Source organism: Kryptolebias marmoratus, linkage group LG5 (genome assembly GCF_001649575.2).
Source record: "Kryptolebias marmoratus isolate JLee-2015 linkage group LG5, ASM164957v2, whole genome shotgun sequence".
Classification (NCBI taxonomy): domain Eukaryota; kingdom Metazoa; phylum Chordata; class Actinopteri; order Cyprinodontiformes; family Rivulidae; genus Kryptolebias; species Kryptolebias marmoratus.
The window spans coordinates 5,570,248-5,639,584 of record NC_051434.1 but is presented as its reverse complement, the minus strand read 5'-3'; the positions used below and the strand labels follow the sequence as shown (position 1 = coordinate 5,639,584).

Below are 69,337 nucleotides of genomic sequence, written 5' to 3'. Positions count from 1 at the left end.
TTCAAGGGAGATCTTAACTTTAGATATGATATGTGAATCTGAAACAAATGAAACTAAATTAAAATTACAAGTAATTACATTTGTTAAGTCACAGATGTTTCATATTCTCTAAAACAGAAAACCATTGTTCTAAGTTTAGACAGTTCCGTTTTGTCTTTAAGATCTTTAAATACTATAAACATATAGATAAGATGCTGCATCGTGTTGAGGAAATTCTCTCTTCATTCTTTAGGTGAAGTTATTGTAAATGGAATCAGTTTCATGTCATCAGGAAACAAATGCACCAGAACTTGCTGAGTGTCAGACTGACGTTAAATGAAGTGGAACCCACCGGGTTAGTGGCTCAGCTGTGGCATGTCCAACAACTGGAAGGGCAACTTTTCAGTTCTCTGCAGATACGCACGTAGCCTTCTGATTAGCTGTACTTCCCCCAGAAGGCTCTTCTGGAAAGAGGAGTCTAAAAAAACTTTACGTAGCAAAATCACATGTTTTAATTATAGCTGTCCTACAAATAAAACCAACTTATAGTCAGATAGAGAATAGATGCCTGCAGGTTAGAATCGCTTTGATGGTACTGATATTCCAAGAGGAAAGAAAAGTCCATCCATCCATCTATCCATCCAGGTCACAGGGAGCTGGTGTCTGTCTCCAGCAGTCACTGTGCGAGACGCGGGGGACGTCCTGGACAGATTGCAAGTCCATCACAGGGCAAAAGAAAAGTCCACACAGCCAAAATAAAAATTAGATTGCTCATTACCTGTATGAAAACTGAACTAGATAACAACTTTTGCAAAAATGCTGCAAGTGCGCGTTCCTCCTAAGACAGAGGACGTTTTGTTGTTTTCTGATTGGACGGCCGGCAGCATTTTCACTTACCAAAGTGATTCTTGGCAAAATCGCGTTTGTATTCACACTTTAGAACATGTCGTCCAGTTTTTTAGCTTCCCAACTGTGTTCGAGAAATGTTCAGAAAGAAAAGTCACGATGAAAAATGAAATAACTTGCAGTCTGAGCATGAGTGTGCAGAGAACTGTCTTAGTACTGATTTAACAAATTAACAACTTATTGAGGTATCTGTGTCAGATTTAATAACACTGATAAGGGCTTTGTTTTCTCACGTCCTCATCCTTCACAGTTTGCTCTCATGACATGTAATGCAGATGATCCAGTTTTACTGATGAGCGTGTCAGAGAGTTAATCTTAGATTGAAAACAGCACCTGATCGGAGTGAGATAGATGGGAAGACGTGTTTTTTAACTTCCTGATTGTACGAGATATAAAAAGACACAAAGGAATTAATCACATGCTTTTATGTAGTTATATAATTAGAAAACATTAATGAAGTTACAAATTGATGTCCACTTCTAAAAACACTAATAAACAGAAACATAAATGAAATATAATGCAGAATTAACACTTTTACGTGCAATTTTTTATCTCTAGATTTGTTGGTGATAAGTGACCATTTTAGGGCTTGGTTTGTAAAAAGATGTGATCATCTGTGATGATGTGCGTCAGCAAGGTCCATGTGAGAGGGTTTCACCGATGAAGAAATGTGTTTGTAAGATAAACTAAGAGTGTGTACAGACCTGCCTCCAGCACCACAAAAACTCATATCGGACAGGAGACTCTTAAAGCAATACTTCAGATATTTTGATGTGAGGTGAGGAAATGTCATCTTATTGATGAGTTAACAGCTAGTTTAAAACACTGCTGTTTTAACACAACTCTAGTTTCAAAGTATTTTTATAAAAACAGTATTTTATAACCATATACACTGCCGTCGAATCGCTGTTGGTGTTAAATTGAAAGCAATGTAAAAGTTTATAAAATATTGTTTGCAATAGCTGCCGAGACATTTTTTAATCTGAAGTTGTTTATAAAATTGGCATGATGGGTGGAGAAGGAGGCGAACCCAGAGCGCAGACTCGTGATGAAAAAGAAACTAATTTATTTAAAAGAAAAGAAAAACAAAACGCTGACGTGGCAGCAAGAAGAAAACTAAATACAAAAACCGAACAGACATGGGCAGGAGACGAGCAGAACCAGACATTAGGGAAAAAGACCAACGAACCAGGGAGTAAGTGGAGGAGGTGACCAGGTTTTAAAGACAGAGGGTAATCAGGTGAAGTGGGCACAGGTGAGTGAGAACGAGGAGCAGGTGGAGATGGGCGCGGCAGGAAAACAAGTGACTGACAGGAAACAAAGACACAACGAACAGACTAACAAAGATAACTGGATAAAATAAACAATAAATTCAAACTGAAGCGTGCAGACAAGAAAAGCAAATAAACTGAATACAAAAACACAAATCCTGACAAAAATGGCAGCAGTTCATTTTGGTTTTGGCTCTGCTCCGACTAGCTGTTAGCTCATCAGTTCATTCAGAATTAAACTCTAAGGTATCTACAACAGGTAGATATTAAATGTTCACAACCTTTCTGCAGAACCCTGCTTCAAGAGATCTGAGCTTTCACTTTTAGCTGCATAAATACTTTATAATTATTAAAATCGTGTAAATAAAAGAACAGATGTAAAACAGTGGTAAACGTAGGTTTCTCAGAACTTGTTTTTAAAATGCTGCCGTAATCTAATTTTACTTTTGGTTCCATTTTTTAAATCCAATGGGTTGGTTAAAGAAAATAATACAAAAATAATACAGAGGCAACTTTCAGGCTTTGTAGAATCATTTATTCAAGAAACCGAGTCAAACAGATTTAAGTGAAGTACATGCAGGTGTCAAGATCCATTTTTTATTGAAATTTTTATTTAAAGTGCTCAGGACATTAAAAGGATTGGTACGTTTCCCATTTTACTGAGTTGTAAAACAACATCTCACAAAAAGAATCAACAATCAGAACAGGTTTTGAGGTTTAATCTGTAGCGGTGCTGTTGAAGGACGGGTCAATAACGGCCCAGTGGGCTCCCAGGGAGCGGATGCCTCCACTGAACCGCCCGCTGATGATGACCAGCTCGGCCTTGGGGTTATCGGGGTACATGTTGAAGGAATTGCCCGAGGGCTGGCCCGCGTACAACGAGCGGCCCATGCTGGTGGTGAACACCACAGACTGCAGATATGAGGCGTACTTCCCAGAAACCTGGACGATGTATTCTCCCTCATACAGCTCGATCTCGGTGGGGTTGCTGTAGGCGTTACCGGCGACGGGAGACCAGATGTAGTTGTAACGGAACTGGATCCTGATGGACAAAAAAGAAAAAAAGACGATTCATTCTGAGCACATAAAATGACCAACAGTGGTAAGATATTTCATCAAATATTCTATATTTACCCCCTGATCTGGCTAGAATAGGATTCCCACACTCTGACAGCGGTGATCCTTCCCTCCCCGGTGATGGTGTACGTGGTGCCAGTTCCTGACCCCACCTGTGGGGAGAACGAGTAGTACGGCTGGTCTGCAAGGAGAAAACATGCAAACACATCACAAGTCAGGAAGCACCAGCTGATCTGATACATGAAGCACATCGGTTCTACTTTTTGAACAGTTCCTATGATCTGCAACCTTTTTTTTTTTCAACACAACTTTGACCATTTCATCATAAAGTGAATCACATCAACGCTTACTTTCAACTGGGTCAGAAGCAACAGCTGCTGCAAGGAGAGCAAAGACGGCAACGAAAAGCATCCTGTGAGAAGAAAGAAAGATATAATTATTTTATTCTGAGGACTAATGCAACTGAAAGATAAATGATTTGTTGTTACCTGTCGGAGTGGCAGTTTACGCTCCTCGGTCTGAGTGTACAGCTGTGTGTTCGCCGTATGTCACACACACATGTTCACCTGCTCTTTTTATAATACAGCGCAAGCTGCGTTTAAACTTTCCATTGGTCCATTAGCTATTAAAATTCCAACAAAGAGGGAAGGATTCCTGTTCAGGTGTGGCTGACTGGATTTCTCTGTCAAAACCAACATGCCAGTAACTGGAAGTATAAAAAAATCTGTGGTGTCATGATGGCTCTACAGGTGAGTCTTTATATAGAATCTCAATTTCTTCTTTTAAAGTAGAAAACTATTGCTCCATTTCTGACTTGAAGCTCCATAAAACCCTTTAAACGTGCAGAGTTTGCTGATTTGACTTTGTGGGGATTTTTTTGGGGGGGAAGTTACAGTAAATGAGACCATTTTTATCTCGTCAAGAAACAAATGCAGTGACTCATGAGGTAAAAGCTCTTGTCTGAGCTGCTGCTCAGCTGTGGCATGTCCAACAGGCACTGCAGCTTCTGGGACTTTCTTGTAAATCGACATGTTATCTTACATGACACACGTCTCTCAAAAGCTTTGTGTTCGTGACAGAGACTAGATTTAGAAACACTGAGCTGTAATTTGGAAAGACAGACAAGTTAAATAGGGACCGTTGCAATTAAGCTTCTTAATTCCTCATGAATTTATTTCAATTGTTATTTTTTGGAGAATCAAAGAAAGCAGAATAAACATTTGGTTGGTGGGAAATTGAAAACAAGCTGCAAAATACTGTAAACTCAGGACATAATGTGAGGACAACTAGCGTAAATAATCATTAAACTCTTTAATAAAACTGAAACCCTACAATAAAAAAATGTTTTTAATAGGTTAAATTTGACATTGGCCTCATTATATACATTTAAAGGCATTAAGACTGGATAGAAAATTCATACAGTAAGAAACTTCATCCACACAATATTTTTCTCATATCAATGGTTAATGTATCCATAAATTAAAAGTTTGTGAGCAAAATCTGTGACTGGATGCCATCTACAATGAGTTTACCTACAGAAACAGCCAAAGTGACTGAAAAAAGGTCAAACGATAAAACTTACAGGTCCAGCAGAAGTTTTGCTAAAGCTGCAAGTGTTTGAATCCTGAGCTCTGTCTTTTTAGGCTTGATCCCCGATATTTATTTGTGAGAGTTTCCTTACGTCATTGTTCTTTTTTATTTCACGTTTAGCAGCAAATTCCCTCTTATATCTCCACCTAAACGTCTTCTCTGAGATTCTGTGCTGGATCGATTCCAGCGTATTTGTTTACCTACAGCAGGGGTGTCAAACTCCAGGCCTCGAGGGCCGCTGTCCTGGGAGTTTTAGGTTTTCTGCTCCAACACACCTGATTCAAATGGTTTAATTACCTCTTCACCAAATCATCAGGTTCTCCAGGAGCACGGCAACAAGTCAACCATTTAAAGCAGGTGTTTTAAAGCAAGAACACATCTAAAACATGCAGGACAGCAGCCCCTGACCTGCAGAGACTGCCAGCTTAACGCGGATCAGTCTTCCACGTGGTTTTCATCAGATTCAGCCAGGTGTTTTGTTTACATTAAGTGTGGCCCGCATTTCAGAACTGCATATCAATATATCTGAAAAACTGCTGGAGTAAACTCTTTCAAACGGCACTGTTTGATGTAGTTCAGGGTAATCTTGTTAATGTTTTATGTCATACTTTGTAATGAGTACGTTTCACTTTAATAGGCTGATTTCAGCAGGAGCAAATCAAACTTTTTAAAAGTGTGTGTGTGTGTGTGTGTTGGGTGGGGGGTCTGGGATGGGGAAGTAATGCCATCCTTAAAATCTCACAACACAGACAGAAAAATAAAATCTTCAAGTATCATCTAAAAAATAGCAGCAATCGTTCTTTGTGTAATCCAGCTTCCTCCTGCTGTTTCACCAGCCAACAGTGGACCGTCTCAGCTCCCGTCAGCAGGTTTCCTGGTTCAGTGTTAACTTCACACCAGCAGAGTAATAATCACTCCATCGTCCTGGCCTTGCCACAGCATCTCCCCTTCAAATGCCAACTTCCCGTGCTTCCTGGCTCTCATCAGAATCCCCACCACCTTATCGGAGATTCGAACGTATCTGTCAAAAAGCTGTCCGAACGTGACACGGGTCTTCCCATCGGGGTCCGGGTCAGCCATAGTCCTGATCACGTAGCACATGTCGTCTATCTCACGGTGGATGTGTTGCTCGGCCCGCTTGGCCCTTTCGGCCGTCTTGGTCCCCTCCTTGGGGCGTCCGTAGCCCTCCTGGCCTTTCTGGAGGCGGAGGGACATGGAGTAGTCGTGGTCGAAGTATTCACTGAAGGGGTTCAGTTTCTGGTTCACTGTGTGCTCCACGGCCCAGTTCTGCCAGCGGCTCTTGAGGTTTCCCACGGCGCTGTGCTTCTTGGAAAGGGCGTTGATCTTGTTGGCATCTTCGGCTTCTTTTTTGTACCTAAGGGACACATCAGATTGAATTACAGTTAGTTACAGATAATAACACGAAACAAAACTTAGGTATGTTACAAACATTTAACTCAAGGAACTTGTTTTACTTGATTTAACTTGCAAGTTAAAGTTGAGTCTATTTAATCTGCTCCATGTTTTTCAGGTGCTATAGTTTGAAAATGCAGAGTTTTGCAGCAGCCAGGCTGGAAGGTTCTCCCATCTGTGCAAAGAAACGTCTCATCCATGTTGAACTGATGCCTTTTTGCTTAATTTAGCCGCAGAGCCTGAGCTGGAAAGTTTAATCATAGTTCTTCCATTTGAGCATGACAGGAAACTGCTGCCCTTTCAAGAAATTTAAACTTTTCAGAAATGTTCAAAGAGCTGCGCCCTCAGATAATTCTGTTTCACAGGACCTAAGATTTTGTTTTGCATCTGGCCCAACATACACCGTGTTCCCAGGGGGACTCTGTGCAATAAAAGAAGTTTTACAATATTTGCACCTGACTTTTTGCTGACTTTCCTGTTTGTTTGTTTTTTTGCCAACATCTGGATGATCAGCGAGGGCTCCAGTGTATCACAGAGACTGCAAATATTCTGGAAAAATTAATGCGGAGTGTCAGCGTGTGCTGAGTTGAGTTGCAGCTTCATTTTTATTTCTGCTGACGTGAACACGAGCTGCAGAGAAAGCCTGAACTGAATTCATGACCTTTGACATTTTTATGTGGCTGAATTTATTAGGCTGTCGTGGAAAAAAAATAAGTATTGAAGTTTTTTGTGGTTAAAATTCTTTCTTGCTGGTGGAAAAGTTCCTGGGTTTCTGCCCATGCTGTTTACTCAAAAACAACTATTGTTCTACAACCCAAATCTCATAAACCCACATTTTATTCACAATCAAACATAACACACATATCAAATGTTGAGGGGGAATATGGTGATTTGCAGATCATTGCATCTGTTTTTATTTACATTTTATGCAACGACTCAACTTTTTCCGAATTGTTTCTACATCTAACAGTAATAAATCTCTTCAAAGTCTCTTTAACACCAAATCAGCACAATGAAGAAACAAACACTTTCATGTGTCCTAAATGAAAATAGTGAAAATACTCACAGTGAGACTTGGGGTCTTTTTATCCTCACTGACTCTTCCTCAGAGTCGTCTTCCTCCTCTGATTTTGAAACGCTTGTTTCCTGTTTCCGAACCTCCTCTTTGTCCAGTCTCATCTTCTCTTCTCCCTTTTCTGTCCCATCTCCATCTCCTCCTCCTCCTCCCTCTTCGGCAAGCTTCCTCTCCTTCTCCATCTGCTTCCAGCTTTTGGTCAGAGAGGACACCATGTTGGAGCACTTCCTGCGCCGCGTGGGGGAGCTCTTCTTCTTCAGCAGCCTGTCGATCTCCTCGCCTGATGGAAGGGATTCCTTCTTCATCTTCTCAGTCAGGAGGCCGATCCCTGCACTTTTCTCCTGAACGCTGCTGGTCACCGTCTTCACCACCTGCTTTGTTTTGATGCGAGACGACAGCAGAGGCTTGTCTGGGGTCGTGACCTCCTCGCTGATGGAAGCTCCTTGAGATGTTGCCTCTGTGGGACTTTCAGCAGCTGCTTGGGTGTGAACAGGAAGGGACTTTTTAGGGGTCCATTTCTTTCTTGGTTCCTCTTTTTCCCCTCCCAATGAGTCAGGAGCCCAGCCGCTGGGCTCGCTGGCCTGTTTCTTCTCGTTCTCTGTCACCCACTGCTGCCAGCTGCTCGTCAGGCTGCACACCATGTTCACGGCCCGGAGCTTCCTAACGTTCCTGTTCCTTTCCGAGGCTTTCCCAGACATAATCACCTGCAGTGAGATCTCAGATAAGCCTAAACTAATCCTGTGGAAATAAAAAAAAAAACAGATCTCTTTTGCTTCTGTTGTAGTTTTCAGGAGCCTTTTTTGTTTTTCTAACCTCACACTTGCAGTTGCAGCTCGAACATAACGAGCGGAAACCCTAACAGGACGGTGGAAAGTATTCCAGTCATCCCGGGCTGTGGAGCCGATCATCTTTCCCTGACATCGATGACCCCGGCACGCTCACGTTTCATCACAGATTTGCAGAGCTTGTAATCAGCTGTGAACAGAGAGGCTGAGCTAAATGAATAAAGGCCATCAAAACTTTTTAATCCACCTTTAATTCCTTTATACTTTGCTGCCATGGAGCCAAGTGTTCTTGCAATCTTTTAAAGTGGTTCTTTCTGAAGATCTTTCAGAGTTTTTCTTTGGACTTTGACTGTTTTGTTTGTTGTTTTTTTTACTCACATTAAGTCCAGTCTTTGACCATTACAGCATACTGTTCAGTGTGAAGGAAAGTGAAAAAATGGAGGACAAAAGAAGAAATGTCAGACCTTAAAGAATCCCTCCAGAAGATGGACAGTATCTGAAAGTCGTGTCTTTGAGGAAACAAAAATGATCCATCAAAAACCCAAAACAGGAACCTAAAAGCTTCATCTTTCAGCCGATCATCGACTGGATGATAAGTTTTCAGCTGATTAATTTTCTTTAATTAAGCAGGTTAAACAAATAAAAAACAATTGATCTAAATCTGAGCAGGTACTGTACAGAAATCAGCCTAAGTCCAAAACAAAGAGTTAAAAAAACATTCAGAAAGTCTACTATTTATTAAGATAAAAAAATAAAAACAAGAAAGTTTAGCTTTTTGGAAGCAAAGTATGAATAAATAAGGAATGACTCTGTCTATAAACATAAACTTCAAAATAAAAAAACAACTCAAATTTAAATGATCAAGATGTAAAAAATTATTTTTTTCTTGCCAATAAACAGTTCAGCCCAGTTACTCCCAATACTTCGAGGCTTTCAGAGCTTTCAACTAAAGAAACAAGCTGCCAGGATTTAAAAGAAGAAAGTATTTCACCTTTTCTTCTGTAAAATGAGGTTAAACTCAAACGTGTCACGTTGTCTGACGTTAAAACAACCTTACAGCTGATCGTCTCCTTCTTTATTCTGCTTCATTTAATTTTCAAATATTGTCAAACATTTTAATCAAAAAGACAAATCATATTTGTTAGATAAAATACTTTTTGTACAGTAAAAACTCTTTTTTTCATAAAGAATTTAAATAAATAATGTATGTGTGAAGTAAAAACTAAAATAATGGCATAAAAAATGAAATTACTCAGGTAAATATGCTTAGTTATGACCCATAAAGACCTTTTTCTTAAACCACAATAAGCTGCTTTCTGCAAACATTACACAGTTTGTGTTAAATGATGTTTTAAAGAAAGGCTTTAAGAGTAATAGAAATAGAAACATACACACCCAGAAACAATAAAGCTGCATTTTTGACTGATTTTTATTTTAGTTTCTCTGTCATCGTGTTTAATCCAGCTGTATAATCCATAATAAAGTTTTATTTCATAGTTTTGTCCTCTGCTTTGTTTAAATCTTCATTTGAAAATACAATAAATGACATTAAACAGACCTTATGAAGTTATATTTGACATATTTATAGTTTGAGCAGCAGAGTGCAGTTTTGATCTGAGCTGTGATGTTATATAATTTTACGTATCAGTGTTTACAGACAGAGTGTGTTTATAAATAGAAGCTGGCTCCTGAAAGTAACCGGCAGCTGCTGGGAGTCTGTCACAGAGAGTAAATGTGACTGAGCCAATGTTGGCCCAGAAACCTCCTCGGGTCGACTTTTCCTGATCAGGCTGCTCCTCCACCTGGACCCACGGCCTCATGAAGCTTTCAGGGTGCAAAATACAAATAAAAGGGTAATTGTTCTGATTTGTGGTATAAAGAGGAGACAAGCAAACTGAGTGTAAATGTTAAGAAAGTAAAAACTTTCCGCTGGGAAAGTGAAGACGTATTTCCTTACTGTCTGAACACAAACACGACGCACAAGAAGTGATCTGGAGTTTTTTTCTGGTATGAAAGAAAACATTCCTGATGGCGTGATGCAGCTTCAGGTAAATATTAGATAACAGCTTCCTTGTCTTCAATCAGACTAAAGATAGAAACAAACTGATCAGTCTGGCAGGGAGCCTGACAGCAAACAAAAGGAAATAAAAATTAATATTACAACAGTAATACTCAGAAAAGTGAATTAATTATTATTTTTTGGTCAAATTCAGTATTTAAAGCCACAAAACAGGGACTTTTCAAAATGTGTTATTACCAATTAACACCTTACCTGTTGTAGATAGATCTTTGGATGTCCTCAATTAGGAAAAAAATATATAATTCTGACCAAACTGAGATAAAGGCAAGTCAGAGACCAAAGGGGACTGCTGCCATCCTAAAACAACTCCAATCTCCACCAAATGATGCATGAAAACACTCATTTTTAATTCAGAAATAGAGAGTGTGGAGTTGAGCTTAAAGCTCAACTCCACACTCTCTATTTCTGAATTGAGAAAGCTCCTCGGATGAGAAGCGAAACGTCTTCAGCTACAGAATAGAAGTCCAGTTGTTTTTGTTTTTTAACTTTTTTTTAATTTACCATGGCCTGGATGACTGAGAATCTACACCAGCACTCATTTTTAAAGCCTTTCCTAATTTTTTGTGTTACATAATTATTTATGTAACCTGACAGACTGGGGGAGGTTCGTTTCCTTAATCAAGTCAAGACGAGCAGCAGCAACCACGGGAAAAATCAACAAAAATACAAACAATATAAATCATTTTTAGAATAACAATAGAATGGAAGCTAAAATAATTAAAACCACAAAAGTATTTTTCAAACAATTAAAGTCCCAGCTAAGAAAGTTGCAAAGATTTATTTAAAATAATAGTGAAGCAGCAGCTAAATGCAGGTTCTTCCATGAATCGGGCAACAAGTCTTGGTCCCTCTCGGACTAGCCGATAGCTTGTCAGTCCATCTACAACATGTAAGATATTAATTGTTCATAACCTTAACACAGATCGCCCCTTCAAAAGATTAGGACTATCACTGTTTCAGTGGATTTCCTCTCAGAGTCCTCCTGCGTTAAACAGATCTGATTCCTGCTCGACGTCAGACTCAGATTTCTGCTGACCGACACTTCAGCTGCCGGCTGATTTTAAGTCATCATTTCAAGTTATGTCATCGCTGGAAGACAAACATTAAAGCAACCAAGAGAAAAAAAGTTTTGACAGTTCGCCTGAGGAATTCAACCGTGTTGACAAGATGCCAAGCATGAAAGACACCAGCGAAGACGAAGAGACAACTGAGGCCAACCTGGAAAAAAAAAAAAAGACTTTCTAAACCAGCCGGAGTCCATCGCATGACAGTGAGAAGATGATTCATGAGAAAAACTTCCAGGACAGCTGCCAAACCGCTCTGTAGTTAAAGTTCCAACAACACCCTGATGGTTAATAATACGACACTCACAATAAAAACTAAAATATTGCCAAGAGCGATTCTCTTCTCTTAACAGCGTTTATTTAAGACTTTGGACAGAGAAGTGGAGATATTAACATCCCCCTCAAACTATAAAGCACGGTGGTGGAGGAATGATGATCTGAGCTTATAGATCCTTACACTCAGTGAGTTAGTCATAAAATCCTCTTAAAATAAAGTTATTTTAGAGTCACACATGAGGTCATCTGACGTTTGAAGCAGAAGCTAATTTAAAACCTGAAAAATGGGAAAGAAAGTGTTTAATAACCCAAACAACGACCAAATCTCACATCGTTTTCAACAGTTCGGCCTATTTTATCTGCTGAATAAATAACATTGTGTGATGTAACATGTGGAATGTTTTTTTTTACATTTTTTAAATTTAAAACCTGATGAAAACCAGAGGATTATTTTTAATTATACACATTTAACCATGAAACATAAAACCACTTAAAGCTAAAAACAAAAGTGGCAACCCTGTCATTTATAAGTATTGTTTTTTTGTTTTGTTTTTAATTCTAAAGTCCTTTTATTTAAACCTACAACATAAAACTTGATGAACCAAACAAAAGGTTGATTTTCAGCCAATAACAAACAAAAGTAAATCCACGCACAGGAAGACCGTTATGACTTTATTTCATGTTTTATGGGTGGGATCTTTAGGTTTTTTCTTGTTTTTTAGACACAGCACAACAGATAAAGCCCAAAAAATCTGCCACACTCTCAAACAACCCGTATGAGACCAGTTTATAAACCTACACGACCCTGAAAACTTGATTCGTTCTATAAATCTCACCTTTCATAATATTTTAACAAACACAGATGAAAAAAAAAACAAAAAAACAAAACTTGAACTTAAGGTACAAATAAAATAAGTTCTAACAAGCTTATACAGTCATAGTTTATCAAAATGTAGCTAAAAATACAACTGAAAAACTGTACAAACACAAACTGAGGAAAAGGGCGAGGTAAGCTTCGAGAGGGGTTTCATTTCAAGCATCAGGACATTTTCTGAAAGACAAACACCAAGTAGATACCTGAGCAGAAGAGAGAAGACAGGAGAACGGGTTAATCCAGTCTTTATCCATCCGCAGCAGTTCTGTTTATCTGAGGGCTGCTCTGAAACAATCACACAACATTTCCCGATTGTTTAAAATGAAGAGAAACTTACTGGCTGCCTCCCACTCGGATCTGCTCAGGGTTCCCTGCACACAAACAGAAAACATCTTAAACCCCAAACAGGACCGACGACACAAGAACACACACCATCCGAGCTCGACGGCCGCCTCACCACTGGTGCTCTCACTCCGGCTCTGCCACAGTGCTCTTTAGCATGGGAGTACTCTCCTGCACTTTCTGTAGCCTGTCGGCTCCCGTCCCCACAGGGAAACGGCTGAAAACACAAACAATTCATCACATAATGACAAAAAAACACATGACTATTCACCTACAGACACTGCCCAATATCCTGAATCCACAACTTTATCTTTCTAGAAGGTAAAAAGCACACAATGTTGGAAAATGATGATTGCAGAATGAAGCACAGTGTAACTCAATGTGAAAGGGAAGCTTGTTTAAACTGAATATGCTGGAAAGATGCAAGATGATCTCCATAAAACCTACTCTCAAAGGTCATCAGAATACATTTATTTAGATGTATTTATGCATTCTGCAGCTAGGAGTTTGTCTGGAGGGGACAAAGGGAAACTTTAGTAACTAAAATGTGCAAAAATAGAAAGAAAAAGACCAACTTGCTTAAAATGAGAACATGAACCAGCAGATATGTCTCTAATCAACATCTGCTGAATTTAACTAGCTAATTAAGCTTTCACTTTTATTTGTAAAGCATCAGCATCACTAATTACTGTTTGGGACTAGAAATCTGATTTTTTTGGTACAGAATCAATATTTGTAACTGGTTAAAGGCGCCCAGTTTTACCTCCAGAGCTGCCATCTTCATCATCAGGCTGCGGTGATGCTCCTTTTTTACTTTTTCCTCGAAGAACTCAGAGAACCTCTGCTTCAGTACCAGGCGCATGTTGTAACGCTTCGCCATGCTGTCGCAGAAACACACACACAGCAAGTTTAACAGAAGAGTTCACGTCTTTTTGCTTCCTTACAGAAATATTTCTGATATTAAATGTCAATGAGTTGATAATTTTAGCCAAATCTTACTGTTCAAAAAGGGGGAAGTAGACAAGAAACTCGGGAACATCAACTACGCCCTCGAGGCTGAAGTGATACTGACATCCGAACAGAGGATAGGGACCTTTGGACTGGAAGGAAACTTTAAAGACTTCATTACCAAATGACAGAGAGTCTGACGCCTCCAGACGTTTACTAAAAAACAAGAGGAGAAAAACAAATAGGTCATCTCAAAACTTCTATCGTTTAAATTAAGTTTTCTACAGAATCATCAAGTATTTAATTTCTCGCTGTTGTCGTTGTTTTTTTAAGTAGTTTAAAGAAAAAGCAAGTTTTAGCTCTCGCAGGAGTCTTTGTTCTTACATAAGCTGATAGGCGTCTGGTGTTGTTCCGATAAAAAACCCTCCGGGTTTCAAACGCTCGCAGGCATTCCTCAGCATCATGTCTGCCTTCTGCTCGCTCTCAAACGAGTAATGATACACAAACTGACAGCTGCAGATGTTGAACATCATCTCAGGGTCGTCCAGCTTCTCTGACAAAACCTCCTGCATCAACAGGTCGACGAGAGAGAAAATAAATTACTCTTCTGTGACATTACAGTGCCTCAGTTTCTATAACAATTCTGTTAAACTACATCTAACGACAGGCAAGAAAATTGTAAGAATTGCTGTCTGGACTAATGAAGTGATCTACCTTCGAACTGTCTGCAGTGATAAACTGAGCGCTGAAGATTTTCTCGTTAACGTGACTTCTCCGTTTCATGTCTTCATAACGACTCTGGCACTGCTCCACCGACACTCCTGCTATATCTGAAAACACAGCATGGATACAGAGGCGGATTTAGGCACAGATCCTACTATTATATGATAAATCTGCTTGCCATACGTCCTGCGACGGAGTGCTTTTATTCTGTTATTTCAAGCAGCAACAGCTTCCCTTTGCCTAACCGTAAGTTTGCTTCTGCTTAGAAACATTAAATTAATATTTTCAACTGTAAAGACTTACTGGCCCAAATGAGTAGCAAAAAGTCATAAAAAAAAATTAAAAATTAAATTAAAAAGTACAGTTACTTTTTATATTTTACTTTCAGGTTACTGGTAATTAGGAGAGAAAGCTCTGAATGAGTGATAAATAGGCCACACTGACCATTAAACTTTATCAAAGAAGCACTTCACAATGTTCTTTTATTCATCCATTCACTCAAACATACACATTTTTCTCTAAGTGACACACTAATGAGCATTTCCTGAGTCTAACCCAAAGAGACATCCTCATCTGGAAAAGAATTAGACTTGTGCTGACCTCAAACTGGGAGAAAATACAGAAAATAACACCTGAGGACCAGTCTGGAAAACCTGATCACCTGTACAGACGAGGTGACTGATTCCTCCTCTTCTCCACTTCAGCAGATCTCCTCCTTTCCCACAGCCGAGGTCCAACACAGAAACATTTCTGGTACCTGCGTCTCGTACCTGCTCCAGGATCTCACCTGTAATTCAGTGATTTGAATGTGCAGTCAACTCAACTCAACAAAGGGACTCAGTTCCCAAAATGAGTTCAAAATAAAGAAATGGGTCACTGTCATCACAGAAAGCTGGGAAACTTCTGACAAAACTGATCATATCTGATGGAAACTGGAGAGTTGTGATTGCTGGATTAGCAGACATTGATTAGTTACCAATCAGAACGCTTTTCATCCAGTTGTTAAAGTTCCTCATGAAGAAGATCCTGCTCTGGCTTCGAACCTCCAGACCGACTTCCTGCAGCTTGTTGTAGTGACTTGCCACCTTGACACCGTGATCAGTCACCTGAGGGATCAATAACGTGTCAAGATTTTCCTCTGAATGTGTTAAAGCCACAGCAACAGGTCTCCTGAGCCACATAGACAGACATCTTTTTAATGAAATGATAATAAACAACTCTACCAGCTTCTTAGTGGGTGATGTTTCCTCCTCTTCATCATCAAGTCTCCTTTTCCTCCCTGACTTCTGATTCGGCTCTTGTTCTCCTTCTGAAGGAGTTGCTCCTTCTGCTCCTTCCTGTTTCTCTCCTTCCTGCTCCATTGTTTCTGTCTGGAGCGATTCAACGGAGGACAGAGGAGAATCAGTTTGACTGGAAACAAAACAGTTTTGTTCAAATAATCATAATTTTTTAAAACTTGTGAACTCTGGACAATCCAGCCAGACCAGGTCGGCTAAAAGAATGATTTCCTGTGGCACCAAGTTCCATAGCTGTCTGCAAAACGCTGCTACGCGTTAACAACTCTTGCAAAGATCAAGGCCTGACAAAAACCAAGCCTAAACCTGAAGTCATGCAATGTTTCAGACATGTGTATACGTGGATAAATAAATAGGGTATATAAGTTCAGGTACGTAATATGAGTTAAAAAGAAAGTAATTTTGAAAGCCTGCAAGTTAGGTCGGACTCCATGGTATTTCACTATAAATTAAACCCACTTTCTGAAATGTGTTTTTCTGTTTCCAGTTCAGTAAAACTATAGAAGCATAGTGGTCAAACTCTCTCAATACCTTTTGTCAAACAGCACAGCCAGAATCGGCTTTTCTGTGTAGATTAAGATAACTAAAATGGCCTTCACGACATTGGAGTTTTGTTTTCTTTTTAGGCTTAGATGCACCAGTTCAGCCGGATAGACTGGTTTATAATCAGTAGTTTTCGGTAAAAGTAGAGCTGACCTTTCGATAAGGTATCAGGAGACGCAAACCTACTCTTAGGTTTAATTCAATTTGGTAAAACCGCTAATAACAACAGCGACAAGCGGTTAGCATGGTACGTATGTCTCATAAAATATTAGCATTATCTGCCGGAAATAAACCGGGAACACTGCCTGGAAATAAACTGTCAGACAACAGCGAAAAAACAGGTCAACTATTTGTTGAGGTGAAACACACAGACTCAAAGTATTTCTTTAAAAAAAGAAGACAACTACCTCCTCACAATGGTCTGCGGACAACGCGCATACGTTCTGCGTAATTTCCGTGTGTGTGACGTCAAATCTATGCGACACACACGCTGGCGATGTGAGCGTGAATAACTAATAAAAATAAAATAAAAATATGAAACAAACCAGAAAATGGGAAAATAGTTAACTGTTTCTTTCCTAACAGGATAAATATAAAATAAATGACGCCTCATGGAGTGTGTGGCACATTCCCCCTAATTGTGTCGACATTGTGTTTTATGGCTTGATGTCGACATCTGCTGGACTTAAGAAATCATTTCAGGCATCCTGGATAAAAAGAGTGTACTACGTTCATTCAGTCTTAATATGTCGACTCGTCACTAAACGATTAAATTAAGTACTTACTGAATTAAAAGGAAGTGGTTGTATTCCAATTAATTTTAATACAACCAAAATATATATTGACAGTGTGTCAAATATAGAATTTACAAAAATCTCTTTAGCATGCAAAATGTAAGTGAAAATGTGAAATCAAAGTGAAAATTGTGTAAAAATCATTTAGGACATAAAACTGCTTCTGAACACTGGTGTGCGTGTGTACCTTCTGAGGGGACAAGGCAGGGTTTGCAGGGTTTTTTTTTTTTTTTTTTTTTTTTGAGGAACAGAAGTTATCAACAAATCTGTCTCACCAAACTGCTCTAAAACACATTTCTAAAAACCACTCCATACTACAGGGTTTTTAACAGTATAATTCCTTGTTTGAACATCAGATAGGAATTGCTGACATCAAAAGTACAAGGTGGAGTGTAAAAAAAGCTTTTATTTACCAGTATTTTATTTCCATCTGTATTATATAATCACAAAATGCTCTTGATTTGTTTTTAATGTCTTTGTGCTTGCCTTAGTGTGCTGATGCTAATACAAAACAGAAAACTATTTGAATTAGAAAATAATTATACTTGGCGTCCCATTTGTCAAAACCACTTTGTTGTCAGTGCTGAAAGGCAACCTGATCAATGGATGGCTTTAGTCGCTGACTTCACCTTAGTTTTAGTTTTCTACACTTTGCCTGTTGGTTTACTTTAGAGGTGCGAAGGACCATTGACGCCAGAAAACACCTAGAAATTTATGAGAAAACCCAAAATATGTCCTTTGAACTGAATAAAAACAACTAAAAAATAAATTGTTTGGAGTGTTTTCATAATATAATATAATTTTATAATATAAATACAAATAAGTCCAGAGGAAAGAATGTCCACTTTGTGGTAAAACGTGTTTGTGAGGTGAGCTCAAAGCTCCAGCAGGTGGAGCTGTAAATCTCTAATGCAGGAGATCAAAAATAAGCTTCTCACAGAAAGTTAATGTTTGAACTTTACTGAACTGTCTGATTTGCTCTATTTTGCCCCCAATCTCAAATCTGAATTTGTGTGTTTATCAATGTTTTTATTTGCTCTTTCAGAATAAAATCAAAAGCAAGTTGAAGCAACCTTTCATCCTGCACCTCAGTTATGGACCTCAGCACATTCTTTTCAAACATCAGGAGGAACTGAGACCTTCTCAGCTGTCCTGTCATCAGTCAGTTGGTGGCCACTCAAGGTTGAATTTAGAGAGCACAGTTTTAACTTTAGCCGAGCCCTTTTCTGTGCTGTGCATTACAATTTGAGTTCCTATCTGTCTCCAGTGCCCTGAAATTTCAGGTGAAGAGTCCATCACAGCCTTCTCCCATCTGGATAAAAGAGCAAGAACTGTGAGGATCGAGTTCTTTGATTTGTTTTTAACACAATTCAGCCGGGGGTGGAGCCAAGAGGTGGCCACAATGAGCCACGAACACTAAAGATTTAAACCTGGCCACCCAGATAATCTCTACTGAAGTCTTCCTCAAGGGATGCTATCAGATTTTAATCTCAAGAATCTCATAGAAAGAACCACAAATGTTCTAAAGCCCCAAATTACTGAAATTATTTCTCAAAACACAGAGTGTCTCACAGGGAGCTTCAGATGCATCCCAAGCTGTATTTTCACACCTCTGATGGAAAATATGTCCAGGTCTACAAACCATGCTGATAATAGATCATAGTTATTAAATAAAAACTGGTCCAAATCTGCCTATTTTTATTTTAAAAGTGTACTTAAAGAAATTAAATAAAAAATGTGGTTGCCAAGGCAGGTACAAAGGGGAGCCGAGGCGTGTTTGATGTGGGCGGAGGTGAGCAATGAAATATTGTGCACAGCCTAGAATAAGCCAAAGTTTTACAAGCTGTGTACACACATTTTTTTTTTAAATGGAGGCTCAAAAAGGCGGCTGTATGGCTTCTAGTTGCAAACACTCAGAATTTTCTTGCAGTAATGAGTCAAGTTTGAGTTGCCAGCTCGTTTCCATCCAGTGAGACACTATAGAGTTTAAGTGGCTGCCTAAAGTAATAGTGATAATTTGAAAGTTTATTATCCAAGTGGTGTTTCAGCAGATGTAGTTTGTTGCTGGAATGACAGTGTGGCAGACAGAGGCCATTTTTCTTTCATTAAAGCTTTTGTTGATTGAGTCATCAGGCTGGAAAAATGGGGGGAAATTACCACAGAGTCATGTTTCCAGCAGAAGCCTGTGGCTCATGCAGAATTGTCTGACCTGAGGACGAGCACCAGCTGCAGCCAGATGTTAGGGGAGGCCGAGGGGGAGGCTGTATTGTAAAAGAGGCCTGATTGTTTTGGGTGTTTGGGACCGGAGTAGGCCTGGATGAGTAGATGCAGACAGACACAGTGAGTTTCGGTTTCATATCAGCTGATCCCGGATCAGTTTCATGCAGTGATCCTGTCTGGTATGTCTGTAATTCATCCCGCTGATGGCGATCTGAGAGATGAGACTTATTACTCTGCTGGCAGACGCCGAGGCTGAACCGACGACCGGCTGAACCTCCAACAGCTCACTTTTAACATCAGCTTGCCAGAATCCAGAAAACTAATAACAGTCCGAATTCCTGAGTTTAATGAAAAGAGCCAAAACATCCTATGGGACATCTGCATAGGATGGACACTCTATTTTTGTTTTGTGATACATCAACATACAGTTTAACCTCTGACCTCACAGTCAGTTTGATCAGAGCATCTCTATTGACCCTATCTATAATGATCTATAATGGTTGTGTCATTGCAGCTGAAATGATTCCCATTTACAGTCTTATTGTTATTTCCGTCAGTTTTTCTCCTTGTGGTTATTATCATGATCTAAAGTTATTTATCACCTGCTGTCCCCTGGCGTCTCATTCTGCGTTTGAATCCTCCACTTTCTTCATGACCCGTAACATTTCCAGTCAGATGCGGAGCTAATGAGGCCGATTAATGCGGCTCTCTTCCCAATTAGCCAGAGAGGAAACGACACTTTGTGTGAACTGACTATCTGAGTTTATTATAGAGCATATGTCAACACTAATATGAGAATAAATTGTTTTATTTATATTCCACGGTCCTGTCAGCTTTTATTACAAGTCATACCTAAACTGTTTTTCATTAATTTATTAGTGAATACTTACATTTCTGTTTACTTTTCTGTTGTTAGAAAGTGGCTTCTGAGATCTTTCCGGAAGGTTTTATGAGAACATGTTCAACTTCGCTCAACCTGAAATACTTATTTTATAACAGAAAAATAATTGTCTTTAGCCTATAAATAAAATAAAATAGAGCACAGATTAGAAAACTGAAGGCAAAAAAAACCCCTGGAGGAATGGATTTCGACCAAGTTCAAGTTTTATTTTATTTTCTCTACTGGAGACAATTACACAGGTTTCTGTTTGTGATCTAAGACGTTTTGATCAAATATATTTCAGCACATTTGGCTTCCAATGTGTTGCTGATAACAAAAATAAAAAGGAAAAAAACCTTTTTCTTGTTGGAACAATCTGAATTGATTGTGTTTAAAGCCTAATGAGCAACTTCACAGAGATCTTATTACCTGTCTGCTGATGAAAACATCAGAACTGACCACAGCTGTTTTCTAATAAACTGGCAAACTCATATCCTGTTTTTACAAAGACAATTTCTTTATGCAAAGATTTAAAGCTTCTGCCAAACATCACAGTGATAACGCATTAACAATTTCATAGCTCTGCCATACATTGTACAGATTATTCTGACCTTATCCAATACAAATATGTATGTAACTGAATCAGTTTTACAGATGTTGAGCTAAACTTTGGTGTGGTAGTAGCTGAGAATCCTCTGAATGCTAACACATCATGCAAGATCATTGTTTAAAACTTTGTCATGCAAGATGGCAGGAGACATGCATTCCTTCAAGAAGTGCGAGTTTAAATTAAAATCATTATTTTCTGTTACATAAAGAGTTACTGCACTTCTACTCAGTTTGGTGCTTCCCTGCTTCATTTTTCATTGTCGACATTTATTTTAAAAAAGAAATCAGTTTTATAACGTAGCAGTGTGTGTGAATCTGGGGTGGCACACACACACCATGTCCCTACGTGTGTTTATTACATTACAACAGATACCTACGCTCTAAGCTAATTAGCATTAAGAAATATGGAGGTGTTTAAGCTGGGTTTTGCTTTTGATGAGTTTGCGACAAGCTTTTCATTCAGAAGAATTTCATTATATTTTCAGGACTTTGATTAATGGCAAAAAATAAACAGATTTCTAAGTTCATACATTTGTTGTGAACTTCATAAAACAAGGAAGTGTGTGTGTGTGCCAGTGCAGACACGCACACAGGTGAGGTAGTACCAAAAGAACGTATCAATAGATATTAGTTAGGATGTGGGGACTATGATGGAAGACAGAAGAAGCTAAGCCGTACTGGACCACAGCACAGTGGAAAATCGTCCTAACTCGGATTATACAGAAACTTGGTGGAAATCCAGAATGTGAAAAACGAAGGACCAATAAATTCACATGTGCTAAAGTTTGTCAGGCCAAGCTTAAATCAAGCCTGGTATTTTGATTTTCCTAACAGTCACTCTGTAGATCCAGCTCTCATCACAGTGTTTGTTTAAGATAAAACCTGGTTTTCAGATCAAAATGTTTCATACAGTCATCCTCTGTTGAGGTCCATGTGTCCTCCTATGGGACGTCCCCAGACAGACAGAGGATCGAGAGATGGATGGATGAAAGAATGGATGGACTGATTAATGGATGGAAGCTCTATAAACATGTAAATCTGACCTTACAGTGTTTCAAAGCTGCTGCATTGGCTGAATGAAGCCGTGCTGCTTTAAAAAGCTTCCTCTGCTGTTCAGTCAACTCTCCGTTTACACAGAAAGACGTTTTCAGACAGAAGAGGCTTTGATACACAAATACCACACAACCCCTGCAAGAAAAAAAACCTTTTACCTACACACTGCCCCCTGTAAACCCCCTTTTCTACCATTATCACTATGTGTGTGTCTTTGGAATGGAAGGTGGGAATCTCCAGGGACGGAATCCATTTTACCTGCTTTTCCATTACGCCTGCAGACCCGAACATATACACTTGTGTTACCCAACTGTGCTTCCAAGCTGACCAGCCTTCTTACTAAAAATAAAATCTCCCTAAGTCTCCTTTTAGTCATCAGCTTGTTTAAAAGGTACAAGTTAAAGAAGAAAACCTTAAACCTTCAGACACTGGCGGCTCGTTTTCTGATATCAGAGATACTGAGGTTTATTAAAGTTCAGGTAAAATGTTTTAACGAAAAAAAACCCAACAACTTTAGAACTACCTGCATGGCAAACACTGTGAGGCTTTTAGCACGTGTAAAGATGTGTTTGGCGAAAATTCAAACAAAAAGTTTATTAAAAACAGTAAGCTTCCATTTCATCTCATTTCTTTGGTTTAACCAGAACAACTTTAAACTCTGTTATCTGAACATTATTTTCATCATCCTTCAACTCAATCACCTGTTTTTGTTATAAAGTAAATAGAATTATTCATTTGTTTATATGCAGATATGTGAATAAAAGTCCCTTAAAAGAAAAATATCTTGTCTTTCAATTCTTGTGTGTGATTTGAGAAAGTTCAATTAAACAGCACACTTTTCAAATACGTAAACCTGAGCTAAGGCTAATCCCCCTGTATCATTATATCAATATAATTAATGTTTGATTATTTATGCAATGATAACTTGCTACACATAATCCACCAATCAGAGGAGAAATTAGATGGTTGGGTAAAGATCAGCAGGTTTTTCCAGTGTATAAGACTCGCTCTGGTTTGGTTTAATAAAAAAAATAAAGGTTAGCATTTCTTTCACACCAAAGTTTGAAACAAAGATCTCACTCCACCTGTTAGCGACTGAAGTCTGTGTTGGGGATGACTCTCGGCTACTACCCCACTAAATCTTAGCTCAGATTTGTAAAACTGACTCAGTTGTTGCCATTTTTGTGCTTGCTAAGACTGATTAGCTTTGGTAGACATCTTGAATTGGTTGATTCCAAAAGTTAATCAGTTATATTAATTCCATCCATTGATTTTTATTAAAAATCATCTAGTGGTTCATGAGATATTTAGCTGCTGGTGTTGGTAAACTGTTGTCATATCTAGTTTTCTAAATAAATACTGTTTTCCTGTTTAAGTACCTGTCTACCTTTGGCTGTTTATTTGACTTTCAGATGGAAAATCAGATCTAACTGTGGATCATATTAGTCTGACCATCTCATATATTTGGCAGTTCAAACCTCATTTTATAAAACTCACTGGTTTCTATAATACTGCCCACTCAGTGCGGTCAGTATTGTGGATCAGATCTGAACTGGACTACAGTTCTATGGGTCCGTGGTGGATCTGGTTCCAGGTGAAGCATTGTTGTTCTGCTCTGATTGTTCTCCAGGTTCTATCAGAGGATCTGAGTTAGTGAAACTCGACCTGCGAACGTCCACACTGAGTGTGTTTGTTAGACGGGGATTCCCTGAACTGTGAGGACGCCAGGAAATTCCAAAGAGACTGCAGCTGTGTGTGGACCGGTTTCACTCTGAGGCTGAGATTTTACTAAAATAAACCGTTAAAAATAAAAAGCCTTATCCTGAGAATCGCTGTCGTCTTATTGGTAGCTCTCTGTTGTAACAAGACAGGTCAAATCAGACACCATTCACATAAAAATCAAAACTTTAATCAGGTTTTGAATAGCTTTTTTAAAAACATAATAACTAGATATTAACTCTCTCCTTAGATTTACTGTGTATCAAGATGTTATCTATGTTTTCAGTTTACTAGATCCAGCAAAATCTGTCTGAATTCTTCAATAATAGCCCTCACAAACACCGAGGAACCTCAGTGTGTGAAAGTCTTCTTCACCTCTCACTGTCGCGCATTAACAAAGAAACTTGAAACTCCGACACACACACGAACAAATACACGCTAATAAACACACACTTTGGTCCGTCCTCTGTCCAGGTGACATTTAGGCAGATATATAAACCGCCACCCGGCGCTGGGAGACAGAAGATTCCTGCGGTGCTGTAACTGTTTCCTGTCTGCTTACCTGAGCTTGCAACTGTCCGCCTACCTGCTGCACCCATCAGGGACCTGTCTGACCTCAAATCATGCTCATCAGGTATGACCAGCATCACCTTTGTCGAGCCTTTCTGTCTTTATTTCATGGCCAGGGGTAAAAACAGCCACATGCAGACCTCCAAACACAAGAAACACAATCACAGCAGAACAAAATATCTTTAAGCTAGGATTTAGTCTAGTTTTAGAGCTTAAGATGGTTTAAAAGTGAATAAAAAGCTCTTGTTTTCTGTCAAAGTCCTCAGTTTGATTCTACGCCTTTTATCCTGAAGGCAAACAGCAACAGGTTTCGTCTTTAGTCTGTTAGATTTGTATAATTCCTCTTATTTATTTTGATCTTGATGACAAAAGTATATTTGTTCTGACCAGCCTGAACTGAATCAGCTTGGACAAACGTGTCTGATTAGATGAAGCTCATCGTTTAAAACGTTTAACAAAAAACAGTACAGTCAGTTTAATGACCCACAACAATAAAAAATAATAAAAATAAATGAGTGTACAGCAGTTTTCTGACTAATGGTTGTGTTTGTGTTGCAGGAATGTTATTCTTTTGTTCTCTTTGTTTGTCCTGTTGGTGGAAGGAGACTTTGACTCCAACGGTGAGAATATTTCTAGTCTGATTTATATTCCATGAATAAAAAACTCATTTTAGTGACTGTATTTTTTTGTTTTGCAATTTTAGATGCAGGAATCCAAGCCATGTTGACAGGTAAAACTCTCTGTCTACCATCACTAACATCCGTGTTAGATTGAATCTGGTGATCTGTGTGTAACCTGCCTCTGTCTCACCTGTCAGATAAAGATTCATTGTCTGACGAAGCTCCGACAGGTGAGAAACAAACTGTTCATCTCATTGCCTTATAATGAAATATTATAACATTTTATTTGTCTGTGATAAAAAGCATTGAAAGAAAAGTTATGTCAAAAACCTCACATGCAATTTGGGTCTAAAGGTGATCAGAGAAACAAAGTTCTGTGAAGATGAAATTAGCTTTTTTTTAAGGAATAAGAACATCCTCCACCTGGGAGTTTAAATCCAGATCCTGTGTGATCTGTTAGAGCTTTCAGTCTGTGTTGGGGATGACCCTCAGCTACTACCACACCAGATCTTAGCTCAATATTTGTGAAATTGACTGAGTTATAGCCATGTTTGTGTTTGCTATAGTTAACTAGCTGTGGCAGCCATCTTGAATCAAGTTAACTTTAAAAGTTAATGAGTTGTCGAGAAAAAATCAGTGATTATTTTCTGATAATACATTAAAATATGTCCATTAATTCATGATATATTAACTATAACAGGTTATGGATGACTTAGATGACTTAGAAGAATAGTTGACCATCATCAACTGTCTGAGAATCTGCCATTAAAGTTTAAAGATCTTTTTACTAGGGGTCATATTAAAAATAAAAAAAATAGATTTTCTTTATCTCACCATTCTGCCAAATTAATTAAACATTTACTGAACTAACAAATTCAGCCAAATATACAAAATACAGAAACAACAACTACACAACTCAGACATTTCACACAAAAATAAAAAGGGTTATATAACACATCAAAGATAAATCTGAGATTTCAAGCACCAGTTCTGTTTGCTGTTCACTCTAATGATTAAAAACTGTTTTTATTTTACTGTTCTTGTTGTTTCAGAGAGCATGAACGTCGTTTCTTCTGATCAGCCTGGTAAGAGTTAACATCTGAGACTCGTCTGCTGAGATTAAACAGCTTTTAAAATCCAACATATGACGCAACAAAGTTAAATCACAGCAAATATCAAGAGCTTCTTGTTTGAACTGAGTTCTGAAAATCTTATAATTGATCACTTAGTGAATCAAAGTAAGTTGATAAAACTGAATGTAAATAAACTTTAAAGAGATGGACGTACAGTATCTACATGATTGTTTATAATTTCAGTGTTGTTCCTGGAGGGAAAGATGCATAAAAAAGTAAACTTTATGCTTAATATAGGTTATGTGGTTCCCAAAGTTAAGGTTCAGACCTTAATGTCCTTAAATAATCTCCTGATAACAACTTATATTTAAAAACAATTGCTTTTTGGCACCATTTTACCATAATTGTTACAAAAAAACAAAAACAGAAGTCATAAATTCATGAAAAAATAATAATGTATAGCTGTTCAGATTGTCATTATGCTCTTGTTTAACAAGGAAAATCACAAAGTTTGTATATTTAAACTGGTAATAGATGAGGTCACAACCACTTTGCTTTATTTCCTGGTTTTATTTGAGTGTTTATAATGTGTCTGATGAACATCAGCAGCTTTACATAAATGATTTTACTTCACAGATGAATCTCAGTATTATGGAGGAGGACCATCAGGTAGGAACAAGATTTTAAAAACTAAATGTTCCTTTAGGGTTTTTTTTTTTTTGCTGTAAATCACCTGTTCCTGTTCTAAAACTGAAATAAATAATTATTATGAGCCAGCTGATTATATCAGTGATGCCTTAACTCAGCATTTAGCTGTTTATCTGGTTAGCTGTTTAACTGTTTAACTGTTTATCTGGTTATCTGGTTATCTGGTTATCTGGTTAGCTGTTTAACAGGTTAGCTGTTTAACTGTTTAGCTGTTTAACTAGTTAGCTGTTTGTGTTGATGTGTTTCAGACACCAGCAGCTCCAGTTCAGAGATCGCAGACGGTCAGATTAACACTCATTCATCAGTTCAGACAGAGACTTACACATCTTTTTATTCTTGCTCCTAAAACTAAAGTCATCTTTGTACTCTTTTATTTTTATTTCTGTTTGTCTCCAGCTCCAGTAGCTGATCAGATGGCAGCACCTGGTACGATACATCTTGTTTCGTTTTAAAGACTGGATACAGGAGATCAGTTAAATTTATGTTTCTGTTTGTTCGACTGACTAATTAACTGATTGATTTCAGAGCCTGTCGTAGCTGCTGCAGCCAGTGCGGAGGAAGAGGAAGGTGAGATATGGCTGCTCTAAACAAATAATATCTTACCTGTTGTAGATAGCTCTTTGAACAACCTGGATTATTGAGGAGTGGCAAGTCGAAATGGTGCAAACATTGCTGCCATCTTTAGACTCCAGTCTAAAAAAAATTCAAAGTAATTATTGCAAATTCTCTTTTATAAACTTTGTAGAAAAGAATAGTATAGAATAGAAAGATACTTTATTGATACCCTGAGGGATGTTGATTTGTCCCAGCCATACCACTCTTGTTTTGGTAGAAATATGATGATATTCATATAGGAAGTGCTACAGCAGACTAGCCATTAGCTCATCAGTCCAACTATATTTCCCCACGCTGAGGTCATTTAACGAGCTATTTAAAACAGGTAATATATTATTTGTTCATACTTTTCCACAGAACCCCACTTAAAGAGGTCTGAATTGTTGCTTTAAAACATTTTCCACAATGTCTGTATGTTCCTGTTTAACTATTTTAATGACAAAATGATAATTAATTATAAATAATTTGACAGCAGACAAAGTCCTCATACAGTAAAAATGCATTTTTCCAGTTATAAGTTTCTGGTCTAAAGAAATTATATTGTTTTGTGGTAAATAAACAGCAATAGGACTTTTTTGTCTCAAACATTATTCTAAATGTTGTGTTAGATTTTTTTAGATGTTTAAACATATTTAGTCATTTTAAAACTTTTTTTTTTTTTTTTTACAGAAAATAAGGGTACTGATTCTGACGAGGGGGGGAAGAAAAAGCTCAGTTCCCGCTCGGCTAAAGTTCAGAGCTCCGCCCACATTCAGCAAAGCCCCGCCCACATCGTCCAAATCCCCGCCCTCCCACCGCACCCAATCCTCCCTCAGCCCAAAACTTTGGTCAGGAGCCGGGCGTCCAAGAGACGGTCCAGGACCAACCGCCGCCAGATCTGAAACACGAGGAACCCGTGAAATAACTCTGAACACGCAAACATGTAACCCCTCACACACACGCAGAAAGGCCCAGCTTTCAAGTTTTAAACCCTCATCTTTCCCGACTCTTCAAGTTGTTGATCAGTCAAACCCAAAACTCACCAACACGGAGGTCCGTTTCTTCATGTTTCGCTCCTTCTCGCCAGATGTCTCCAGAATAAAAATGCTGTTTCAATCCCAGCTGGGACACATTCAGAGATTTCACTTGTTTTTTGTTTTTTTTTGTAAATTTGTATTTGATTTTTTTTAAAAGAGAAATTTAACACCACATTACTTAGATAATAATAATAATAAAAATGTTTTGTGCCACTTTAAACATTTTAATCACAGTGAAAAAGTTTCCGAGACACTTTGGCCCCTGATGTATTTTTGCCGTTTGGGCCCCTGGTATGTTGGAGGATTTGGGCGTCTGGACTCCAGCAGACCTCAGAGTATTAAATCTGCTTTGTTGATCTGATTTGTTTCTAACTTTTATTCTTCCATGAAACATTTAAACTTCTGTGTTTATTCCTTGTATCTTATTTGAATAAAGTTAAACTGAACACAAACTCCACCTGAACTCAGCTCTTCCTGTCAGGAACCCTATCCACTGGAGATGTGTTTCAAAATAAAGGAATAAATCTTTAAAAAAGGACCTTAAAAGTGATAGTTTGGATGTTTTAAAATGGGTTCTGTGGAAAGCTCACGAACAGTTAATATCTAACCTGTTGTAGGTACCTCTTTAAACAAAACAGAGCCTAAATCTGACCAGTCTGGCAAGTTAAAGGTGTCAGGAGGAGTGGAGAAGGAGGCGAACCCAGAACGCAGACTCATCATAAAAAAAAAAACAAATTTAATAACTGATGAATGAACAAAAACAAAGGCTGACGTGGCAGCAAAACTAAACTGAACAAAATCCAAAACAGCAAGACGAGAGACAATAAACAATAGACAATGAACCAGCAGGGTAGTGGAGAAAGTGACCGGGTTTTAAAGCTGAGGATGATTATGGGAAGTGGGCACAGGTGAGTCATTACAACAGCGGACAGGTGGAGATGGGCGTGGCAATTAATAAGAGCTGACAGAGGATAAGTGGAGAACAAACAGGAAAACAGAACAACAAAGACAGTAAACCAAACCCAAAACCTGACAAAAGGCCAGTCCAAGTAAGGCAAAAAGCAGCATTTACATAAACTGTTGTGACATTTTTTGAGATTTCAGCTGTTTTGAGAAGGGCAGCGATCCACTTTGACTGTGGCCCTGCTCAGACTAGCCATTAGCTCATCAGTCTGATCAGAATTAAACTCTTTTACTTTTCTGTAAATGAAGATTGTCCAAAGAGCTATCTACAGCAGGTCACCTTCCCAAAGAATCCCACCTCAGTCTCTTTAATAACCTGATTCTGGTGTTTGTCTTGTTGAAACCAGGACTTTCCGACGTCCCGGTTTGGTTTTGTGTTTAGTTTCAGTCTGAGACGATCAGATCCTTCCTGATGCTGATGAGAAGCTCAGTGTAACAAAATGTAGTTGTACCTAAACAGATTCACCTCTATCTGCATGATGGATTCTGTTTGTGGCACGTGTCCTCAAAAAACTTATTTCTTCTCCTTCTTTCTTATTGTTTAGGACTGAACATGGTCTTTGCACACACACACACACACACACACACATATTCAGGGGGATAAAAAAAAACCACAAATAAAACAATCATGTAAATCTTTCTATTCATCAAAGCAAATGGCTCGAGGGGAAACTGTCCACTGAACTATTAAAGGCACAGTTTCACAGAGCGTAAGGTAGGACCTGTTTCTATGAGGCTCTAGTTAAAATTATCTTATCACTGAGGAACAAACTGAAATTTGTATTGCAGCTTTGTTTGGACGGATTTCCAAAAATAGCAAAAATAGTTTCATTTGACCTTGTTTATGCTGTCGTAGTGTTGACCTTGCAGTTGCAGAAGTGTTGTAAAAACCACTGTGAACAAAAACTTATGCAGAAAAAAAAAGATGTGAATAAACCTTTAAAGTTAGGGACAATACAGACCCTAATAATTAAAGGCCCTGCATATCGTTCATGACAAAGTTTTAGACTAAGAACATCTTTTGCTGAGTTGTAGCCATCTTTCTAAAATTTTGAACATAATGTTATGCATTTGATGGGATATTTTGTGCGTTAGGACTCATTCTCAGCTGCAATCACATCAAACTTTGGCTCAGTATCTATAAAACTGGCTGGGTTATAACCATATTTATGTTTATTAGGACTGATTAGCTGTGGTGGCCATCTTGAACTGGACTGACTTCAAAAGTTCTGCAGTTGTAGATGTGCATCCAGTGATTATTTCATGAAAGTTTCATTAGAATCCATTTAGTGGTTCATGAGATATTTTGCTAACAGACAGACGGACGGTCACAGAAGCATAAACACAATCATCCACCTTTCGTCTTTTGGCAGCAGGCGATACTCAGGAAGCTACATAAGATGCTACAGCTCATATTTTCTGGTTGTTGTGTCCCGTGAGGGGATAGCTTTGGTGAGCAGCGCCTCCCAGAGGAGAGAAGAGCCTGAAGTGATTTTACCTGATGAAGAGGAAACAGATCTCAGCTGGATTAACGAGGCAGCCAGTGTCAGTCTGTCTGTGGGCTCCTCACCAGATTAAACAGGTTAAGACCTGGTTTTAGGCTCTGGATCAGGATGAGGTTAGGTGTTGGAGTCTCCTTTGGGATAGATGACAAGAATGTTGAGCAGAGTAAAAGTGTGAATGGCTGTTTGTGTCCGCAGGAGAGTGTTTGTGTGATTAGAGTTAGTTGCTGCAGAAACGAAACAACAGCCAAGAAGAGAAACAAAGTAAACTTTCAGAAAAACAACAGCTCACTCTCTTCACATGCTTGCGGTGTTTTATCACTGAAGGTGGCAACAGACTGGAACAGTTTGGCACTTTGTACCGATGTAACCCCCCCCTCCCTTTAAGGCTTTCTTTGTCCTGCAGAATGTACGCACCAGACTAAACTGAAGGCTGAACACCCTCTGCTGTTTGCTCGGGAAGAATCCTCACAAAGAAACGACTGGAAACTTGTTGGTTGCCTGATAACAAAAGCTGATAAATGTTAATCTTCTGATTTTAAGTTTGAATGAGCGTGTTTACAGTCAGTCCTGCCACACATACAGTCACGTTGTATTCATGCCCTCAAACATCCGTTTAAAAACCCAAATGAATCAGATTAAAGACAAACAAACTGATGTAAAGTCAATCAAACTTCTTCCACATTAATGTGATTAACTATCAGGCTTTTAGCAAAAGTTAGTTCAAGATACTGAAGCCATTTGTAGAAGCTACTAAAATTAGGACATGATTTTTAATTATCAGTCTAAAATGCCATGTTTGACCTAATTTTAGGAAGGGTGAAACTAAATTAAGGTTTATTTCCTTGTTGCCATGATCGCACAGTGATCAGATCTCCCAGGAGGCGTGTGCTGTAATTTTAAAGTTGCCAGCATTATTTGCAAACCTTTGCATCTTGTGTTCACATCGTCCTCATATCCCAATGAAAATGAAGTAAGGAGATCTGCGCCCTCAAACACCAGGTTTTATCCATTAAATCCAACTGGTTTTCTTGGAGAAAGGTGGCTGTTAAAAGTGATCACCCTCACAAGTGTCCACTCTTCCACTCTAGTGTAAAGCACTAAATCCTGTGGGATGCCATGCTTCAACTCTTTGCAAATTAGTTAATACTCCTTCAGTAAGTACAGGATTAAATTAGCTCCCAAATCTACCGAGCATAAACCTGAACTTCTTTTCAAGAGCAAAGCCCCCCAACATCTAAGGTTGCATATTTCAGCTTTATGCTTCATGAAATTAAACCACCTATTAACTTTATTGTTTTTCCTAAGAACGTGAAACAAGCATCTGTAGTTGTAACGAGAGAAACAGGGTTTTCTGCAGAAATGCAGTGAATGCTGAGCGCTGAATCACTGCTGAAGTTTGCTGAAGAAGCTGAAAATGAGTTATTAAACCTAAAAGAAGCAGAACATTAGCCAAAAGCCAAAATGAACAAAACAACAGCTAAAGGCTAAAAGTAGAAAAATGTTACCTAGAAGGAAAGAAAGACTAGCTAAAAGCTAATAGGAGCGAAAGGATAGCTAATTTTGTTCTGTAGCTTTGTCTGTAATTTTGTTCTTGTGTTGTAAAGCACTTTGAGTTGCCTTGTGCTGAAAAGTGCTATATAAATAAATGTACCTACCTACCTACCTAATAATCCCACCATGAGACCACCTGTGTTTGGTCATAAAAATGAACAAATTCATTAAATTGATTAATTCAGTTTTAATTATTCATATTTTATGATAATTGTGTTGAGGTTCTCTGTAATGTATTTATTGTTGTATTGAGTGTATTTTTATTTTATAAAATTGTGCAGTAATTGTAATTTTGTTGTATAACCTTTGTTTTTAGCAAGTTTTGTCCAGGGACAACAGATGAAAAATAGCCTTTTGGCTAATTCTGGTGCATTTACAGAATGTTAATTAATGTGCATTGTCCCTACCAAATAAATAAATAAATACTAAAATACTTAAACCTCTAAGAAGCAGAACACTAGCAAAGAGCTAAAGGCTAAATAAGCAGAACAATAGCTTAAAGCTTATAGGGGCAAATTAATTGCTGAAAGCTAATAGAAGCAAAATGCAAAAAGTTAAAAATAGTAAAATGCTAGATATAAGTAGCAAAACACCAGCTAAAAGCTAAATGTAGCAAAAGACTAATTCAGTTTAGAAAAAGGCTAGCTAAAAGCTACAGTAAAAGCAGCAAAACAGTAGCTAAAAGATAAGAGTAGGAAAAAGCAGGAGCAAGTATGCAGAAGCAGATCTTTTTGTATTTCTATGAGGAAAGTATTTCAAAATAAAGTTAAATGTTTAAAAGATTATAAGTTACAAATCCCAAAGGTTACAACATTTATCTCATACCACCTATCTATTGGTTAATTTTTTTTATAAAGACTAAAAAAACAAAGTATCTGGGTCTTTTGAGCAGCTGCTGTTGTACAAATGATGCATCGATCTGAGTTTGGACACAAACCTAATTAGAGGCTGTTAGCTTGCTGATGCACACATGGATCAACACACAAGCACACACACATTAACATGCATTAACACCCACACACATTAACACACTGACAGATTTATTTCAGTCTTTTTTCTCTTTCTTTTTTTATTTTTTTGTCCTCGGTTGACCTGCTCTGTCAAAACAGCTCCTGAGTTTTTACTTTTCACAAAGACAGAATCATCAGACAATTAGGGAAAACGTCTCGGTCGTATCTGTCGGTGCTGACGTGAATCTGTTGAAGTTTTTATATGACAGCAGCAACAACAGCTGCTGAATTATTTCCAGGCAGGAAGTAGATCAGCTGGCATGGCTGGCCTGGCGTTTTCTTTCTTTTTCTCCTTTCAACTTAGGTTGAAAGGAGTTTCCATCAGATGGCACACAGGAGGAAATACTGTGCTGAAAATACCCAGATAGGACATATTTTCATCCTAAAATTCAAACACAGACTCAAAGAGAACAACCCAGTGTGAATCATGTTCATTTTAGAAAACCTTCATCTCTAAATCAAGTTCTTGTCATTCAGTTTGTCTCCATGAACAGTAAGTTTGTTTCAGGACCTACTCAGCTATGCTTGATTAAATATTATATCAGCTAAAAAAAAGTATGAACCCACAGCACAAGACAAGGGACAAAAGTGTACAAGTCTTAACTAACAGAATCTACATTCTGTTAGTTAAGACTTGTACACTTTTGTCCGGCGTGAAAAATAACTAATTTATCGCTTTGTTCTGGTTTAAAATCTGTCTCAGTGCACAAATTACAGATATTGAGCTCATATTTGGTGTGGTAGTAGCTGAGAGTCATTCTCAGCACAAACCCTGAGAGCTGACAGATCTCACAGCATCATTCATAAAGTCAATTATTAGGTTTGACCACAAAAATCCTCATTAAACAGGGATTTTTGAAACTTGAAGAAGAAGACAAAGTGTTTCACACCACGTTGTGTCATGTTGTATTGGATTGTAAGAGATAACCACAACTGGTTAAAAAAAAGAAACTGGATAAAACCCGAGTCAGCCGTTGCTATTTTTCTGAACTCAGACAAAGAAGAGGATCTTCTGGGTCACTGTTACATGACAAACAGCAATGCCTATCACCCCTCAGGGAACATCGTGTTCCACGCTCACTGATAAAACACAAGGAGGTGGGTTCAGCGAGTCAGAAGGCCACCGAACGTCTAAGGGGAAAATGGAGGGAGAACGATTTTCACCGAGGTGTTGTGGCCAACTTGTTCGTGGAGAGGTGCTTTAGTCTACTTTGTATCCCCAGAACCAGAACCAAACATGGAGAAGCAGCTTTCGGTTTCTACGCACCATCAATCTGGAACAAACTCCCGGAAAAAACTGCAAAACAGCCGAAACACTAAATTCCTTTAAATCAAGGCTGAAAACTCACCTGTTTGGAGCTGCCTTTGATTAGTAGTCCGCAAACAAATTCAATTGCTCTGAACAAAATATCTAATTACATATTGACCAGCTCCTTATGTTTATCAAGTGTATCTGCTCGATGATTTTTATGATTTTTTTTTGGATGATTGTAATGATGTTTTTGATTATTGTAATGATTCTACGGATGTTTTTATGATGTAAAGCACTTTGAATGCCTTGCTGCTGAAATGTGCTATACAAATAAATTTTTACTTACTTACTTACTTTACCAAAGCCCCATCTGGGGGACATCCGAGGGGCCTAGCTGTAAATGTCATAGTGTATGTTATCTTACAACACTTATCCCTATATAAATGAACAATAAATGAAATGAAATGAAACCCTTTTTTTTATTATTTTTTAGGAACCGTAATCATCAAGACGTCCATCTGTGACATTAATGGTGGTTTGAACCAAATGCACTTCAGTAGAAACACCTCTAGGACAGTTTGTATAACACTACAGTTTATAAAAGTAAGAAAAGAAAATATAACATTTCTAACTGGTTAAATCCCTGTGACCCTGCAAGGACTGACATTAACCACGTTTGATTGAACAAGAATCGAAACAGTTCAGGGGATCAGGTGGTTAAATGTTTCCTGACCTTTCCGTCGACATTTCTCAGCTGGATTTTCCTCCTTCACTGAAGCTCGACTGCTGCTCTTTAAAAACATCCAAAACACGATCAGATGGCAGCTCCGGGTACACCTGGGCACACCTGAGCATGTCACTAAAACTTCCTTTCAGGTCAAACTGAAATCTGCATAAGATGGGAAAAAACTTCATTATTACTGTTATTGTTTTATATTTACATCTGAAAACCTTCATTCTTTGGGGGGGATGAGTATATTTTTCCATGACGATCGAGCTCGCCGTGTATTAGGTCACAATAATACAAATCAAACAAAAGAACGAGAAACGAGTAAACATTGTATACCTGTGTGCACCCTGCCCCACTCCACTGCTCACATTGTCCTGCTATGAAGTGTCCTCTATCACCGAGTTTGCTTTTCTGTTAAATGGCTCATGATGGAAACCCAAACCGATCATATTCCACATCTAAGTGGACAGTATTTTCTGTCCTTCTCGGTTCTTGTTTGGTCGTCTTTACAATAATGTTTCTGAGGTTCCTGTATGTAGAAATAAGGGTTATGTGTCTGTTTCCCAGAGTTGAGTTCTTAGAACTTATTAATAAAAGCCACAAAATGGACTTTAAGGTAACTGTATTGGGCATTTTAATTTTAAATGCACAAAATCCAAAGTATCGTTCTTATTGATCTGGAGATATTCACACTTTAACATCTAAAGCTTAAATTTAATTCAGTCCAGTTCAGTTCAGTACTTTACCATTGTGCCAATTCACAACAAACATTATCTCAGGGCACCATACTATAAAAGCAAAATGGTCCAAATCATATTCAATTTAAGGAATGCATATCGCCCACCGGCCCTCATGGTGGAGCTTTAAATTGATCTAATCCTTTAAGAAACTAAGGGAGTTTCAGACTTCTTTGTTAAACCTTAAAAGTGTTGTTATATTCATTTTGTTAGCACTCAGATAATATGTTGAAAATGACGCTCAGCCACTACCACATCAAACTTCAGCTCAATATCTGTAAAAATGACAGTTACAGACATTTTTTGTTGGTTTAAGTCACTCAGACTGTGTGCTGTGAATGACTCTCAGCTACTTCCACACCAAAGTTCAGCACAATACCTGTAAAACTGAGTTATAATCATTTCTGTGTGAGCTGAAGTCAGTTAACTGTGGCAGCCATCTTAAATTGTGTTGACTCCAAAGGTTAATGTTTAATAGAGGCAGCTTGGTGGACGAGGTGGACCCAAAAAGGTGCCGAGCAACAGGTAAACAGGTGTCCTGAACTGTTTAATAAATGAAAATAAAACCAAAAGTAGGTGTAACAAATAGTGGTGTGCCCAATGGCTCCAAGAAGGGTCTCATTTGGCTCTAAAGAGCCATTTAGCGCCAAATGAGCTGATTCCCATCACGAGCACTCAATGAAGAGCTGTTCGCTTGGTGAGCTAAACCAAAGAGGCCAGCAACTAGAAAACAGCCACAAAACCCATCACTAGTCACGCCCAGGACCAGAAACTTACATACCTAACAAAGAGCTAGAACCCAGCAGAGGTTTAAGTCCTCGTTGGGGTGATTACAAATGGGAACAGCTGGTATGATTATGGATGGCCGACAGGTGTGTGTGTGTGTGTGTGTGTGTGTGTGTGAGACAGGTAATACAGGGGGGCGGAGGAGAACCATGGTCATGGAACGAAAACAAACCTAACAAGTAACAGAAAAACACAGACGCTGGCAGAAATAAACTACTAAACATAATATACTGACAGACAAAGTACTGGAGAATAAAAACAGGAAAAACTAGATACACTAACAAAAACAACCATGACAGTTTCCTTCAGATTTATTCAGTAGCTGATGAGGTATTTCGCTAACATGACAGACAAGCAAAGAAAAACTGCATTTCACCCATGAGCTCTTTTTAAATTAGTGTTGCAGATTTTTTTTTAGAGGTTTAATCCACAGAATCCCTCTCATTCACTGTATATCAGTAATGAAATCTAATAGCTCAGTGATGATTAAATGAATGTAAATAAATGCATCTTTTTGATTTTTAACAATACATTTCAGTGCACTCAGATCTCTAAGAAAGATGGAGAATAGAAGACATCTGTTCTACAGTAAAAGTTTGTTTTTCCTTTACTATAAAAGCAAATCAGTCTGATGTTTACTGACTTTTCATCTCAGAACCTAACCTGCTCGAAGCTTCACATAGTCTTGAAAACCCATTTACTTTGAAATACTTTATTTTATGGTTTTGAAGTTTCTAACACACCAACACACAGTATTAGCTGATATTTCCTGACTGCAGTTAGTTTACAGTCTGATGGGTGGAGTTGTGTCATGTGATGTTCAGGAAACTATAAATCTGGTAAGAATCTACTCTAGACTTTAACGAAACCAAATATTGTCTTGGAGCTGCGTCAAAGCTACTCGGACCCCTCTGCTTGTTCACTTGGGGTCATCTGGTGCCGGTTCTGTAACGAATCAGCTGTGATTTTAGACATGAAGAAAAAAAAACCTCCAGTTTCCTGTAAATGTTTACAGTTTAGAGCTTTTCAAGTGGGGTTTTGTGGAAAAGTTAAGCACATTTAATATCTTACCTGCTGTAGACCCAGACTTGGAGAAAAAAGGTTTAATTCTGATCCAATTAATAAGCTGACATCTAGGTTGAGGGGGGTCAACACCAAAGTGGACTGTCGCTGCCTTAAAACAATTTCAGTCTCAAAATTTTTATAGCAGTTCATGTGAACACCATATTTTAAACCTTTACGTCAATTAATGTTGCATTACACGATTATTTCACTCGATTTTATGGTTATTTGGAAACTCAAATACCAGCAGCTATCTGTAGCAACTTTGATGCCTCCTGCAGAAATAACATAATATCCCTGAATGAAAAAGTACAAAAAAAACCTTCACTTAAACCTCTAATTTTTTTAAATTGGAGCAATTATCTTTGGTCTGTGTCCCGCTCAGACTAGCTGTTAGCTCGTCAGACAAAACTAAAAGCTTTTCCTCCAAACTGAGGTCGTTCAAAGAGCTATCCACAACAGGTAGGATGTTCACTGTTCACAACATTTCCAGAGAATCCCACTTCAGAAGATATGAACTATCCCTTTAACGTCTTTTCTTCTGGCCTTTTCTTCAAAAAGACACAGAAATGAGACAAAACTGACTGTAAATCAGAGTGAAGACGTTCCAGCAGAACAATGAGAAACTGATGCTTTCTTTCTTATTTAGTAATAAATTACCATCTATGTGTGGAGAAAAGCGAAAGTCCAGCCTGAACAGGAATAAATCTGTGGTGGTTGAAAGCGAAACTTGGTTAAAAGGACATTTTTTAACTTGCTCAGACCCTGTATGAGATCATATAAACACTAATTAAAGCAGAACTTCATGTCTGTTAACAACAGAGAGAAAATTAGAATCAGTGTTTCTGCTTCAGACAACTATCCCACCACATTTTTAGAGAAATACTTCACACTAATACGTTCAGCATGACAGGAGAGTCAGAAATCAGCTTCTCAGGAGAAATAAGATAAAGTTATCATGACGGGGTGCTGGAAGTTCCCAGAAAGGATACCATGTTTCTCTCAGGACACCAGTCTACCGGCTGATTTTATAAAGCTGTAAACAAAACGCCCTGACCTTGTCAGATTGCTTTGTGTGCGTCAGGAGATAATGAGCATGTTCCCTTTCAAATTTAAATTGGTGCTTTTTGTGTCAAAATGACCAGATTAACTGTTTGTAAGACGAGAAGGTTTCTACTGAAATGACTCTTTTTACTGAAATATTAAATATGTGCAGCGTTTATCCAAACAAATCTTGCAAATCTTCAACCTGCAGAGCAACAAAAGACTTACAATAAAGGTGACGTGTGAGCTCAGTTTTAAGATGTTATGTTTCTTTATATATTTTGACCTTAAAGGATAAAATGGAGCCAATAAATACATTTAAAAATGAAAGGTTTAGCCTTCTTTGAAGGGATGCATATCGCCCGCTGCCTTTCATGCCAGAGTTTCAGACTAAGTGATGAGAAATGACAGCGTTGGAGCCATTTTGAAAACAACATTATGCCTCATCGTGCCAGGATGTCACGCTCACGTGTTGTGAATGACTCTCAGCTACTACCACATCAAACTTCAGCTCAGTCTCTGTAAAACCGACTGAGCTGTAGCCATTTTTCTGTTTGGCTGGGGCAGCCATCTTGAATTGGGATGGTTCCAAAAGGTAATCATTTGTAGATGTAGATCCCTCAAGTGGTTCATAAGATACAGTTCACTCCAAATTGTAAGTGGCAAAACTGTAAAGAAAGATTTGAAATATTTGAAATGTGATCCATGATTGTTAATTTGGTTCGTCTCTAACTTGTTTTATTCGTGTTTTCTAACATTTTCTTGGTAGAATCTTTCTTTTAAAACCTTTTTTGTAAGTCAAATTAAGAAAAGAAGTACACACTTTGTATATTTAAATACTTTACTTAATTACTTATCCCATTTTTGTTTTCAAAACTCTCAATTTGAATTCAGCCGAACGTGAACTTGGTCCAAACAGCGTGATGAACAACAGGTTTCTGTTCCTTTTTTACCTTTGAAGCAATCAAACGAACTGATTGTGTTTGAAGTGGGATGAAGCGCAGACACCCAGGTGATCCGAGGGAGGGAGGAGAGGAGAGGAGGGAGGAGGAGAGTCGGAGTATAAAACGCTGCTGCTCTGCTTCACCTCAGTTCAGATTCCTAACAAGCACTGACCTTTCCTCTCGCCGACTCGTAACGCCTGTCAACCTGCTGAAAACAAACAAACAAACAAAAAACAACAACATGCTCCAACGGTGAGTGAACTGACGCTGATTTATCTCGTTTTACCGGACTCTTCAGTCAGATTTCAGGCTTTATTAGAACCGAAGGGACTAAAATCTGTTCTCCGTCACAGCTGCTCAGCCACAACTCGACAGATTATCAAAGGTCGAGGCCTGTGAAAACTTTTATAACTCTGCCTTTAAGTTTTATTTAAATGTCATCTGAAGGAGGAAGTTTTGGAGTAAATGACTCATTGTTTGTTTCAGTGATTCATTTGTTGCTCTTACACATTTTTCTGACGTTATCTGATTTAAAAGGCTGCAGTTTTAAAACTTTTCTTTCACACTGAAGTGAGAAAAAACTTGATTTGCTTTTAATTTTTAATCCTTCCTCTTTTAAAATCTGCTTTTTCTTTCTGTTCAGTTTGATTTAAGTTCAAGGTTTTGCATTTTGGGGCCCATTTGCTTTGATTCAAAGCCACTGAAGGACCACAATGTCTCCTGGAAAAAGAAAAAAAAGCTCCCATAATGAAGCTAAAAGCATTTCCATCTCTTTGAACATCCGAGCTGGTTTTCTATTGCAGCTCGTTTCTCTCTATACGTTGGAAAAGAAGAGGCGCTTTGTGGGTTTTTTTCTGTTCTGTAGGGAAACACAAAGACACAGTCACATAACCCTTCAGCTTGGAGAACGGTTTCACTAAACACACCTGAGATTTATCAGCCAGCTTTCTTTCCTCAAAGCCGTTTGAATTATTTACTTGTTTGCATTATTTAAATAAAAATAATTGAAGGCAAAGAGGCGACTTCAAATCTCTGCTAAAGCTTCAGTCTTTTTGTAATATCTCTTTAAGCAAGAATCCATTGTCATGATGATGTCTTTGTTTTAAAAAATCTGCATTTTTTTCTTATTTCTCCTCGATTTTATGATATTATTTGTTGTGTCATGACATGAGAGAATAAAAGAACAAAAAAAAATCCTCTGTCGCTCAAACAAAAGCATTCAAACAAGCTGCAGTCAAATCAGCCTTTTTGTTAATGTATTTGTTTGTGTGTCCCTAGGTGTGTTGTGTTGCTGCTTTGTGGTCTCGCTGCTGTTTCTTTTGCAGCTCCAATCCAAAGTAAGCAATGACATCATCAGTCCACTTTATACCAGATAATTACCTGTTACACCTTTGAAATGTCAACATGACTACAACAAATGGGACATGTATGTGTAAATCGAAACAAATATACATTTTCTGTGTTTATTAATATTCTATTACAGTGATATTTGTGTCAGGTTTTTATGTTTTTTGAAATGTTAACAGTGATTTTTATTATGTGACAATAATATTAGGTTATTATTTTTTACATTTTTTGTGATTTAGCTCTATAAATAATTACACAGCTGGTCTATAAAAAAACGGATTCACTGTATTTTGGGGATTAGAAACTGAAATTGTTTAAAATAAATTAAAAGCACAAATATGAATGATAAAAATAAAGCAGTATTGCTGATATCTTTTCTTTTTCTCTCTTTTCTTTCAGCGGAAGGAGATAAAACCGGTAAGCATTAATGTTTTAAATTGGTCCGTTTGTTATTACTTTTACTGGGTTTACATTTTTAACAACAGAACCTGATTAAATATTTAAAAAATTAACTGTTCAAAGAAAACAGCAGCCAATCAGGAAGCAGGAGTGGATTAAACTTTACCTCAGATTGACTGTAATGTGCAGCTAGCTCCCCCTACAGGCTGCAGAGGTCATTGCAGTGCTGATTCTCACTGTTTGAGTTTAAATAAAACTAATAAAGTTGTTTTGATTTTCTTCCTTTCAGACAGAACTGAAGCTCTGCTGGCACACCTGAATGGTAAAGACTCACACAGATTCTCATGTTAATAAAAAACTTGGTCGGGTTGTTGTTAAAGAAATAACTTATTTATTAATTCTGCTTTAGGAGAACCCGCTCCAGAGGGTTTGATGCCTGAATCAGGTAACAACTGTGTGTCTTTGGGTCAAAGATGTAACATTTTATGTTTTGTTCCTGTTCGTGTTTTTTTCCAAGCCATCGGTTGAGTTATTTTTGATGTTAATTATTATTTGTTTGTTTGTTTTAGGAGAACGCACTCCAGAACCTCCAACAGCTGAGCCAGGTAACAACTCTGCAGGACAGTTTGTGTCTTTGGGTCGTAGGTGTAACATTTTATGTTTTCTTCTGAACCATCAGCTGAGTTGTTAATAATTTTTGTTGTTGTTGTTTTAGAGGACAGTACAGAAGAACCTACAAAACCTAATCCAGGTAACAACAGAGCAGATCAGCGCGTCTTATGTCTAATCCTGTTTTGTTTCCTTATTTATTGAAGCTCATTGTTCCTGTTTGGGTTTTATTCTTAGGCATCTTCCGTCTCTGTTTACACTGTATATGATCAGTTTGCAGAGTTTAATCACAAATATTGTTTTTTTGTTTTTGTTTTTTTGTCTTGACAATGTTTCAGACAGCATTGGAGATGAAGCTTTTCAGACTGACGCCACTGAAGGTGAGATAAAAGTTTTGTGTCAGTTTGAGTTTAAAATGGAATAAAATCCTGAGTGAGTCTGCAAATTGATCGCACTAATTACAGTTTTACAAACATGCACAACAAACACACAAAAAGGTACAGCAAAGATAAAATAAAAACATATAAGAGAGTTTAAAAGCCCAACTTTTAACACCAGTATCATAAAAATACAGCTACCAATTCTATGTGGCTGTACATTTTGTCTTTCTTTAATTTGTTGTGCACGTTTGTGTATTTATTTCAAATACAACCAAAGATATTTGTTAATCTGATCAGTATTTATCAATTTCCTGCTGACACCACTGTAACCAGAAGTTGTTTTTGCAGAATATTTTAAATAAGGTTCTGTGGAAATGTTATGAGTAGTCAATATCTTACCTGTTTGAAGAAGCAGAGTTTAATTCTGTCCGGATTGATGAGCTAATCTGAGCTTAAATCAGATCTTAAAACAACTCAGATGTCCAGATTTTACAAAAACTTCATGAAAATGCTTCTCTATAAATGTTTACATTGCTATCAGTGTTATTTACAAAGAATGTTACGGTGATGGCAGCTAGCTGTAGCACTTCCCCTGCAGCCTGACGCACTTCAAGCAAGAATATGATTTAATATTCAAGAACTGATAAAGGTGTAAACGTTTATAAAAAGGTTTTTGTTGAAACCCCTGTGAAACTTTGGGTTTGGAGTCGTTTCACCACTTTGGTCCTGGTGTCACTCCGACTAGCCGTTAGCTCATCAATCATGTCAGAATTAAACATTTTTCCTCCGAACTGAGGCTGTTCACAGAGCTATCTGTGACAGGTAAGATATTAAATATTCATAGCCTTTCCACAGNAAAGATCTAAATCGTTCCTTTAACTTTTGCGATAAACACTGTAATCAATCCCTTCTAACACATCATAAAAACACGAATGTTACTGTTTTTATTCCATCCAGTAAATGACACCAGGGTCGGCTTATTGGCAGAAACTCTAAGTTCATTTCCTGCTCATTTACCTGCCTGCTCACCTGTTTGTGTTTCAGATCCAACAAAATCACAGGAGTCAACTGAATCACCAGGTCGGTGGAAGTCTGACAAGAAATAGGTTTTTTTCTTTTCACATGACTGATAAATAAATATTACGCTTCACATTAAACTTCAGTGTTTTGTTCTGTCATAAATGCTGCTATTTCCACAGTTTCATTCCAGATGTTTTACTTTTTGTTTTTGTTAGAGGAAACTGCATCTCTAAGGATTTATTTTCAGCACAAATAAACTGGATTTTGATGCACAAAACCACTTTAAAACATCATTACTTAACATAAAAGCACAGCGTTAATCATTTGTTTCAACTCCTGCAGAGTCAGAAGAGTCGACTAAGATCATCTAGTTTTCTCTTTAATTTGACTGATAAATAAATAAATATTGCTTTACAATCTGCAGGTGGGTAAAGTTTTGAAGCTAAATTGGAAAATAGGAAAAATACAGCCTACTCTTTAGGGGCGTGGCATGAAAGGGAATCGCCCCACCCACTTTTAACAAGCCCCGCCCAGTCATGTAGCTTACTGGGGGTTTTTTTGCTTCCTTAAAGAAAAAAGGAGCTGGAGTTACTAAATAAATAACCTGACTTAATCATTATAAGTGTGTACATCACAGATTTAACATGTTTTTATTTGTTGTTCTGTCTGAAGCCCGATCAGCTGGTGGATTTGTTTGTTTGTCAGAACAGCTGAAGTGTACCCCTACAGGCCTGTGGTTCCTATAGTTGGGTTCAGGATCCCGCTGAATCATCCCCACAAAAAAACCCTTCTTATTGGACACTCAGCTGAAAGTTTGGGAGTCTGTCTGGATGATGAGCTAGAAAAAAACTCGTTTATTTATTTATACTTTTATTTTACTTCCAAGATAGCTGCAAAACTGAATTATTTGGTGTGACCAAAGCACTTTTGATTTTCCTGCAGCACAAAGGATTATTTTTGAACTTGATGAACTAATAGTTTGTCTTTTAATGTACTTATATTTCAGATATCAGCTGATCAGAGTTTCTAACCCCAGTTTGGTGTCATGTCGTAATTTTGATGCAGAATAAAAGTTCTTCTTGTTAGATTTAAATCTTTAGGGTTAAAAACAGATCGTAATAACACATTTTAACCTTTCCGTTTTCATTGATTCCACAGACAGCAGTGATGAGACGTCTTTTGAAGGAACTGAAGGTAATTTCTCTTTTTATTTACCTGTCCTTGTGTTCCCCTGTGTTTTTACCTGCCTGCTCACCTGTTTGTGTGTTTGTTTCTGTTTCAGCCCCTAAAACGACTGATTCCCCAGGTGACTGATAAATTATTGTTGTTCTCACATTTAAACTTGAACAGTAGTTGATTCTGACATAAATGTGTATAATTTAATTCGAAATGCTGTTTTTTATCTGCTAGATTCTTCAGAAATAAATTTTGAAGATACTTCAAAGATAGACAGCTCTCAATGTGAGACAAACGGTTTAAATCTTCGAATTACATAGTTACACGTATAGATTATTAACACATAATTTATTCTCCTGTATTTGTGTTTCAGCTGATCCAGATTCTGTCGAGATTAATTTTTCAGGTTAGTTTTAGCAAATTAGTAAATATTACTGTTTGCTTCCATTTATTATTTAGAATGTTGTTTATTCTGTTGATGTTATGATGGAGACCTTCTGTCAGTCTGAGGAGAAAGACAGCATTACTTAAAAATATTTACAATAGAAGAGGTTTAGAACCACCAAGAAGTTTATTTTATGTCATTAAAGCTAACAAGGCAGTGGTCACCATGTGGAGATAAATAATAAGAACAACCTGTAGTTTTCCTCCAATTAAGCCAGAATGAAAAATAAAACAATCAGGAAAAAACTTTATCCAAAATTAACAGACATGTTGAGAAAACAAGGAAATATTACCATCCCTGCAGTCAAACACTTACTTTGACAGAAACAGAAACATTAATTCAACAGCATATCTCTCAAAACGTTAACATTTTCACTTTTATCTGATCTCACAGATGAGAACAATAACTCTGAAACTGAAGGTAACTTTTCCCTTCCCTTCCTGCTTCGTGTGTTTACCTGTAATTTACTGTCTGCTCACCTGTTGTTATGTTTTACTGTCTGCTCACCTGTTGATGAGTTCACCTGTGTTTCTGTTGTAGATTCTGACAAATCAACCTCATTGACTGATTCAGGTCAGTCAAAAGTCAAAGGTTCAATCATTTTGTGTCAGTCTTTACATGTTTACCTGTTTATGTTCCTCTTTGTTGATATATTTACCTGTTTATGTTCATGTCTTGATATATTTACCTGTTTGTGTTCCTCTCTGTTGATATATTTACCTGTTTATGTGTTGTCCTGTCTGCTCACCTGTTGATATGTTTACCTGTCTGTTCGTGTTTTAGCTGAGTCGGACTCAAAGGATGCCAGCAAAGCTCAAAGTGAGCGTCAGTCTGAAGTTTACTGAAATGTTTTTTAACTAATTAATAAAATCAGATAACTAATCTTGTATGACCTTACATTGCAGTCTTTTTATATTGTTATCCTGAAATATTTTATTGAAATTATAATGTTTTTTTGTGTCTGTGTCTATTTCAGACAGTGCCAGTGAGGACGAGTCTGAGGGTGAGTCAACATCTAACCTGTTTCCAGCAAAAAATACGAGTTACTGGGAAAAAAATCCAGCTTTAATATGAACACAGACATAAAAAATGACTATTTTATACTAACGACGTTCAGGAATATTTTTTATTTTTGTCCACCTGTTGCTTTGTTAATTTGTATCATTTTCCTTCAGATCCAGAGGAGCAACATGACCAATCAAGTGAGTACGAGTCCTAAGATCAGCTGAGACAGTTTTAATCTTTATTTTCTCTGAATAAATATCTCATTTTCAGTTGGCACTGGTTTGATATTATGTGTCTCTGTGTGTTTTTTCTTTTTCAAGACGTCTCTGAAGATAGTAGCAACACAAAGGAGATCGCTGAAGGTCAGATTAGGTTTTGTTTGTTTTAACAATCATGTTTCGTGTTAAAGATATGGATGTGTTACTGGACAGAATCCATCTTCCATGAGAGACAAAACAACTCCCAAGATGTACAAGATGAGGGAAAAACAGCCTGAAGAAAAAAAATGAGCTGCAGAACATATATTTTAATGGGTATATGAACATCTGACAGCTATTTTAGTACCTATATATGAATTTAGTTCTGTCCCTTTGTTTCAGAGCTAGGCTCTACTCTTACACCACAAATAACTGTTTTAGTTTTAATCCCTAATACAGACCAAGTCCTGATTATACTGCATATATTTAATAATAAAACTACTCGTAGTTTTGTAACAGTATCAGTGTTTCAGCTACGAAATAAGAAACTGCTGCTAAAGTGAGGCACATCATGGAGCAACGCTAAAGGAAGAGCTCATATCTTTTAAAGTGGGGCTCTGTGGAAGATTTCTGAACAGTTATTATCTCACCTGTTGCAGATAGCTCTTTGAAAAACTGAGTTTAATTCTGACCCAGCTGATGAGCTGATGCTAGTTTGAGACAAACTCTCAATGTGGTTCACATGAACGCTGTTTTGTAAACTTTTGCACCGCCCGTCAGTTTTACGTGGTAAGTTCCAATAGCAGCAGCAGGTACCTGTAGCACTTCCTGCAGGAACATCAAAGTTCTTCTGTCTCTCAGACTACTCCTTAAGTCATCAGTTCAGTCAGGTTTTAACTTTTTTTTCCTTTCCATGGAACCCCACTTCAAAAGATTTGAACTATACCTTTATTAACGTCACGTTAATTTGACTCCACAGATGACATCAATGCCTTTTTTGAAGAAACCGAAGGTAACTCCTCTCTGTCTGCGCTGGCCTGCCAGTGTGTCTTATCCTTTCTACTCTTGTTCTTGTATTAAGAGAAGCTCCATAAAATCCTTAAATAAGAGACGATTTTAAAATTAAATTCTAACAAACGGAAATCTACCTGATGACGTAAGTCGTGCTTGGATAAATTTAGCATTCATGAATGTTATTTGTTGCATTACTGAAGCTTCTGCTTCACTCAGAGTTGGTTTGGTTAGAGCAGGGTTTGAGGTGCCATAAATACCATAAATCTGCTGTTTGTGGTCATGTTTTGTCTGCGCAGGTGTAAGCTTGAACAGCGATGAAACTGAGTCTGATTCAGGTAAAAAACACTCAGCGTTCGCTTCCTTTATGTCCCAGTAAAAACACAGCTCTACATGTTTCTATGGAAATACTGCATATGTCCATCTACACCAGGCGTAGGCAATCCTGGTCCTCGAGGGCCACCATCCTGCATGTTTTCCTTGTTTCCCTGCTCTAACACACCTGATTCAGTGGTTAAATTCCCTCTTCATATTCTGTTAATCACTAATTGATTCAAATCAGGTGTGTTGGAGCAGAGAAACAAGTAAAACCTGCAGGATGGTGGCCCTCCAGGACCAGGGTCGCCCACCCCTGATATACATGTTGATTGTAGATAAATAAATACATTATAAACATTATTATAAAAGAACAGTACCAATATGAGAATATCAGCTGTTTTGGGAAAGATCCATTTAAAAAAACATATTTTTGATCAGTTGTATTATATGTATAATTTGATCACATTTATGTATTAACACAACAAATCCCATTTTTATACGACTGGTTTGTGTTCACAGATGCAGCCGACGTGTCTGACGGTACGTTTTGTTGTTTTCCCTCATCCTGATCTGGTTTTATTCTGTTCTTCCTTCTTCCTGTGAATGTCATCATCTCAGAGCTGTGGCAGGAATGAGGAACTCAGTTTACTTACAAATACTTACGAAAACTGAGTTGATATTCTGTCTGATTAAGATAAGCCAATTAAAGCACAAGATTGCATCATCCAGATGAAGCAGTTTCACTCTAACTTCCTCAATTGTTTAGCTTTTTACTTTCTTAGATTCTGTTCCGCCATTTTATTATAAAAGCCTGCAGAAATAAAAACTGTACAAGTATCTTTATTATAAACTACTGCTAACCTGCTTTGCATTTATTAGGTAGTGATCATATAAACTCAGCTCTTCTGAAAAAATAAATCAAGGTGGTTAAAAAGAACTTATTCTGTGGTAGTCATGTTAGTGTAATGCGCCTGCAAATATCAATAACAGCACTCGTTTAATGTTTTTTGAGAAATGTTACGTCTCCTGTTGACCTGATGGTTTGTCATTGTAGATGGAAACAAGTCTGATTCTGAAAAGAGCGAAGGTGGTAAGTTTGTATAAAAGTGATTTTTTTCAAACATTTATTTGAAATTAGGGCACTTTTTGGGTTAAAACCAGATCCTGATATTTGATATCAGACGTCTGCTGACACAAATACTTTTCAATCTAGAACTGTTTTACTTAAAAATTGATATTATTATTATTATTATTATTACTATAGTTGTATTTGATGCCAGCATTTCTTGGTGATTTGCTACTAAAGTATTTATTAAAAAGGACAAACTGAGCTGGTGGACAGACTGCAGCAGGTTTATCTGACCAGCTCTGAACATTTGATTTTAACTTTTAAGAAATTTGGCAGATAAATGCATTTAGCAAAATATGTACTACATATATTTTCTAGACTAATTAAGTTATATTTTAGATTTGAGCTTAGAACAATTAAACATAATTAACAACAGTATTAGACTATAGAATGAATTGGGGGATGCATTGTGATTTCTAACTAATACTACTAACCTTTGATAGTTTGTTAAGCTTTTATACTGATGATAGTATCAAAGGTAAACACCTACATTGAATCGGTCCCAACTCTAACTGAACAAATAATGTAATTACTACATGTTTTGGTAACTTTATGGTTTGTCTCTGCAGATGGAAAAACTAAGGAGTCTGCATCTGAAATGAGTGAAAGTGGTAAGTCAGTATTATAGTAGTACTCAAAAGTGAATTCTGAAGCTTTTTTTTTTTTTTTAAAGAAAATTATTAATCTGTGTTCTGTAACCTTTTGGTTTATCTCTGCAGGTGAACAAAATGAGGAGACTGAATCCAAAAACAGCCAAAGTGGTGAGTCAGCATAGTCATAAATACTCAAGTACTTGTCTAAAAAAGATTTTTTTATGCATGGTATATAATCTTTATAATCTATGTTCTGGACATCTCCTGGTTTGTCTCTGTAGATGAACAACATGAGGAGACTGAATCCAAAAACAGTCAAAGTCAGTATAATATTAGTACATTTTCAAGCCCTGATCTAAAAACAAATAATATTTCAGTCTATATGTGATATATTTAATGTTTATAACCCACAGTATGTTCTGGTAACCAGATGGTTTGTCTCTGTAGGTGAAAGTGGAGAGTCTGATGCCCGGCCACATGCAAGTGGTAAGTTAGTATCACAGAAGTACTAAAAACTGAAATACTAAATACTTCTCTGAAACTAAATCCCAGCTTTTATCTATATGTTCTGTGTAATGCATATAAACTTTATAACCTATGTGCTTGTAACGTCGTGGTTTGTCTCTATAGGTGAACAAAATGAGGACTCTGAAAAGGAAATGAGTAAAAGTAGTAAGTTCTTATGATCTTATGGTACTGTAAATAATATTTATCAGATATTGCATGTTCTGGTAACCTGATGGTTTGTCTCTGTAGGTGAAAGTGGAGAGTCTGACGCCCGGCCACGTGCAAGTGGTAAGCCAGTGTAAACTAGGAGAACTGAAAACTAAAATATTAAACACTACTCTGACACAGAATTATATTTTTAATTTATATAAAATGTAAATAATCTTGATGGATTGTGTCTGTAGGTGAAAGTCAGAAATCTGATTCCAAGCAGAGTGCAAGTGGTGAGTCAGCATGGCAATAATGAAAAATTAAATATTTAGCACTTGTCTGAAGCAGAAATATGTTGTGTTTAATTGATAAACTTTTTATAATCTACATTTACCTAATGGTTTATGTCTATAGATGAAATCGATGATGATTCTCTTTCCAAGATGATTGAAGGTGGTAAGTCAGTATTATAATAGTACTAAAGAAAAAAATATAAAGTGCTCATTTGAACACAATCATATTTTTATCATATATGTATATAATCTTTACAATCAATGTTTCATAACCTGATGGTTTGTTTCTGCAGATGAAAGCAATGATGACTCTGTTTCCAAGATGTCTGAAAGTGGTAAGTCAACATTTTAGATGAATTAAAAATTACTAAATAAGTCCAGAGTTAAACTTTTAATTTGAAAACTGTTTCGATCCTGTGAAAGAAACTGACGGTTCTTTGGAGTTCAAGAAAGTTTAAAAAAATGCTAAATCTTTAGTGAACAAACTTCTTGATTTGATGTTTTTAATCAGGGATAACGCAGTTGCTAAAATTATACAGGACTTTGGCTAAAGTAGAAAAGTATAAACAAGAACCTGCTGGGTTACTGGTTGCTATGGCGATTGCTGCCTTTTTGTGTTCCTCAGAGGCTCTTGAGAAACACAAAAAGGCGGGAATCGTCATAGCAACCAGTAAGCCAGCAGGTTTTTTGTTTTTTCTGTTTAATTTAATGTCAGGAAATAAGAAAACTTGTTGCCTTCCCAAGTCGTTTTCTGTTTCTGTTCTAACAACATGTATTTGAAGCTTTACCTGCAGAAAAAAAGCCAATTTTATTTATGCTGACATAAAAGTATGGATTATACTCATAAAAATAGTACGGTTTTGGTTCAGATTTAAACTGATATTGTACTGTATGTTACTAAAGCATTATCTTTTGGCCTGATGTTCTTTCTTTGTAGATGAACCAAGGGATGACCCTATTTTCAAGATGATTGAAGACGGTAAATATTCCCAAATTCACTACAAAAGTCATCTCAGGGCATTTAACCAAAATTAGACAGATACAGTTCATATGACATTACATCCCATGCACTACAGTCCAAAACAAATCAAGCTTCAAATCCAAACATTTACCGTACAAAACAAAAAAAGCCTTTGGAGAACAACAAAATGTGAATATAGTGACATATCTATAGAAAACATGTGATATAACACTACTAAAGAATCGTAAATGGAATAATACAACTACTTTACAATCAATGCCTTCAAGATTAAGTCACAATATAACCGTTGAAAATATTCAAACTATTAAAAACTATGAACAGTTACCGATACCTGATAAAATGTGGAAACAAAATTATTTTAGAGCCCTTAAGGTGTCTAAAAAATATGCCCTGGAGGGATTTCCAGCGAACAGGCGAGTTCTTTCAGACTTAAAAGTGTGATTTGTTATTTGTTGTAGACGCATCTCTGCCTCCAGTTAAATAAAGCTGAGAGGGCTAGGATCAACTTCTCTCATTTCATGACAGTTTCACTGTATTTTATGCTTTTTATTAAGACTTTAACACAGTTGGAATAAATATAATTTAAGTACATTTTTTAAAAGCTTTGAGTGGTATGGTATTTGGACATGTTGACTTTTAATGGTCAGGAATGAAAGAAAATATATAAATTATTAATCTTTATCCACAGATTTTGACAGCGGTGAAGTTGTGAGTCTTGACCAGGAGTCCAAGGAGTCTAAGGAAGGCATAGCAGAAGTCCATGACGACAGCTTAGGTGCAGAGGAAGATGACGGTTTAATTAGTATTTTGGAAGATGAAAATAGTGAGGACCAAGATTCCGACGAGCAAGACTCAAAGGACAGTGAGGACATGGATGATGATGATGATGATGATGAGGCAGAAGATGCTAGCGACAGCAGCGATGACGTGGGCCACAAGCAGAGTGAGAGTCAGAGCGAAGAGGACGGTGGCTTGAGTATGGCTGACGGTGATACAGGCGCCGCCATTGAGGTTAATGACTCCAATGCCACTGAGGAAGACATCATCATGCAAAACGACAAAATTGATAATGAAGATAACAAGGAACTCAAGCCCACTGAAGGTAAACAGCAGAGTCAAAGCTGAAGGCTCATGGGGAGATTTGACATTAAGTTTTTAGACATGAGGGTAAAAAGAACTTGGAAACCATCTCCTTCTTTGTGAAGGGATTAAATTTAAAGCCAAGGATTGTGTGCCACGATTTAGAAAGAAAACATCAACATCAAAAAACGTAAAGTAAAATAACTTTAAAATACTGAAGCTGAAGACAGAGACTGTTTCAGTAAAATGAAACCGTCCTAAAGTCAAAATGAAAACAGTACAAACGATTAAAGAATCAGGATAATTAAACATTTAATTTGAGATTCTCCTGTATAGTTGATTACACGTTTAAACTGTAAAACTCTAATTAAAGATAGGAGAAAAAAGATTTTAAAGAAGTAAAATTTTAAAAACAGAAAAAGGAAGTCTCAAGTGCAAATATTCATGTAATTTTCTACCAAAAACTGGGTTAAAATGATTAAATTGTTCAATTAGAGCTACTAAAAGTTGAGTTTAAAAGAACAACTCAAAATCTGGGTGATTAGATAACAAAACCTTGGGTTGGTGCTAACTGGCATTAACAACTATTAGCACCAACTAATGTTATTTTAGGGAACCAAATTAATGGTCTACTGCAACTAGACTGATTAACAAAGTCAGCCAGGTAAAACATTTTCTCACAAGTTGTTTTTACCGTCTTATTTGTACTTATTTTATCCTGAAGCAGAGATCCAGGTGGTCTGATTAAGTCAACCTTTGGCTCAAAATGGTGGACCAATGCAACCAATGCAACCTATGACCCAATGGCTTTAACCCAGTTAAAGTTATCAAAATAAACCCAGCAGGTTTTATAGTGTAAAAACCAAAGTGTTTTTCCTTTAGTGCATTGTTTAAGCAGGCGTTATCTTCATCATTTTGTTAATGTGTGTCATTCTGCCGTTGTTATTGTAATGCTTGCTCTGATTGGTTGAAACTGTCCCTTTAAGAAAAATGAGTTTGTTAAAACAGGCATTAAAAGGAAAGATTAGTGTTCAGAAAAAACACTGGAATCTTACTGATAAACTGTGTGTGAAGGCTTTCAAAGCAAACAAAAGCAAAAGAGATAGAACAGGTTATCTCTAGGTTACTACTACAGATGGAAGACAAAATATTTACAAGCAAGATAGAGTAAAATTTAAATACGTTAACAAAAGGCAATGAACATTTACGAGTTGCTTTCTGTTGCAGAGCCAACCACTGACAGCCAGTCTGCCGAGTCCAACCCCCACACCACAGATGGTACGTTCTGTCTCACGTTAACATTTTCACCTTTCAGACTCTAATTTAGTGATCAGACTTTGACTTACAGCAGGGGTCTCCAATCCTGGTCCTGTAGAGCCACCATCCCGCATGTTTGACTTGTTTCTCTGCTCCAACACACCTGATCTGAATCAATGGCTGATTAACAGGCTTCTGCAGAACATGAAGAGGTGATTTAACCACTGAATCAGGTGTGTTGGAGCAGAGAAACAAGGAAAACATGCAGGATGGTGGTTCTCCAGGACCAGGATTAGAGACCCCTGACTTACAGGATCTAATTTATGCAAAACAATGAACAAATGCTTAAACAAAACAAATAAAACTAAAAATAAAAGAGTTTTCCTAAATGTGTGTTTCCTTTTAATAGCCTTGATCGTCTGAACTGTGGGACCACACTGATGCCAGGTACCAGCACTATGTCATTACTTATTAAGTAAATACAATAAATAATAGCATGTTAAGGTAGTTTATAGCTCGGTTTTAATATAAAATGCTTTAAAAAACTAAACACCACTGGTTGGTGTTTAGTGTTTTGGATGCTGCAGTTGGAAAACTTTCGTTAAGTTTCACATTAAGAATCCCCGTCACGCAGGTTTTTAGTCACAGAATTGCCTAATAGGCACAAGTTACAGCCGTACTGAGACAATAAGTGTTTCTGATGTTGTTTCCCGACAGAACCAATCCCATGGCCACCACAGTGGGTAACAGTTGCCATGACAACAAGCTAAACTGCATCTAAACTCCAGCTTCCTGTTTGTTTGGAGTCTCCAGCATTTTGTTTTGTTTTTTGTTTTTGTTTTTCTGATTCCTGTTTCTTTTTTCTTCCAAGCTGCTTTAGGTTTACTTTAAAATATATAATTAAAAAAAAAAAAACATGTCTTCCTCCTTTTTCTTTTGCTGGCTGCATCTCTCTGATGTGTCGGTTTTAACTTTAACTCACTTTCCTGCCTGTTTGTTTGCAGAAACATTAAACTAGCTGCTGATCTCAGATCATCCGCTCTTTGTGTCTGATTTCACACATTAACGTGTACATACAGTCCATCGTTTACTTTACGAACATTAATGATTATTTTTAAAAGAAAATGAAGGATGACCAGACAATGATTGTACGCAAGAAACGGCTAATAAAGTTTGAACTGTCAGAAACTCCCAGAGTCTCTTTATTTTTCCAACATCTAACATGTTTCTGTGATCAAAATGTATTATTGTGCTATTTGTTTCTGTAGTCAGATTATATTTATTTCATGAAAGAATTGTTAAATATGAGTCAGTCATTTGTAATACAGTATGGCTTCCTGTTTTTCAAAAGGAAAGATGCTAAAGCAAAAAGAAGGTTTGGGTAAATTTTGTAGGGAGAAGATTTTTATTTTAAATAAACTGGAATCTATTTAAATTTTCATTATTAATGAGAAATTTTGCCTCAGAACAGTCCCTTGTTAACTTGTTAATATTATATTTTAGCAAGTTTACGACTTGCTATGATGAATTTATAATCAGATATAAAGAGTTTTGAAAACTGTGAACAAATATTATCTTACCTGTTTCAGATAGCTTTCTGAACAGCCCCAATTTGGAGGAAAAAAGTTTAATTCTTACCAGATTGATGAGCAAATGGCTAGTCCAGGTGACACCAAGACCAAAGAGGACAACTCCAATTTCACATATTGCTGCAAATCCTATTTTAGAAACCTTTACATTGTTGTCTGTTTCTAAATGCACAGTTATTTCTGCAGAAAAATAATATTTTTAAAAGCTAAAGATCAGAAAATAGCATTTGTGTGGACTGTTATCAAAGGTTTTGGAGTAAGTAAGCTCATCTGTCTGGTCAAAATAAAACAATTTCATTAAACACAAAGAGCCGTCTACAACAGGTAAGATATTGTTTGTTCATAACCTTTCCAATGAACGTCACTTTACAAGATTTATATGATTGATTTAAATATCTTTATTGTCATGCTAATATAAAATAAGTTTACAAAAGTTTACAAAACAGACTTAAATGTGCACAGATCCTGACTTATTACCTATTTTTTCACTAATTTTGCATAATAAACAGAAATAAAAAGGCAATTTTTAGAAAAATCAAAAATGTTGTGCAATCAGAGCTTAAATATTTTATCTTGTCCGTTTAGCTTTCTTTAAATAAATATAACTTTTCAGTAAAAACTTTTTTTTCTTTTAGACAAAAATCCTGTAGTAAAAATGTCTGTCTTTGTTGACTAACAGCCACAGGAAGTAAAGGGAAGCGTCAGTTCATGTGTGTCAGCGTTCACAGTTAAACTCCGGGTCAAACATTTATCAGCAGTGATCTGAGCCCGGCACCCTTTACTGGAACCGACCCGGTCCAGCCAGATTCCTGGAGTTCAAATGCTGCTCGTCCACATTCTTCCACATCGATGGAGCGTCTTTATCAGCCGCATCATGCCCCGGTACTGTACGCACCGCCGCAAGTAACCTATAAAACAGTTTATGACACAACAGGAAGTTCACACCTACTGTGTCACTCTTTGGTTCTTCAAGGTTTATCAGTTTTTGTTTTATATAATCTGTTTTACCATTTTCCCTTATTGTTGAGTCATTTCAAATGATTTAAAGCAATTTGACCAGCCCTGCTATCATTATTTCTTCACCTGATATTCATCTTTATGTTCTGCTGCAGCAGAATTACAGCTTTTATTGGCATCATCACACTTACTTCACCCTATTTAACTGTTTTCATTGAAACAAACGGTTTGTATCATTTGAGGTGAGCTACTTCTGGAAAAAGTATATATATGTTAACCTTTGTAGCCTCATTTTGGAGTTAAAATCTGACTGGAACCGTTAGTCTGAGCCGGACCAGGACCAAGGTGGATTGCTGCTGTCTTAAAATAACTCTAATTCCTAACAATTATAGCAAATCATGCAATCACTGCTTTATAAAGCTTTACATTGCTACCAGTTTCCCATTATACAATTACTTACAAATGATTTTGGGGGTATTTGCAAGCACAAATGGCACATAGCTAGCAGGTAGCTGTAGCATTTTGAGTGCAGCTTGGGACATTTCCAACTGCAATATCATCATATTTATACAATAATAGTTGTACAATATGAAAGGGATATTACTGTGAATGTTTATAAAACAGCATATAAAGAAAGTGTCATGAAATCTTTGAGACTGGAGCTGTTTGAAGACGACAGCGATCCACTTCGGTTAGCTTTTCTCTGTTTCTCCAAAGTGAGGCCTTTCAACGAGCTAAGAAATTACTGTTCATTACCTATCCACAGAACCCCACTTTAAAAATTCTGAACTTTAGTTTTAAGGTTTCAGAACATTTCCGTGAAGCCAGGACAGATCACCTGCAGGTGATCCCAGGTGTGTTGGAGTGGGAGGAGTCAGGTTACCTGCTGCCACAGGTTGATGATGTGGAAGACCGAGTCCTAAGATGGAGAAGATGAGGTTTCTCTAAATGAAAGCTGACCTGCAGGTCCACAGAGGTTAACTGACTCACCAACACACACTGAGAAAAGGAAGGCAGGAGGGCACTTCCTGCCAGATAAAGGGTGCTTGTTTCAAAAAAGAAATCCCCCCGATTGGTTCATGAGGTCGAGGCTGAGGCCAGCGGCTGGGGGCGAAGCAGTGGAGCCTGAAAAAGAAAAAAGAAAAAAAAAACTATGTGTGATTCTGTGTTCATGTGCGACGTAAAACAAAGCTTTGTTCAGGTGACTTTCACACAGGAGCAGCTAATGGGTGGATATCTGTGAGAAGAGATTTACCTTCACCTGAGACGTGCAGATCGGAGCAGGTGTGGAAGAACACCGTGTTCTGATCATTTCCACCAAGAAACTAGTTTATACGCTCTGTTTTTTCCACCTTATAATTACTCATAGCAACAATATGTTACTTATATGTTATTTGGGGCTCTTGCAACTATTTAAAACATCCAAAGTGTGTCCACAACCTAATTTTTTATAAAATTTCTTGGTATCTGCTTCCGCCGAAGCAGCCATTTCTTGTTGCCCAAATGTCCCACAGCTCTTGTTTTCCGTCAGACATCAGGATCAAAGGTCCAGGTGAGCTCCAGTCACTCAGAACTGAGCTGGACCGGGCCGCTAGAACTTAAAGTGCCCCTAATTCCTGTTCTGGACCCGATCCCGGGCTCCAGACGGGTTCCAGCTCGGTTCTGATTTCAGGACATTCTGCAGCAGATTGATGCAAACTCATGTTCTGCCCTGATTCCCACAGACAGCGGGAAACCGATTTCAAACCAGCAGCAAAGAGGCACATTTTGTTCTTATTCGCCAATGCACAGAATCAGACACACATAGAGGTCTTGGAAAAAAGTGTTCTCACTGAGGCTTTTGCTTCTTTCTGATTTATGTTGATATGACAAACAGAAATCCATATTTTCTGATCGTTTCGTGTTTTTATTTCAGGAAAATTTGAAGTCAGTTGTTTAACTCATCCTGCTTTGTTGGGCTTTTATATTTTCTTTATTTTAATCACAAATAAACCTGTTCAGTCTCAATTTAGCTTGTTTGTTGTGTTATATCAGAATGACCTCTTGTGAATTGATCACTTGTGTGATTTTATGTTTGAATTATGGGAAAATAAAAATATAGATGCAGCTGTGTAGTTATCGCCTTTCTGTAAAAGTGTGAAATATTATCATTACTAGGACATTTTAAGAAGGGTTGGGCATAGCAGATACAACATGTACCCTGACCAGAGCAGAATAAATGGTAAAAAAGTCATTTTAAAGGAAAAGGCAGAGGCAGAGGGGGGGAGAGGGGTCCGTGGATGTAGTTCCAAGGAATGTTGGCAGCTTTTTCCCGGCAGCTCTCTATCACTTTAATAAAGCTTCCTTTCTATACGTCCTCTAAGCCTGAGCACACACGGTAACAAAGAGCTGCGGCTCTGAGGGTTCACCGGGGTGAAACTAAAGTCAAAAAGCTTGAAACAAACTGGCCCTTTTTTCCTTCATGAAACCAAACACGCTTCATATTCGTTTAAGAACAGAACCCATCGGATTCTTGTCTGATTCACCATCTTTACATAACATGTGATCATCGGATCTGAAGGCTGGTTCTACACGAGGTTTTGGTCATTACCTAACAAGCCTGCTGATTTCTTTTGTGTTTCTGGTAGTTTTTAAAAGTGATTATAGCACCTGGCTTCACTCTAAACTAATAGTTGGGCAGAAACTTTGTATATATTGAGTGGAAAGGAGGAGCGAATCATCTGAGGGTGAATATGGAAGCTGAAATATAAATTTAGCTGCTAATTTTCTAACTTTGTCTGATCCAAACTCTTCAGCTGTTTGGTAAAGATTCTAAATATCTAAATTTGCTCATGAATGGCATTATATTTGAAACAATACGGATATATTACACATAAGTGCTCATTAATCAGATCAACAAATAACAGAGATTAAAACAGATTCAAATGAGCGTTTCTTGAAGGAATATTTATCAACCACCATCTTGCAAGTCAAAGTTTTAAACTAAGATTTGTTAGAGCTCAGATTATGTGCTGGGGATGAGTCTCAGCTACTACCATACCAAATTTTAACTCTGTGTCTGTAAAATTGACTGAGTTAAAGTGGTTTTCGTGTTGGCTAAGGTCAATTCGCTGTGTGGCTGTGACTCCTAAAGTTAATCAGTTTTAGGTGAACTTCCAGTGATTACTTTCTGAGTTTTATTTAAATCTGTTCAGTAGTTTATAAGATATTTTGCTTACAGATATACAGAAAAACAAACTCTCCCGCATGATCTCTCTCTGCCATGACAGGCAGCTGATAACTAATAAAGACTGATTTTATCTGTTCAGAAATATGGTTAACACTTCTTTCCTTCTTCCTTGTTAAGTTGAGGTGTTAAATAAAATTATCAGAGGTGACAAACTGACTGTAAAGTGTCACCACTTCCTGTTTGCACTTCATTATCTAACATAACAGAGGAGTGAAACTGAGGAAATTCTGAGTCAGGACAAAAATTTCATCTTAAGATTTAGTTATGAGGCACCTTTCATGCCTAAATTAATGCAATGTGTTTTTTATTAAAAATACAACAAGGCTAAATGAATCTCGCAGGCAAACTGAGTCTACAGAGGGCCTTTGATAGTTTTCTTCTTTAATTTTAGTCTTTTTTAAGTGTCAGTTTTAGATTTTTACCAAATCAACAGTCAGTTTCTTTACAATTATAGGAAAATAAAATTCTTGCCTCGTCTGAATGTTTCCATGAACTCTAAGAAACCATCAAACCATCGAAAATGAAATTAAACTTTTGTTTTTTACAGTTTTTATGTGTTTGTTCAAAAACGGGAGTCTGTAGTTGCTTTAATTTGGAGATGAATGGGTGAATATGAAACAGACTTCATGTCTTCAAGACGACAAAATTCTGAGAAAGTCGACAGATTAGCCCTTCCAGAGTTTCAGCTTATTAGAGGGAAGTTGATGCTGGAGACTTAATCTGTTGGCAAGATTAGTTTCCCCAAACAAGCGTGCTCTCGCACCCAAGTGGCTGCAACTGGAGTCTCATGAAGTCACAAACTCACTTTCAAGCTACTACACAATAAAAGACAGTTTATCCTTTAAACAAATTAGGCTAAAACTGTTGCAATAATTTGTTTTTGCATTTGTTTTAATTTGGTCTCCAAATGTTGCTTTCTTTTTTTTGCAGGGCAGTTTTGACTGAAATAGTTTAGAGATATTTAGATGCACCTGGTTGTTCCAAAACTCGGTGCAACAAGATCACGTTGTTGGATATTTACGAGACAATGAGGATAATTAATAAGGAATGAAGACCATACAGAACCGCAGACTTCTGGAGATGGTTTTAAAGCAGTTTTGTCAGGAACGGTGGAGAACGAGATGAACCCAGAGCTCAGACTTATTATAAAAAATAAAAATAAAAAAATTTAGCGAGTAAGAGGAGGACATGACTGGGTTTAAAAGACAGAGGATAATTATAGGAAGTGGGCACAGGTGAGTGATTGCAATTGTGGGCAGGTGGAGATGGGCGTGGCAGGTAAACAACAGCTGACTGAGGACAAGTGGATGATGACATAAACAAACAGGAAAATAACAACGACAATAAACCAAAAGAAACCAGAAATAAAACACTAAATACAAAATGAAACCTGACAAGTTTGAGACATTTCTAAGCACTTAAACTGATTTTATTTAAAAGAATTTGGGTTCCAGCTGTAGTTCAGTGGGATTCTGTGGAGACGTTATGAACAGTTAATATTTTACCTGTTACAGAACGCTCTTTGAACCACGTCAGTTTGGAGAAATAATTTAAGTCTGAGCAGATCGATGAGATGACAGCCTGTCTGTCCAGGAGTGTCGGCACTCTGAAACAGCACATCTGACAGGTGTACAAGTTGTATTTGTCTAATAAATGAACAGAAAATTGCTCTAAATTGGGGTTTAGTTTAGTTTACTACAAAACATGACTAAAAGAAATTGAAAGATGTGGAACCTCTGCTGAAATTTGTCTTTAGGCTACAATAAACAGAAAAAAAATCTTATAATTAGATATAATTATATTATAATTTAAAAAGAGGGAAAACAGTTCACTTTTAAAACTATACATCTGCGTTTCACAAACACCCAGAGAGATTTTTTTTTGGTTTTAATAATGACACTCAAGCTTAGTTGGCTTATTGATTATGTATGTCTCTGATATTTTATAGCAGTTAATGCAAACACTTTTCCATCGCTGTCAGTTTTGCATCACACCAAACTCTGTGGTTATTTGCAAGTTCAAATACCAGCAGACGGCTGTAGCACTTCCAGTCTTCTTCTGCTAGAGTAAATGTGTAAAATTAAACCGAAGGAGGTGTAAAGTCTTAAAATAAAGTGTTTGCACAAATTGCTGTGAAATTCCTCAGATTGGAGTTTGTTTAAAGATAGCAATAATCCATTTAGGTGTTAGTCCCATTTAAAAAAGCTGTTAGCTCAACAATCTGTTTCTCCAAACTAAAGAGCTTCTACAACAGGTAAGATATTAATTGTTCATAACCTTTTCATTGAACATCACTCCAAAAATCTGAACAACTTCAGGTCTAGCACTCAATTTAATATCAGTTTGAGTATTTCTTGATCGTATGTTCTTTTCACAGTTATATTCAGAAATTAGTTGAAATTATCTCAGCTTTATCGTTTTTATTATTTACAAAAATTGTTTTTCTTCTATTAATTTAAACAATGAGTCACTAATTGTAAAAAAACAGAATAAAATCAAATAAAATTACAGATCTCTCTAGGTCTTTGAGGACCTCGTGGGTTTTTTTCACGTGTTTGGAAACAGATGGACAAAGTCTCATCTTTCGGCCGAACAATAAAAGTCTGTTTCAACCAAGAAGTTAATTACAAATGAAACCTGATCCAGTAAAGAGTTTGTGGAGGTCGGAGAGGAAAGGACAGCAGGAGGACATCTGTGGACATACGGACTGAGAAATGGTTGCACTTCCTACATTAAATACTGCAGAGTGAATAATGTTTTGACTGACTTTGCATATGTGTGTATGTGTGTGTTCTCTGTGAGGTGTCACTACATGCATGTACAGCGAGTGTGTGTCGATCAGCAGGTTAGCTGTGCCCTCCACTGGCTGACGGCTCACACTGAACACTTTCACTTCTTCACAGCTCTGATCGAGTTACTCCCAGCAGCTCGAACGCCGTGAGACCTCAGACCAGCTGAAGTTTGGAAAATCAGCTTGTTTCAGAGCTCAGGTGTCAGATTCAGCCTCAGATCTGTGCTGCCTAAAAAAAACCTTTTTATAAAACAAACTTCACTTAAAAATTGCTTTAAAATGCACAAGAACTCAACTGTGAGCTCATGTAAACCTAATTATCTGTTTAGATGTTTGGGTTCTTTACATAAACTGATGTTCTCATGCAAATGTTTTTATATATTTTGCATTTTATTGTGAGTTCCAGCAAATAAAGACATAAATGCTTATAAATATGTTAATGGAGAAAATGCTGCAAGGTTGCAGTTCAAATGTGTCAGGATGTACGCAGGTTTTTCTCCTAACGTTTCTCTACCTGAACTTCCTCTCATTTCAGGATGTTAAGATGGAAAAGAGTGAGTCTTTGCACAAAGTGTCAGATTTACGCAGTGAAGAGAGAATTTCTGTGTCACAACAACTCAAATCGTTCATTATTTACAGAAAGAAAAAACAGAAGCACAACAGAAACAGTTTGCATCCTCTCAGTCAAACACGTATGGTTTTCTGTAATAAACAAGCAGATGGTCAGAGATTATTCTGCGCTAGAAAACAGAAACCATCCAGCCAATATTAAAAGACGTGTTTGGTGAAACGTAGAACTGACTTATCATTAATATCAGTCAGATGCTGATTAAAGAAATTAGAATAATAAACAAAGATCAGCTGTGAGTCATAAAACTCAAACTGTAACTTCTGGAGATGAGTTTAAAAAACAGGTTTCTACTAACTTTTACAAGAAATGTAAACATTAGTCATAAATAGATGAAATTATGATTGTTGGAGTCGTTTATTGTTGTCATGAACTTGTTTACATTCGTTTATTAGCATTGTTTGTATTCTTAAAGAGCATTTCATTTATAGATCAGAAACTGAAAACTTTGACAAGTTCATATAAATTAATGTGACTCTAAATTAAAAGCTGTAAGACTTTGTTGCTGGGCTGTCATTTAAGTGACAAATGATTTTTCAAAAATCAGATGAAGACAAAAATACAGAATCAGAATCAGAATCGTTTTATTGCCATTGCCAGTAAACAAGTTACAGGCTAGGAAATCGTTTTGGTGTACTGGTGCAAATAAGACAAATACAAATGAATAAGTAAACATGGAACAAGAAAGAAATGAATTAAAGTGTACAACAGTTAAAACTGCACGACTGATCCATCCGACACGTGTTTTGGATTTTCAGGCTTAAACTAACAAACTCATTGATTCAACACTAACTGCATCGAATCATCGAGTCATTGAATCATCGCCTCGTTAGCAGTAAACTCTTCACAACATCTTTGTAAATCGTCACATTTACAGAGAATCCTGAATGATTTTCACAACAAAACAAGTGTTTTTTAAACATTTAATATTAGAAATCTGCCTGTAGGTTTATCTTCAAATGACAATATGTGACTACTGGCTGTTATTGTGGATCTTTCTCATCTTTTTTATCTTCATCTTACCATTTTATAGGATTTAATATTTTCATGTGTTTCAAGACTTTTAGTTTAATAAAAACCAAAGTGATTAAACATGTATGAGAACTGTGTTGTCACAAGTTCACAATCTCTTTTTGACACCTTTCTTTGTATCATAAAACCCTTTAGAGCAGCGAAGACTGACCAGTAGAGCTGATTTATGCAAAAAACCCAAAAAGGTGAAAATAGAGCTAAGAGGCCCAGTACAGACACATACAGCCTTAAAGTATAGTTAAGACAGGTCTATTTTTTGTTTATAAATTATAATATATTGCTTCCAGTAATCTTGTGGTTTCATGATAATAACAGAGTCATACACGTGGATTTTAAACTGTTTCTATAAACTCTTACAGCGGCGCTCTGCAGCAGTGATGGTGGATGATTTCAGAATAAGTCGGGGCTGAAACTGTGCAGGGAAGACTCCGAAACATGAGGTGAAACTTACCCAGAATCCAACACCACATGTTGGAGAGCTGCAGCTAGCACAGCTAACCTGCTAACAGTAGACATGCTGTTATTACTTCAAATTAGCTAAATTAATACATAAGAATTTCATAATTACACATTCCAGAGGACGTTTTCTGGTGTTAGACTATGCAAACCCTAAATTAATCATAAAACAAGCAAACATCTTGATAGAAATTAATCCTCCATCAACCCCACCTGATTTAGAAAGGTCACCTGTGCAGGTAAACCCTGCCCCAACAGCAGTGCATGATGGGATGCCCCTCAGTTCAGTTTGGATAAAATCTGATGACTGGATGAAGGTAACCCTAACAGAACAGAAGAAAATGAAGCTGAATAGGTTGATTTATTTTGTATTTTTGTTTAATCTGGTGACCGGACTCTGTTCACGTCTGCAGCAGGACCGTTTGTAGTTTTTTAGTGGTACTAGGAGCAGCCCCTCCCCTCTTTCTGTGTGTATAAATTTGAGTGTTTGAAGGAGGAGCTGCAGCTCTTCAGCTGCATTGCTTAAGTTCAAGAGACAAACTCTCAGACAGCAACATGCTGCCACCGTGAGTAATGCTGATTTTACTGCTTATTATTGATTCTTGGTGGTGCTGCTTATCCTTCTGTGGATCTTTATGCTGGTTTCTTGTTTGTACTGCTGGATTTTAAACTGTCAGATACTGATTATTTGATGCTTTTATTGCTAATTATAAATATTACGAGCCTTTAAATGGTTGATTTTCCATATTATACTTGTTTATTCCAATAACAGCACACGTCTGCTTTTTAAACTCACGTTTGTGCCACAGTATACTGCTCTACTTTGCAAACATTTTATGAAAACATTTACTTTGTGTAATTTAGTGTCATTATACAAGTATTTAATGATATAAACCTCCACAGAATAAAGCGTAATACATCCGTACTCTTGATTTTAGAAATAAATATAATACATTCTATGATCAAACTGTTTTTTATCTTGTCAGTGACATTATTTAGTGCTTCATTCTGATTGGACACGCATTATTTTGATTGACATGCCTTCTGACCAATCAGATCACCTTTGATGTTTTATGCTAAAACATGAGATTGTGAAGTACAACAAAATTAGGATTATATTGATTGATTATTGATAGTAAAGACTTGCATTTTGTCATAAAATGGTTTGATTACTGAGCAGTGACGTCAGATAGAGGTGAAATGCATTAAAATGATTTGGTTTTCACTGTTTCTTATTGATAATTAGAATAAAGAGATTGATGTTAGTGAATATTGATTATTAATCTGTTCCATAAACAGAAATCTACTCATAGTTTCAATCGTCGTCCTTCTGGCAACGACAGTTTCCGCGGCTCCTGTCGAAGGTAAACGTGTATTTTATCAACTAATCTCCATTTTTTTTGTTTAATTTCTCTTCCCTGTGGACATCAAAGTTTGTGTTGTGTCTTCCAGAGAAGGAGCAGGAGGAGGTGGAGGTGGAGGTCACAGAAATGATGGAGGGGGAGTTGTCTGAGGAGGAGGAGGGTAGGCCTGTGTGTGAGAGAGGCAGAGAGAGGGAAACATGCTTTTATTTTGAAAGGACGTCCTCTTTTTGCGAAAAAATATTCAAGTATAAAATAAGAAAACCCAATTTTACTCAGTAAATAATCAAAACTGAACAAATCTTCTGAACTCAACACATTTTTCTGTCTTTATTTTCTTAATTAATCAGTTAATTAATGCACAGATGAATAAGTAAACAAATACATTTTGAGTCAACTGTCTCGATCTTTTCTGCAAATAATAAAAATGTAAAAACATCTAACTCTATCTAATGATGACTTGTGGATAAAATAACTAAATCTGATTACTTTACTTTATCAACATCTTTTCAAACACCAGCCAAATAATCACTGGGTAATTCTTTAAGCATTTCAGCCAAAATTAACTAATTTAACACCAATTAATGTCTTTTTCCATAACATTTATTAAGAATTTCTTGTGCTGGAATCAATCTATTTTGATGTTTCAGAAGTTAAGTTGTTTATTGTTCACGAAGAAAGTGCTTGAAGACTTTTCTTGGATGTTAAGTCGATTAAAATTGACTTTGATTAAAGTGTTTCTTGCAGGGCAGAAAAGTCTTTTAGCTTAAACCAACAAAGTGCTTCGTTTATTTATTGTTATTATTTGATTTTAACCAATTAAAACAAGAATATAAATTAGTAAAGTTAGTTAGTAAAACAGGATTCATAACAAATTGATGTTTTTATTAAAAATGTTTGATTGTGTATTTCATATATTGGACATTATTAACATTCGCTCAACCCTGTTTAACTGAAACAATAAAGAAAACAAGACTAGCATGAAGTTTGCTTTATAGACAGGAGTAAAACGGTGACAAACAAGTCCAAACAGACTAATTTATAATAAATAATCAGCTTAACAATAAAAATTTTTAAAACCGAATAAACAGGAAATACTTTCCTCCCGTCTTTAACATCTGAACACATAAAAATGATGTTAAACCTTCTTATAATTAGAGGAATAAATGTTGGATTTTTTGTTTTCTTTTCAGATGATGATGATGACTCCCAAAGTCAGGATAATATTATGGGTGAGAGGCTAAAACACACGATGACCTTCACCATATAAACATGCATAAACTGAAATCTAACATTAAAATCGAACGTTAGTATTTTTATTTTTACTTAATGAGGTTATAAAACCATTCTGATCCTGTCTGATCGTCAGTGATCTTCATACCTTTTTCTCACAATGACTTTAGGGGAAAGAGTTTCACAAAAAAACACTTTTTTTTGTAATAACTAAAAACTTTAAAATTAATTTCTGTGACTAATTGAGTTTATTCACATTAAACAACTGTTCCTCATTTTAAAATGTGCTTCAGGACAGAAAATGTTTTATGGAGGTTTCTTAATCTTCAGTTTTTGAAGTTTTCTGTGTGATTCTTGTTTGTTTAAATGACACAACTTTCATGTTTTTAATAAACTCGTGTTTCTTTCTGCTGATGGGAACAGAAGGTTTATTCATGCCGAACACCTGATCCCCCGTCCTCCCCCGTCCTCCCCTTCTCTCTCCTCCTCTGCAGTTCTTGGAGCTCAGCAGACCACCGTGTCGGCGGCAGCAGCAGCCGGAGGTTCAGGTGAGTCAGCCCTGATCAGGTTTTTCCCTCCTGAAAAGTTTGCTTGTTCCTGTCCGGGCTCATATTTAATCCAGATTAACTGGCTGGTATTCTGACCAGGATTAGCCTGACTCAGTCTGGTCCACATCCTGAGGTTTCTGCCAAGTAGCTCATAAAGTTCGAGGTCTCCTGTTGCAGCAGGAGGCGAGGCTTAGAGCTGCAGCGACACCTGCTGAAAGTCATCTGAAGGACAGGAGAAATCCGAAGACTTCTTTGTTTTTAATTCTAAATAAATGCCCTGTAGAACCACAGAAAGAGTCATTTCAATAAAAGATCAAAACATGTACGAATTACACGTAAAACAATCTAAATGTGCATTAAAAAATAATTTAGAAAAAACTTTTTTATTATTAAACTCCACCTGTTAAATGTAACATCTGGTGTTTTATCATTAAAATGATGCTGACTTCAGCTTCTTTATGGGAGAATATTAACTGTTGCAAATAAAGAACAGAAGGGTTTTTTTATATTATTAACAGAAAAACGTAATAATGAGTTTTCAATATTTGAAATCAGTCAAACTGAATCTGTCTCAGAGGGACAAACTTGAAACTATTTAATTTACTCAGCTGTTTTCCTTGCAGGTGTTTCTTCAAATATTCAAGATCTTAGTGGTGAGTTGATGTTTTGTTTAGGACTTTAAGTGTTTTTGTGGAGACATTTTTCTTTTTCACGTTGCCTGACTGGTCCACAGATTTAATATCTTTAGATAATTTAAAATAATTAAAGTGTTTGTAAGGAATTATCACTTACAAACAACCTGCTGGAGTTTTGCTGTGAGTAATTTAAAGTGCATTCATGCCACAGCAAAGCCAGTGTGATGCTAATTTAATCATCTGTACCAGTTCTCAAAGGTCCACCAAGGTCCCACTGCACTCGACTGCATTAAGCCCAACATTTTAGCTGGTTTTTCGATTGTCCACTCTTAGCACGACTTGCTTCAACTAATTCAACCCTACTCGCTGTACATGGCCTAAGTGCTGACTCGAAGTGGGCAGGTCATCATAGTGCCCGAAACTTACCAACAACAGGTAAATCAGTGAAATAAAGTCACAAAACAATCACCATTCTCTGCCACTGCTTCCAAAAATGCTGTGCCCGAGTCGAGCCGAACTACGAGAAGGGTTAAATTATAAGTAATAGATATTAGGAAAAGAAGAATAAAGAAGGAAAACAAGACTCTCATGGTAATATAAAGAAGAATTGAAGGGCAGATATTTGGCATCCATCTTGACGAAGATTCTGTGACTCTTCTCAGCATCCAGTGGTCAGTCAGCAGAAGGAGGACCACATGATGGAGCAGCAGGAGTTTCTACAGGTAAACAGGTTCAGGCAGGTAAAACATCCAGGGAGAGGCAGCAACACAGAGAGTTGGTGCTTTGATTGGGTTTAATTGGCATTTAAGTCATATTTGATACGTTTTGGTGTTTAGTTTGGGTGTTGGGTTGTTGTTGGTATTTAATAGGTTCAGAAATATTTTGTCTTTTACTTGGTGTTAAATGGTTGGTTGGTTGGTTGGTTTATTGATTGGTTGGTTGGTTGGTTGGTTTATTGATTGGTTGGTTGGTTAATTGATTGGTCAGTTGGTTGGTTGGTTGATTGGTTGGTTGGTTGGTTGGTTTATTGATTGGTTGGTTGGTTGATTGATTGGTTGGTTGGTTGGTTGGTTGGTTGATTGGTTGGTTGGTTGGTTAATTGATTGATTGATTGGTTGGTTGATATTTTTGATATATTAAAAGTGTACTTGTGTTAGTTACTTGATTGGTTATATTAGTTGAATACAGTAAAAAGTTCTAGTAAATACCACAAAATATTAGCTCTGTATTACTTTATGTGTTTTGTAAATTTTTCAAATTTTACAAAACTTTAGTTGA

General features: G+C 37.1%; 6 protein-coding genes across 12 annotated transcripts in view; 3 read left to right on the top strand and 3 right to left on the bottom strand.

The window, feature by feature from the left end:
- Nucleotides 1-2,873: 2,873 nt before the first annotated feature.
- Nucleotides 2,874-3,644, bottom strand: LOC108243937 (zymogen granule membrane protein 16). The gene is made up of 3 exons (XM_025008926.2): nt 3,584-3,644; nt 3,291-3,414; nt 2,874-3,198 (listed from the first exon to the last, which is right to left on the bottom strand). The coding sequence occupies exons 1-3, from the start codon at nt 3,642-3,644 to the stop codon at nt 2,874-2,876; spliced, it is 510 nt and encodes a 169-aa protein (XP_024864694.1).
- An 82-nt stretch (nt 3,645-3,726) lies between these two features.
- abrab (actin binding Rho activating protein b) lies at nt 3,727-8,155 on the bottom strand. Of its 3 annotated transcripts, none has more exons than XR_005233142.1 (3): nt 7,303-8,155; nt 4,816-6,198; nt 3,727-3,939 (listed from the first exon to the last, which is right to left on the bottom strand). XR_005233142.1 is itself a non-coding variant. In XM_017429696.3 (2 exons), exons 1-2 carry the CDS (start codon nt 8,007-8,009, stop codon nt 5,715-5,717), a joined length of 1,191 nt encoding a protein of 396 aa, XP_017285185.2. In that variant the 5' UTR covers nt 8,010-8,155; the 3' UTR covers nt 3,952-5,714. The 3 variants fall into 3 exon arrangements, 1 of the variants encoding a protein (XP_017285185.2); XR_005233143.1 differs by having other exon boundaries at nt 3,727-3,855; XM_017429696.3 differs by lacking the exon at nt 3,727-3,939 and having other exon boundaries at nt 3,952-6,198.
- A 4,020-nt stretch (nt 8,156-12,175) lies between these two features.
- Nucleotides 12,176-16,789, bottom strand: rnmt (RNA (guanine-7-) methyltransferase). The gene is made up of 11 exons (XM_017429625.3): nt 16,649-16,789; nt 15,627-15,773; nt 15,380-15,509; nt 15,065-15,190; nt 14,395-14,510; nt 14,065-14,246; nt 13,732-13,896; nt 13,496-13,613; nt 12,848-12,949; nt 12,728-12,761; nt 12,176-12,593 (listed from the first exon to the last, which is right to left on the bottom strand). Exons 2-11 carry the CDS (start codon nt 15,762-15,764, stop codon nt 12,556-12,558), a joined length of 1,149 nt encoding a protein of 382 aa, XP_017285114.1. The 5' UTR covers nt 15,765-15,773; nt 16,649-16,789; the 3' UTR covers nt 12,176-12,555.
- Nucleotides 16,790-24,027: 7,238 nt separating this feature from the next.
- On the top strand, nt 24,028-28,575 carry si:ch211-133n4.6 (uncharacterized protein LOC797776 homolog). Its single transcript, XM_037975613.1, has 10 exons — nt 24,028-24,150; nt 24,645-24,706; nt 24,790-24,816; nt 24,904-24,936; nt 25,759-25,791; nt 26,416-26,448; nt 26,736-26,768; nt 26,884-26,913; nt 27,013-27,054; nt 27,772-28,575. The coding sequence occupies exons 1-10, from the start codon at nt 24,140-24,142 to the stop codon at nt 27,981-27,983; spliced, it is 516 nt and encodes a 171-aa protein (XP_037831541.1). The 5' UTR covers nt 24,028-24,139; the 3' UTR covers nt 27,984-28,575.
- An 11,281-nt stretch (nt 28,576-39,856) lies between these two features.
- On the top strand, nt 39,857-54,789 carry stm (starmaker). 3 transcript variants are annotated; one of them, XM_017429583.2, is made up of 37 exons: nt 39,857-39,954; nt 40,981-41,039; nt 41,449-41,466; nt 41,738-41,770; nt 41,858-41,893; nt 42,018-42,053; nt 42,164-42,199; nt 42,396-42,437; nt 43,482-43,517; nt 44,616-44,651; nt 44,740-44,763; nt 44,868-44,918; nt 45,007-45,039; nt 45,472-45,498; nt 45,619-45,651; nt 45,862-45,897; nt 46,055-46,081; nt 46,254-46,280; nt 46,404-46,445; nt 47,260-47,292; nt 47,591-47,629; nt 48,129-48,149; nt 48,664-48,699; nt 49,308-49,349; nt 49,458-49,499; nt 49,613-49,651; nt 49,779-49,817; nt 49,962-50,003; nt 50,088-50,126; nt 50,243-50,281; nt 50,403-50,444; nt 50,575-50,616; nt 51,219-51,260; nt 51,952-52,365; nt 53,571-53,621; nt 54,010-54,047; nt 54,318-54,789. In XM_017429583.2, exons 1-36 carry the CDS (start codon nt 39,944-39,946, stop codon nt 54,021-54,023), a joined length of 1,659 nt encoding a protein of 552 aa, XP_017285072.1. In that variant the 5' UTR covers nt 39,857-39,943; the 3' UTR covers nt 54,024-54,047; nt 54,318-54,789. The 3 variants fall into 3 exon arrangements, with proteins under 3 accessions (XP_017285072.1, XP_017285074.1, XP_017285073.1); XM_017429585.2 differs by lacking the exon at nt 45,862-45,897; XM_017429584.2 differs by lacking the exon at nt 47,260-47,292.
- A 9,991-nt stretch (nt 54,790-64,780) lies between these two features.
- si:ch211-80h18.1 (uncharacterized protein LOC555593 homolog) overlaps nt 64,781-69,337 on the top strand; it is a 14,277-nt gene continuing 9,720 nt past the window's right edge. For 2 of the 3 annotated variants that reach the window (XM_037975678.1, XM_017429594.3), the window contains exons 1-7: nt 64,781-64,848; nt 65,582-65,646; nt 65,735-65,806; nt 66,837-66,875; nt 67,371-67,424; nt 68,048-68,077; nt 68,722-68,781. In XM_037975678.1, the coding sequence (XP_037831606.1) occupies nt 64,838-64,848; nt 65,582-65,646; nt 65,735-65,806; nt 66,837-66,875; nt 67,371-67,424; nt 68,048-68,077; nt 68,722-68,781 (331 nt within the window). In that variant the 5' untranslated portion in view covers nt 64,781-64,837. The remainder of the gene's footprint in view (nt 64,849-65,581; nt 65,647-65,734; nt 65,807-66,836; nt 66,876-67,370; nt 67,425-68,047; nt 68,078-68,721; nt 68,782-69,337) is intronic. The other variant, XM_037975679.1, reaches the window with a different exon arrangement.

Excerpts from the sequence above, each read along its gene's own strand:
- LOC108243937 (XM_025008926.2), bottom strand. The coding sequence starts at position 3,644 with ATGCTTTTCGTTGCCGTCTTTGCTCTCCTTGCAGCAGCTGTTGCTTCT. Across the intron at positions 3,415-3,583 it reads TGCTTCTGACCCAGTTGAAA|ACCAGCCGTACTACTCGTTC; the intron begins GTAAGCGTTGAT and ends TTCTCCTTGCAG. Across the intron at positions 3,199-3,290 it reads TATTCTAGCCAGATCAGGGG|GATCCAGTTCCGTTACAACT; the intron begins GTAAATATAGAA and ends TTTGTCCATCAG.
- si:ch211-133n4.6 (XM_037975613.1), top strand. Across the intron at positions 24,937-25,758 it reads GTCTGACGAAGCTCCGACAG|AGAGCATGAACGTCGTTTCT; the intron begins GTGAGAAACAAA and ends TTGTTGTTTCAG. Across the intron at positions 27,055-27,771 it reads CAGTGCGGAGGAAGAGGAAG|AAAATAAGGGTACTGATTCT; the intron begins GTGAGATATGGC and ends TTTTTTTTACAG.
- stm (XM_017429583.2), top strand. Across the intron at positions 45,652-45,861 it reads AACCTCATTGACTGATTCAG|CTGAGTCGGACTCAAAGGAT; the intron begins GTCAGTCAAAAG and ends TTCGTGTTTTAG. Across the intron at positions 47,293-47,590 it reads CTTTTTTGAAGAAACCGAAG|GTGTAAGCTTGAACAGCGAT; the intron begins GTAACTCCTCTC and ends TTGTCTGCGCAG.
- abrab (XM_017429696.3), bottom strand. The coding sequence starts at position 8,009 with ATGTCTGGGAAAGCCTCGGAAAGGAACAGGAACGTTAGGAAGCTCCGG. Across the intron at positions 6,199-7,302 it reads AAAAGACCCCAAGTCTCACT|GTACAAAAAAGAAGCCGAAG; the intron begins GTGAGTATTTTC and ends TGTGTCCCTTAG.
- rnmt (XM_017429625.3), bottom strand. The coding sequence starts at position 15,764 with ATGGAGCAGGAAGGAGAGAAACAGGAAGGAGCAGAAGGAGCAACTCCT. Across the intron at positions 15,191-15,379 it reads GATGAAAAGCGTTCTGATTG|GTGAGATCCTGGAGCAGGTA; the intron begins GTAACTAATCAA and ends ACTGAATTACAG. Across the intron at positions 12,762-12,847 it reads CCGGAGTGAGAGCACCAGTG|GGAACCCTGAGCAGATCCGA; the intron begins GTGAGGCGGCCG and ends GTTTGTGTGCAG.